The sequence below is a fragment of the Calliphora vicina genome, chromosome 4, assembly GCF_958450345.1.
Source record: "Calliphora vicina chromosome 4, idCalVici1.1, whole genome shotgun sequence".
In the NCBI taxonomy this organism is placed as follows: domain Eukaryota; kingdom Metazoa; phylum Arthropoda; class Insecta; order Diptera; family Calliphoridae; genus Calliphora; species Calliphora vicina.
Genome location: NC_088783.1, coordinates 47,110,983 through 47,171,930, shown reverse-complemented (window position 1 = coordinate 47,171,930; position 60,948 = coordinate 47,110,983). Strand labels below are relative to the sequence as shown.

At 30.3% G+C, this 60,948-nt stretch overlaps 3 protein-coding genes across 3 annotated transcripts; 2 read left to right on the top strand and 1 right to left on the bottom strand.

Annotated features, from left to right (window-relative positions):
• Positions 1-6,848: 6,848 nt before the first annotated feature.
• LOC135957375 (cell division cycle protein 20 homolog) lies at positions 6,849-8,142 on the bottom strand. Its single transcript, XM_065508110.1, has 3 exons — positions 7,734-8,142; positions 7,369-7,678; positions 6,849-7,307 (listed from the first exon to the last, which is right to left on the bottom strand). Exons 1-3 carry the CDS (start codon positions 8,061-8,063, stop codon positions 6,880-6,882), a joined length of 1,068 nt encoding a protein of 355 aa, XP_065364182.1. The 5' UTR covers positions 8,064-8,142; the 3' UTR covers positions 6,849-6,879.
• Positions 8,143-8,171: 29 nt separating this feature from the next.
• On the top strand, positions 8,172-8,745 carry LOC135957376 (uncharacterized). The gene is made up of 2 exons (XM_065508111.1): positions 8,172-8,224; positions 8,293-8,745. The coding sequence occupies exons 1-2, from the start codon at positions 8,220-8,222 to the stop codon at positions 8,711-8,713; spliced, it is 426 nt and encodes a 141-aa protein (XP_065364183.1). The 5' UTR covers positions 8,172-8,219; the 3' UTR covers positions 8,714-8,745.
• A 3,677-nt stretch (positions 8,746-12,422) lies between these two features.
• Positions 12,423-46,453, top strand: LOC135957435 (probable ATP-dependent RNA helicase CG8611). The gene is made up of 7 exons (XM_065508177.1): positions 12,423-12,560; positions 12,620-13,565; positions 17,252-18,203; positions 18,264-18,348; positions 18,415-18,757; positions 45,892-46,081; positions 46,150-46,453. Exons 1-7 carry the CDS (start codon positions 12,504-12,506, stop codon positions 46,340-46,342), a joined length of 2,766 nt encoding a protein of 921 aa, XP_065364249.1. The 5' UTR covers positions 12,423-12,503; the 3' UTR covers positions 46,343-46,453.
• The last annotated feature ends 14,495 nt before the right edge of the window (positions 46,454-60,948 follow it).

Below are 60,948 nucleotides of genomic sequence, written 5' to 3'. Positions count from 1 at the left end.
AAAAAATAAATATATATAAATTTCAAATAGAACACACCCAGTTACAATTAGCAACAATTGCAAAAACTAATTTATAAAACATTAAACAAATAGGAAAAATATTTATATTCAACATATTTTGAAATACCTAACGACAGCAATAGTAAAAAAAAAACAATAGAAAATATTAGATACACATGTAGTACATATGAAAGTATGTTCATTAGGTCAGCCCTTAAAAACATAAATTAATCTAGGATGAATCGAATTTTATTTATTGGTATCGGCAATTACTTGTAGGTAAATTTGGAAAATTAAGGGAATCGATTTAAAACTATTACAGTTTGTGTTTAACTACAATAGTTTTAAATGATGAAAAATAAAACTGGTTCGTTATAAGAAAATTATTTTAAGGGCAGGTCAAATGTAACATACAGTAATAAAAAAATTTATTTCTGTTCATACAAGTATGAATGTACTTCTGGAAATTACCACTATATACAGACGGACAGACATATTTATATAAAAATATGTAATATCAAAAAAAAAAAATATTTTCATATAGCAGACATAGTACATATTGTTTTATTAATAATACACCCATAAAGTATTGTTGTATTAAATGCACTTTTAATGTTGATATTGTAAAAATAAATGAGAAACATGAAGAATTGTAATTGATCGACAATTAGAGTAAATAAAAAATTAGTTTAAAAAATGTATTAAATAAATGCCAATTATGTCATGTGAATTGTGTCAAAATAAAAAGATATTATCAATTGATACGTTATCTATTTTGGTGAACTTTCAAAGCTATGTATAAAACCGGCTCAATTTTAAAAAACCCCCCGCTTTGCATTTGGCTGACAATTTATAAAAGTATTTCCCACTTACAGTGGCTGACAAAACAATGGAAACTTTTCGGAATGTCTAATTAATAGGTCAAAATCCCAAAAAAATTATCTGTCACTTTTAGTTACTTTCCCTTGTAACCGCATCTGATAAATATTCCTGCCATCTACAACTTTCCCATAGATTGTCCAAGGGTAACCACTCGGTTACCACCCTAGAGGCATAGATGAGGAGCCACAGAACAAAATGTACTTTTTCGATTTTTTTTACAAATTGATTTTTTGGTATTTTTATAATCTTTTAGAAAAAATCAATTTGCCAAAATTTTTAAATTTTCAAAAAAGTAACTTTTGTTCTGCGGCTCCTCAGATAACAACTAGATACATAACTGAGAGATTAAAACCTAAATCTGTTGTCTGAAAAGATAGTAATTTTGTTTCATTTTTTTTCATTGCCATTTCTCTTCTTTTCCTTCTATGTATTTATTCTATGTCCAGATGTGTGTTTGAAGTCATTGTAGTTCTGGAATCTTCAACCAAGAAACATATTTTCCTCAGCGTATGGATACATAACATCATTTACAATGGATATGTATCCAATTCCAATCATAGTATATTTATACCCTTCACCATGAGTGGCAAGGGTATATATAAGTTTGTCATTCCGTTTGTAATTTCTACATTTTTCATTTGCGACCCCACAAAGTATATATATTCTGAATCGTTATAGATATAGCCAAGTCCGTCTGTGTGTTGAAATCAACTTTCTGAAGCCCCCAAATAACTTACATACACGAATGATACATCAATATCTCCGAAATTCTTCCTCGGTTGCTATTAAAAATCACACATTTTTATACCCTTCACCTTCGTGGGAAGGGTATATATAAATTTGTCATTCCGTTTGTAATTTCTACATTTTTCATTTCCGACCCTATAAAGTATATATGTATATTCTGGATCCTTATAGATAGCGGAGTCGATTAAGCCACGTCCGTCTGTCTGTTGAAATCAATTTTCTGAAGACCCCAGATATCTTCGTGATCCAAATCTTCAATAATTCTGTCAGATATACTTTCGAGAAGTTTGCTATTTAAAATCAGTAAAATCGGTTCATACATAACGGAGATATGAGCAAAAAACCGGGACAACCTAGATTTTTTACCTATTTTTGATCTATATCTGGATTACTAAGTCATTAATATAGACAATATGGATATGGAGAAATATTTTTTAACCCGAATTTTTTTTCATCAAAAAATTTTTTTTGTAATACATTTTTTTTCCAAAAAAATTAAAAAAAAATTTGGAAAAAACTTTTTTTAAAAATACAATTTCAAAAAAAAATGTTTGAAAAACAATTAAAAAAAAATAAATTTTGTTTACCTAAAAATATTTAAAAAAAATTTATTTTAGTAATTTTTTAATGGTAAAATTTTTTCAGGATGATTTTTTACTAATGTTCACCAAACTGGGGGTGAGAATGCCCAAAATCCAACTTTCGTTTATTAAGGGCCACCCTACATACTACACTATACATATAAGTTTGTCATTCCGTTTGTAATTTCAACAATATAATTTTCCGACGATATAAATTATATATTCTGGATCCTTATAGATAGCGTAGTCGATTAAGCCATGTCCGTCTGTCAGTCTTTCCGTCTGTCTGTTGAAATCAATTTTCAGAAGACCCCAGATATCTTCGGAATCCAAATCTTCAATAATTCTGTCAGACATGTTTTCGAGAAGTTTCCTATTTAAAATCAGCAAAATCGGTCCACAAATGACTGAGATATGAGGAAAAAAACAGGACAACCTCGATTTTTGACCTATATTTGCATTACTAAGTCATTAATATAGACAATATGGATATCTAATGATAGATATTTCAAAGACCTTTGCAACGACCTATATAAGACCATAGTAAGTTGGACCTACAATGGGTCAAAATCGGAAAAAATATTTTTTAACTCGAATTTTTTTTTTTCACCAAAAAAATTTTAAATTTTAAAAAAAATAAAATATCAATTCGAAAAAAATTAAAAAAAACAACTTTGTAAAAAAAAACTAAATTGTGTTTACCTAAAAATATTTAAAATTTGTATTTTGAAATATAATTAGGCGAACGGTATGTAAGATTCGGCAGAGTTGAATATAGCTCTCTTACTTGTTTTGTTTGGTTTTAAAATATTCAAAATTCTAGACACTAGCCATTTTTACTAAATATTTAAAAAGTTACATATAGTGCAAAAAAATGCAGAAAGAAATTATGTACCCAGCTAAATTTTCATAACATGTTCTAAAATAACTAGTTCTAAATGGAGTGTTATCAGAACCACATCAAATTCTTTAATAGCAGCCTCAAAACTAGTGATGTCGCTATTACTTCTGGAACCTTTTCTGTAGAATGCTATTGTGATTATAAAGCACTTCTAAAGAGTTGTTAAGGAACTAATTTTTTGGATGAGTTCTAAACTAGTTTTATAAATCTCTTTTTGGAATCGGTGTAAAAAGTTTCAGTTTTTTGGAAATAAAAATGTTCATGTGTATTAATTATTTCGACAGAAAATTTGCCGAGGAGAATTTAATACCAAGAGAAATCTAAGGACATAACTAATATATAACAATTTCAAATCGTTGACATTTTCAGGTAGAATTTACATGCAGTTACTTTGTTTAAATATACTTAAGTATTTATTAAGTAAATCAATATTAAATAAACTTTAATTAGATACCAAAAACCACAAAAAATATTTAATAATATTAATTACTAACAAAAATAAAAAATCGATATAAAAACAAACAATTATGGATCAATTTTTATATATTTACTTTTAAAGAAAATTACTTAAAATTAAATAAAATCTATTATAGTTAATAAAATAAAAAATTGTTGTCGAAAATATATTTAAAAAAATAAAACTCGTGTAATTTTTTAATTACAATTACACTTAATGGAAAATTACTACACTTATTTGTAAATTATTAAGAAAACTTATAAACGATCACACCCCATACAATACAAAATCAATATTTTATTGTAATTTTATTGAATGTACGATTATTTTTATGTAAATTTAAAAATGAAAATTATGAAATAAAAAGAAAATAAAACTGAAATCCCTTTATCATGTAATAACTGCAGATTTACTTTACAACACAATTTAGATTGTTTTGTTTACTTACAACACAATACCCTTTAAAGGCTGATTATATTATTTGTTAACGATCGAAGTTTTCTATCTTTCTATGTATATACTAAGCCCACAGTTCTGTAATCCGTATCCGTGCAACGTTTTCTTTTTTAAACGGAGTTTTGTTAATCAAATCCACGTGATTTGTTTAATCGTTTTACATGTTTAAATATACAAAATTGTGCTTTTACCAGAACCTTAATTTTTAAAAATCGTATTCCATTTACCTAACATGGGCGATAAATAGAACTTTGATTTAGTTTAAAATACAAAAATCAGCCTCTTGATTTATAACAATACGAAAATTGTATTTATTTGGCATTATAATTAATAAAAAAGCCAATAAGGAAAAATGTATTTACTTAAACATCTAAATACAAAAAAGAGTTGTTTTATTTTATTACGGAGGAATTTTAAAAAATATTTATTAAGGAATATTAGGTAATATCCGTTTTACAACGAATCGTAATGAGTTCTTTCATAATGCTGGAAGAACAGAGTGTTGCCGATTTCATTATTTGCAAGACGTTTTCTGCCATGGAACATGTAACGGTTTAAAAACTCATAGAATCAACGCAGTGATTCCATAACATGGGCTCTATTTTGCTGCATCCTGCGATCCCACATATCAGAGACAATTTCTTGTCCACACACGAATTTGTCTCGTGTGGACAGGAACATAATATTAACAAGAGGTATGCAAACAAGGCAACTTCATGAGCGCACACAAATTTGTTCGATGAGTGAACAAACTGATGACCACTCAAGAGAGTAACGTATATTGTCAATAGTCGATTGTTTACAGATTCATGACCTAAATGACACATGTTTAAAGGCAGATAACAAATTGGGTTCAATCAACATTATCAATTTAATATAATTCACCCTTTCCACAGTTTTCAAAAGGAGATAGACTAAATAGTTTGTTTTCTTTATGTTTTGTGTTATACTATTAGAATCTGGAAAATACGATCTGAAAGGTTGTATATATACAAATAAGACAGGACATAATTTGCATACCATTATGTTACAAATACGGAGATTTAAATGTCCTAATCACTTCAGTCTATCTCGACAGATGAGGACAGCAACTTCAAAATCTCAAATTCTTGAATATATCTGGAGATACCATGTTCTTCGTCTGCCAGATAGACCTTGTTTTTCGTCTGCACTTGAACACGTTAATGCAGCCTCATTATCAGTCGGCGGTCATCTTCAATCTAAACGGAGAGAAACAATCTAATTCTGCATCCCCAATTTGTTCTTTTCCTATTGGGAATCAGAAATCAGAGATATAGAGACCCTTCAGTTCCATCTACATTTTTGTTTCGGCCTCAATATCAGTTGGACTTTTATGAAGAGAGAGAGAATCTAATTGCTGTCAGAATGATTAAAATTAACTTCTGTCCGCTCTAGAACTCAATTAAGTTTATTGCGTATAGAAATCATCTTAGTTTAGTTTAACACGTAGCCTTGCAGTAAAATTTTAATTTAGTTGGTCCATTTGTTTAGAGAAGAAGAGAAAATAGGAAATCGATTTTTAGAAGATAACTCAGTATAAAAGTCGTGTTTGATAAGTTGCAAAAAAAAGGTCCAGTTATTTGACGGATTTGAAACCTAGTACGTAGTTGCTATTGAAACTTAGTACGTAGATCCCCTACAAAGAAGGAGAAAGTTAAAGATAGTTTCATCCTCATTTTAATTAGGACAACTCATGAGCTTTGGTCAGACGTTATAATTTTTTGGATGTTTTTTAGGAGTTTAGAGCTTAGTAATTTGCCAGTATAGTTACTACACAGGCCCGCAAGGAGATAACAGCGGTATCTTCACAGTCAGAATTACTGAAGTTGTTTAAATTGCGTTCAGCCCCTAACAGGATCTCATCTGGCCAGACCTATTTACATACAATAGCTTAAAGCCTTTGGTAGACAGTGTTTTTGGACCCATACACATCCAGAGAAGCATCAGGACAGGTGGGTTACTCTTCTTATCTTCGATATTCTGGAACATTGTAACGTAGACGTTTTCTTAGTAAGAGTCTAAGTGTCGGTTTACACCATTATTTTCACGACGTCGTTTTTTCTTAATTCTCTTTTGATTTTTTTGAGTTTGATGATAAGAGGGGTGGAGTAAAAGCAACTTCAGAAGAGAATTAAGAAAAAATTACTTCGTAAAAGTCATGGTGTAAATCGGCACTAAGAGGTAATGCTCGCCTAAACTTCGTTTATCAAAGAATTGATCCTATTTTTATGTATCAATCATTGTCGTTTCCTCGATATATACATATCGCACTGGTTCTTCTAAAGAGCGTCAACTCAAAATTTTTCAATTTTCACTTTTTGCAAGAAATCGATGTGCAGTGGTCATATCTACCCACTGTAAAAATCTGCTATCATTTTCTCTACTCTTTCGCCAAAAAATACAGTTGTACCCGTACAGTTGTTTCATTGTAATGTATTTAAAATAAAATAGTTTTTTGCTTCTACTGAACATTTTAAAATTTTGAGTTGACGCTCTTTAGAGGAACCAGTGCGATATGTTTTTTTTATAGCTCAAGCTTCTTCCGAAGCGCTAGTTACTCTAATTTAGGATAACTACTGTCCATTTGAAATTTCCTCTGATTCGAAAACCTTTGACGTATTCCAATTTTATGTAGGTAGGTTTTCATTTCCGAACCGAAGAAGCTGCAATATCTCCACAGGTTCAAATGAATCCATCGGAACCGTAGCTGCTGATATATTATGTAGGTCAAATTAATTTATTTTCGGTTGAAATGTGTATAATTGTGCACATCTGAATTCCTTCCTAAGAGACAAAAATCGCACAATGGTTAAATTTTTATTAATTTATATAATTCAAATTAGCAAATTTCTTCTTTTAGAAGAAGTAGACCACTTAAGACCGCATACTTCCTGGGTATGTCCAGCCAGATTAGCTACTTTATGTTCCCGGGCCCTGACATCGTGATGTATAATAGTGCCATCACGACTTCCAGATGACACCAAAAATGAATTCCAAGCTAAAGAGCCCACACGTGCCGAGTGGCCATCCATAACACGTAGGCGTTTTATTTTAGAACAGTCCCATAGTTCCACAGCTCCAGTATTATTACCAATGGCTAAAATTTGTCCCTCTTGAATCCAGGCTAAAGCACAAGCGTGATCTCCCTCCTCATATTCCACTAATTGTTCAATATTACCGGTAACAGCATTCCAAAGATAAACCGCATTTCCCAAAGCTACTGTTACTATGTTGTCCGCTCTCCAATCCAACAGGTTTAGATCTATTGTGTAAATATGGAGTATTTTAGTTTATTTCACTTTTATTAATTTTTTTATACTTACAATAATCATTAATAATGTCCGGAGCATCCAAAATGCGGTCGGATGTAGTGGGTATATAACGTGAACCACTTTTAGTCGATATCGGAGTTTTAATGGAATAAACTACCTTCAAGGGATTAATATGAGACTCTGGGGCCGCTGGTGCCTTATTTTGATACGATAGAATTCGTGTAGTTTTACCATCAACTACTTGCATAGAATCTGATATTAATTTTTGCCTTTCAGCCTTAGCTGGCGTCATTTTGTTGGCATTATTAGAATTGCTTTCATTCTCTTCGTCATTTTCCGATTTGTCCTGTTCTTGTTTTATCTGAAATATCCTTAATAAACAATTGCATATTCAGATTTAGTCCATTCCTACTTACTAAATAATGACCTAATTCGAAATTTGTAGTTCCACGATTGGGTATAAATCTGTCACCTCCGCCTGGCGTCTTAGAACCTTTGTTTGGTGTTGGTGTCTTCTTTGTTTTGCCCTCAGCATTTTTGCCCGGTGTTTTTGTGGGTGGATTAACACCTGAAAAACTGGTGTTATATGAGACCGAAAGTACGGAACGTGTAGCATTTATGCTGCCATTTAAACTAGCGGTGGATGCTTCCAATTTCTTTTGCCACCGAGGAGCAGGTCCACGAGTGATCTCCCCATCCATGGTAAGTGCACTATTAATTTCGTTAAAGAAATTGAACTGAGACATTTTGTTCAAATCAAAATTGTTTTTTAATGTTCGAATAAATTTATAATTTTTGTCTAATGAAATAAAATCTTTCAGACGTCCAAACCTTTCGGCTCAAAGCCGACTTTTGAAAAGTTCGAATTGAAAAATGATGATATTATTAAACTAAATCTAGTTATGAGGTAATATTTGAAAATAAAAATCCCTTGAATCTTCTTTATCTAAAATCTCCTTTCCTCATCAATTTCAGACTACAAACAGATGTTCCCCTAAAAATACGCAATTTACAAATCATTATCACCGATGGCTCCAACAACTACAAACTGCAAGCCTCGCAATATAGTAAACTTAACGATCTGTTGGCGTTGAGGGAACACTTCAATGATGACTCGAATGCCTCACAGATACCACTGCAACAATTTGAGCAGAATTTCAAATTGGAACCCACATTCTACTATCGGTTTCTTTTCACCACCGAGGCCCAACAATTCTTAGAAAATACTCAATTACGTGTGGTGCGCATAGAGGCATTAATTGGCACCGAGAAACTTTCGGTGCTGCTGTGTAAAAGTTCACCCTTTATGAATAAGGCCTTTCGTTATCACAGTCGTGTTCGTGATTTAGATGACAATATCATAATTAATCCAATTTGTTATATTACTCCCACGTAGGTCATCATTATTAAATCATCATTTGAGAAATTATTATTCAGAAAAAAAAGCAAAATAAATCATAAATTAATTTGCTTTTTTTTTGTATTAATTTTTAAGGAAGTGTAACTGTAACTGTTTTTTTATTAATACAGTTATAATTGTGTTCTTTTTAATAATGGCGTTTAATTTTTTGCGCTGAAATCTGAAAAATAGAATAGAAATAATAAAATGTTACCAGATTGGTAGCATGTTCCGGCTGACATCAGCCAATTTGGCTGACATCAGCCGCTCACTTGCTGATGCCTGTGTAATTCTTATGGGATTTTTTGGCTGATAGACCCCCCAATTTCAAATCGTAAAAACTTCATATAAAAAAATGGTTTGGCTGACGTCAGCCGCTGATGTCAGCCGCGGTGTTGCCAAATCTATCTGGCAGCAATCATAACAAGTACGTTCACAACACTTATATTCGAGACAACAACCGTAATGAGGAACTAATTAAAGCGCCCTCTGTATGTGGATAAAACAAAAATCCAGTACCTCCCCAACTATTTAATAACAGCTGTTAAGCAGTTACCCTCAAACCTCTCTACTGTCAAAAGCATATCAAAAGAAATAGCTAAATTACCATCACTTGTCAAATGCCAGAGCAAAACACATTGTTAGAATTAGAAAAGAAAACAATCAAAATAAACCAACCAACACGTTGTTGAATCAGAGAACGAAGCCGATACGTAATTAACGCCGGCGGCGGCTAACTTCAAAATTATACGGCGGCGGCTAATAGTCGACTAAAGTCGAACAATTTTCGGCGGCGGCGGCTAATAAAAAAAAATTCAGCGGCGGCTGAAAGTCGACTAAGCCGGTAACGGACAATAACAAAATTTAAATTACCGAATTTTTCATAAAATGTATTTTTTTTATTAAATTTAAAAAAAAAAAATAAAAAAGTTAATAAAATAAAAAATTTAATTCAATATTTCAATTAATATCGGTTAATGCAACTCAATTTGATAAGAAGGGTTCTACTATCGTCCTGTTGTCATGTACGAACAACTGCTTCTTTATTGTTGCTGGATGCAGACGGCTTCTTTTGGCATTTATGCAATTTCCAGCTATGGAAAAAGCTTGTTCTGAGGATGCGGAAGTCGCTGGTATACCAAAGCAATAATTCGCTAATTTAGCTACGTTTGGATAAATCTGAAATGAAATGTATGAATATTAAGTTTAATATGTAGAAACTTCCTCTCACATCTTTGTGTTGCTGCCACCAGTCGAGAGATTCTGTTTCCAAAGCGTCTTTCTCTAAATATTTTTTGACTTCCTCTTCCAAACTATTGGTTAAATTTGAAGTACTTCCTAGAGCTTCGAGCATTTTTTGGCGACCACTTGATATTTTCTGTTAACAAATTATATATATGTATATATGTGAATACCACAAATGTTAAAAAATTTACCTGTTTCTTATTTGTTGGTTCTGCTGCTTTGCTTGTTGATGGGTGACTGGACAATAATTGGTCATTTTCGTCAGTTATCAACTTTTTTATTTCTTCTGAAATTAATTCCTCCTTTTTGACGCAATTGGCAACATTTTCAAGTAGCACATAGGAATTATCCACATTTGGAGGAATTTTTGTAATATATTTATTTATAACAGTCCAATTTTTTTGCGATGGGTCCATTAGTGCCGCAACAACGTGGAGTTTTAAAATTTTAAATCTATTACCGAACTTTTCTTTAGCAAAGTTGCAGAGCTCTATTGTAATTTCAAAGCTAGATTCATTTTCAGTTTTTTCCAAAGAATTCATTATATTTTCATAAAAAAAAATGCAGGACGATACTGTTGGGTAATTTTGACCTTGGAGATATTGCGTTGAATCCTCAAAAATTTTTAGAAATTGTCCGAATTCTTTTATTATTTTTTTTTCCATTTCTGGAATTAGAAGAGGATCCTGTTTTGCTTTTAATAGAGCTATATTAATAATATTAATATTTTTGACAAAACTCTCTATCATTTTTAATAATGAATTCCATCGTGTCGGAACGGAATTTTTTAATGATCCATGTTTGGAGCTTAAATGGCCTTCAAAAATTTCATTAAAGTCATCGTCACCATTTGGAAATTGTTCATTGTCATCTAAACCCTGCAAAATATTTTCGGCATCCAAAATAATGTTCGCTAAATTAGCCTGTTCTTCCAAATTCTGAAGCCGAAGTAATTCTTCAGAGCTGTACATAAGGCTCCGGTAAATTTGTTTGAGTTTTGAAATAATTTTATTTATATGAGAAAACCTCTCATAGCGAAGCAAGTCGTGGCTTAAAAAACGGTGCAATATGTGGGCTGTGCAACCAAAGCGCTTGATATTTTTTAATTTTAAAGCCGCCACGATATTGCTTCCTCCATCTGTTACCGCACATATATCTTTTTGCTGCAGATTAAATTCCACTAAAGCATCATAAATTTTTTCTGATACTGCAAATGCAGTATGTGGTCTTTGAAAAATTTCTGTTTTTAAGGTAACTACTTTAATCTCAAACTCTTCACAATAATGTATTTTAATATTTATGTAAGAGAGATGTTTATAATTGTCAGACCACATATCTGTTACTAATGTAACGTTTTTAGGACATTTTTGCAAATGTGTCTTTACATGATCAAAATATACATTATAAACATCATTTAGAGCTGTACCTGCCACTGTCCTATCTGATGGTAATGTGGTCTTTGGATTCAGGAACTTAACAAATTTTTGAAAACCAGGTCTATCAACAATACTAAACGGTTGAAGATCCCAACAACACATTTCTGCAATCCGGCGGCCATTTTGGTATTTGGAATTGTTGGTTGAAGTGGCTTCCAGGGCACTTTGTGTAATTAATGAGCTTTTCTTTTGTGTAATGGATTTCACATTTATATTGTGAACCATTCGAAGATGGCTCATGTAATTTGTGGTTGATGTTGACTTTGAAAATCTTAAATATACAATGGTTAGCCGTATGTCAAAAAAAAGGAGAAATTACTTACCCTTTTAAGGTGCCATCTGCATCTAAACATTTTTTACAAAATTTGTATTTGTTTAAAATAATTCTGTCTTTAATGTACAAATTTCCAAAATGCTTCCAGCATTCAGAAATTCCAGTTTCATTCACTTGAACTCTCACTATTTTTTTTAAATCGTCTTTTTTTTTAAATAAATCTTCATAATATTTTATATCCGCTGAAGGCAAAATATACCTGTTATAATTTTCAGACTCAGACTCTTCTGAATCTGAATCAATATTTGAAGCACTATTTTGGCTTATAGGAAAAAAACTTGTTATATTCGATTGAGACATTTCGACACATTAAAATTCTTGTAAGAATAAAATATAACGGGAACATTTTGTAGACGCTAACTTTTTCTAAGATGCCACATAGAGGAATTCACAATTTTTAAGCTGCCTTATTTTTAAAATATTTAAATGCAACCTGTCGTACATACAGTCATAGATAAAACCATAGATTTGCATACCTAAATAGTTTTTTATAAATATAAATTATATTTCATTTTATTATTTAATTAAAAAATACGTATTATTTTTATACAAATGTAAAATAAATTAGCTTAGCTGATGCAAATCAGCTTAGCTGGTTAGCCGACTTTAGCCGCCTACTTCGGCGGCGGCTTAGTGTTGCAATATACGTCGGCGGCGGCTAATAGCCGACTTTTAGCCGATCGACTTCGTTCTCTGTGTTGAATAGACAAACTAAAATTCATTTTTAAGCTAATCCATACCTTTTAAATTAAAAGATTTCATTAAAAACAAAATGACTATTGAATTAAATTTAACTACAGCTCCCCAGCCAAGGCGCAGTAAACCGGAGGTAAGTATTTTTTTAAATTGAATATTCCTATAAGAATGTGATAAAATGTAATTTTTTAGGAGGCTGTAAAACCATTACCAGAAAAATCCAGAAAAGTAAAAGGTTCCTCCTCAAATGGTTTTACATTTGAATTTGGCGGAGGGACACAACAAGTAAAGGCCTTAGTGGCTAGAAAACGCCAGCCTTCCAAAAAAGAAGACTCTCAAAAGCAGGAGAACTCCAGTCTTAAAGTAGCCCCCAAATCTATGGCCATACGTAAAAAGGCAATAACAAAACCTACAGTAAATGCCCCCAAATCAATGGCTCTTAAGCGTAAAGTGGAAACTAACAAACAAGCTCAGATTCCACAAAAGAATAGCTATCACTCGGACAATGATTCAGATGTAGATACTTACATTAACATGGCTAAACCTGCAGCTGCTCAACCAGCTGCCTCCGATTTGATGTTGAATATCTGCACAACCACATCCACCATGAAATCCCAGCCAAAACTTAAACTTTCCAAACAAGAGCGCATGCAACAAAAGTATGATGCCCGCAAAGGTAATGGACCTTTGAACAAACGTACTTTGTCGCACAAGGAACTTCATTCTGGCATAAGGAAATTCTCACAAAATCCCAATCAAAAACCTCGTGCCTCCGATATATTCGAACAAAACGAACGGGAAGCTAAGGAGGCTTTAAAAGTACAAACGGGCGAAGTTGAGCCGGTGAAAGAACCTGTTCCATTGGGTGATGTTGATCCGCAGGCACGTAAAGCTAATGCCTTCAGAGTTACACGTCCCGGTGATAAGAGTGTACGTAAAATTGGTTTGTTTAGAGATCAGCCGGAGAAAATGGAATTGGGCCAACGTTTGGTAAGGCCAATAACGGAGAAAATATTTGATGGCGGTAAATCGGATTCGTTGGGTCTACATGCTCATACCGTTAAGAATTTGTTCGATTTGCTGGGCATTTCACAGTTGACGACAGTGCAGCAGAAGTGTGTACCCAAGGCATTAGAAGGTGAGTTGTGAAATTTTTTTGGGAATTTTGCTGGTTTTGGTAAATTTACTTGTGAAAGAAAAACCAACAATTTTAATATCTTCTTGATAACTCCCGAAATTATCTACTGCAGTAAATATTGCTTAAATTAATAAAGTACTTTTCTACTATTAACGTAGGTATGCGGAATGAAATTGCAAAGAAAATGAAACCCTATATTTGTTTCCAATGTCAAAACAAATAGTTTATAAAACCTTTATAAAATAGCCCATTGTATTGATTTAATGTAAGCTAAAAATTTATTATATTCATGTACTTTTGTGGTAGTTATGAAGAAATTTATATACAGGTGTTGAATATACCGATGTTTGCACTTTTCTGAGCTCCTATTTGAGTTTCATGGTCTTATTTTTCTCGATTTTTATTTTAAATAATCTACAAAAACTCTTCTATTTAAAGGGTCCAAAAACTCTCAAATTATTTCTAATTTAAAAAAAATATGAAAATTTTTCACTTTAGAAAGTCCAGAATTTCAAGGGTTGCAAACACCATAATCATCTGGACGTGACAGTTGGATGATGGAACAGTTAAGAAGAACTTCCTTTTTAAAAAAATAATCCCTGATGTTTCTTTTTATCAAATGATTAATTTTGTCTACACATTTCATAATATATTAATTAGAATTGATGGTCAAATCAAATTCCAAAAAAGTCAAAACTTCTAATTTACATCTGATTGATTAAGATCCATATATATTTTTTTAGAAAAAAGATTATGTTGTACTTTGTACATCTTATCAATAATAGGTTTATTTACTTCCAAAACAGTCCACTTCTCTGCCTTGCACTGCCACTTGATGTAAAATATAACAAATTGTTCACGATGATAATTGATAAAATATGGAAAAAATTACAAATGTTTTCAAGGTAACATTTAACATTTTGAGAGAACTAAAAGCCAGATTTTCAAATGGGGTTTTAAAGTATTAAGGCAAAACATAAGGTAATTCAAAATAAGTCCTAAAACACTAATAGCTCATATACTTTTTCTTTTGGCCAGTGTCAAATTTTTGTTGCAATTTCATTACGCATACGTTAGTTGAAATAAATTGATTTTATTAAGATTGTTAATGTATAAAAATCAAAAAGTACTTTTTCTATTACTAATTGAAATACATAGATTTTTGCATTCATAAATTGAAAAATAATTAAATTCTGGCTAAGTTTATATAGATTTAGTTTAATTTCATGGAATAAGACAGTAAATTTTATATTTTCTTCATAACTCCCGAAATTAATAAAATACTTTTCTACTCCTTTTTTTAAATGATGTATTTCTGAAAAAAAATTATTATTTATGGTTTTTTGAAAAAGTAAAGCACACAAATTTTATATTGTGAATTTTGCAAAAATTTAAATAAGTACTTTTCTACTACTATTTGGGATTATAAAATGTTTCACATTAATTTATGTTATTTAGATAGTTGATGTATAAAAATCTAATATTTTATCAAAAATAAAAAAGTACTTTTTCTACTACTAATTGAAATACATAGATTTTTACATTCATAGATTGAAAAATAATTAAATATTTACTAAGTTTTGTTAGATTTAGTTTAATTTCATGGAATAAGACCGTCAATTTTATAATTTCTTCATAACTCCCGAAATTAAATAAGTACTTTTCTACTACCTTTTTTTGAATGATATATTTCTGAACAAAAATTAATATTTATACTTTTTTGAAAAAGGAGACCTCAAAAATTTTATATTTTTGTGAATATTGCATAAAGTAAAAAAAGTACTTTTTACTACTATTTGGGATAACATTTTTCAAAAATATTTATGTTATTTAGATTGTTGATGTATAAAAATTTAAAATTTTATAAAAAATAAAAAAGTACTTTTTCTACTACTAATTGAAATACATCGATTTTTTACTTTCTTAGATTGAAAAAGTATTAAATTTATACTAAGTTTAGTTAGGTTTAGTTCAATTTCATGGAATAAGACAGTCAATTTTATAATTTCTTCATAACTCCCGAAATTAAATAAGTACTTTTCTACTACCTTTTTTTAAATGGTGTATTTCTGAACAAAAATTATTATTTATGCTTTTTTGAAAAAGGAGGGTACATAAATTGTATATTTTTGTGAATATAGCATAAAGTAAAAAAGTACTTTTCTACTACTATTTGGGATAATAACATTTTTCACAAATATTTATGTTATTTAGATTGTTAATGTATAAAAATCTAATATTTTATCAAAAATAAAAAAGTACTTTTTCTACTACTAATTGAAATATATAGATTTTTACTTTTTTAGATTGAAAAATAATTAAATTTGTCTAAGTTTAGTTAGATTTAGTTTAATTTTATGCAATAAGACAGTAAATTTTATAATTTCTTCATAACTCCCGAAATTAAATAAGTATTTTTCTACTACCTTTTTTTAAATGGTGTATTTCTGAACAAAAATTATTATTTATGCTTTTTTGAAAAAGGAGGGTACATAAATTGTATATTTTTGTGAATATTGCATAAAGTAAAAAAAGTACTTTTCTACTACTATTTGGGATAATAACATTTTTCACAAATATTTATGTTATTTAGATTGTTAATGTATAAAAATCTAATATTTTATAAAAAATAAAAAAGTACTTTTTCTACTACTAATTGAAATATATAGATTTTTACTTTTTTAGATTGAAAAATAATTAAATTTGTCTAAGTTTAGTTAGATTTAGTTTAATTTTATGCAATAAGACAGTAAATTTTATAATTTTTTCATAACTCCCGAAATTAAATAAGTACTTTTCTACTACCTTTTTTTAAATGGTGTATTTCTGAACAAAAAATAATTTTAATGTTATTTTGGAAACATATTTTATATTTTTGTGAATATTGCATAAATTGAAAAAGTACTATTCTACTACTATTTGGGATAATAAAATTTTTCACCAATATTGATTTTATTTAGATAGTTGATGTATAAACTCTAATATTTTATAAAAAATAAAAAAGTACTTTTTCTACTACTAATTGAAATACATAGATTAGATTGAAAAATAATTAAATACAGAACATTTTATATTTTCTTCATTACTCGTGAAATTAAAAAAAGTACTTTCCTACTACCTTCTTAAAATGAAGGATTTTTGAATAAAAACTATTTTTAATGTTTTTTGGAAAAAGGAGAGCACACAAATTGTATATTTTTCTGAATATTGCTTAAAATCCAATAAGTACTTTTCTACTACTATTTGGAAAATTAAATTTTTTCTTGAAATTTTATGTTTTTTAGACTGTTAATGTATAAAATGCTACAATAAGTGAATTTTTGTAAAAACTAAAAAAGTACTTTTTCTACTACTAATTGAAATATTTAGATTTTTTACAGTCTTACATTGAAATAATTAAATTTTAAAGGAATATTGCTTGTTTTAGTTTATTTACTTATAACTTTAGTTTTGTGTGTTGTTTAAAATTCCATTAATTTGTATTTGTTGACTAAATTATTTTTAATTAATTGTTATTTGTATTTTTTAAGGAAATTATAACACTCTTTGAAATGGATCTTTATTCATCACATGCCTAATAGTATTTTCTGTGAAATTAACTTTTTTTGTAAAATGATTTTCTTTATATTGTGATTTTGCATTTTTTCATTTACTAATCCAAATAATTTTTATTTCTTCCCCTTCAGGAAAAGATCTTCTAGTACGTTCACAAACTGGTTCGGGAAAAACTCTAGCCTATGCTTTGCCAGTTGTGGAGAAACTTCAGGCAATTAGACCCAAAATTACCCGTGATTGCGGTATATTGGCAATGGTTATAGTACCTACCCGAGAATTGGCCATACAAACTTATGAACTTTTCCTAAAGTTAGTTAAACCATTTCAATGGATTGTGCCGGGTGTGTTAATGGGCGGTGAGAGACGTAAAGCGGAAAAAGCCAGACTACGTAAAGGCATTAATATTCTGGTGGGAACACCCGGCCGTTTGGTAGATCATTTATTGCATACCGAAACATTTAAAGTGAGTAAAGCCAAATTCTTAATACTCGATGAAGCCGATCGTCTTTTGGAACTGGGCTATGAACGAGATGTTAAACAAATTGTGGAGGGCATAGATAAGCAGCGTGCCGAAGCAGCTAAAGATGATATGGAAGCAGCAGCACCTATACAGAGAATGTTATTGTCGGCCACCCTAACAGCAGCTGTACAAAAGTTGGCTGGTCTTGCGCTAAATGAACCATTATTTATTGATAATAGTGATGAAGATCCAACAAAAGCCATTACTACTGCCAATGGTTATGATAAGGAAAGTATAGAAGCTGCCACTGCAGAGCTGTTAGATGCCGAAGATTCTACGGGTATTCTGACCATACCAGATAATCTGAAACTTAGTTGTATGGTGGTAACGCCTAAACTGCGTCTTGTTACTTTGGCTGGTTTGTTGGCTCGTGAATTTAGGGGAAAGGATAAATTTAAGGCCTTGATTTTCATGAGTACCATAGAAATGGTTAATTTCCATCATGACCTCTTAAATGAACAATTGACTCAAAGGGTACTTGATGAAGATGATGAGGAACTGGCTAAGGAAATTTCCGATGATGAAGGAGAAGATCCCTTGTTAAAAGGTTTAAGATTCTTTAGGTAAGTTTCTTTTTTTAAATTAAAACCAAAAATTTTATTATTATTTGCTTTTAATCTTAGATTACATGGATCCATGTCCCAAACCGAAAGACAAGGTGTTTTCAAAGGTTATAGAGAATGTAAATCTGGAGTTTTATTGGCCACAGTAAGTTATTTGGAATTTTAAAAAAAAGAAAAATTAAAAATAATTAAAATTTTTATTTTAATTTAGGATGTAGTTGGACGCGGCATAGATGTACCCGAAATTGATTTAGTCATACAATATTCTCCTCCACAAAAGACAGCCGATTTTGTGCATCGTGTTGGTCGTACTGCTCGTGCTGGACGTAATGGCCGTGCTATTTTGTTTTTAACGCCCAGTGAAGGGCAATTTGTACGTTATTTGGAAAACAAACGTATACGCATTGGTCAGACAGACATGGAAGACTATTTGAAGGCTCTTAATGAAGCTGACAATGAAGCTCGTAATATACAAGAGGCGGCTTCAAATTTACAACATAAGTTTGAAAAACTCATTGAAGATGACAAGGAAATGCATGACAAGGCCTGTAAAGGTAAGTCGTGTTTTTAAGTTTTAGTCAGTATTTGCAATGTTAGTTTAGGTCTAAATTTGTAACTGAATCGACAATGAAATATTATGTTCGAAAATTCAAACTTATGTTCGAAAAATTTTTAAAGCTGTTGAAATAATCTCTAAATCATGAGGATTCTTAAAAAAATAATTTTAGTTTTATTTGAGGCCAATTTCTTACATTTTTCAATTTCGAACTAAAAATTTTTGAAAAAAAAATTAAAATTTTAAAAGTTTTGTATTTTCAATTTAGATTGAAAAATATGAATTTAAATTCGAATGCTCTAAAAAGAAAATAATCAACTTTAAATTAAAACAATCAATGTATTACATTATACAATTAATAGGATATAAAATATGGTCGCGACAAGCCCAGCATCAGGAAAATATTGCGTCAAGCTTTTATATCCTATAAATATAACGAAATAAATTGCCTGATTTAAAGTTCAATTTAGAGTATTTAAATAAAAGCTTTATTTGCTACTTTTTTTTAATATTAACATATTTATTGAGTCTGATTGCCCTTTTAAAAATTATAATTTATTAATTTAAAAAACCCTTGCTTTAGTTTCAAAATAACTAAAAATCGATTTTATTTTTTCAAATTTATTATAAAAGTTAACAAAGTTGAGTGCTCTTAATATTTTTTTTAGTAAAACAATGAAACAAAAGCAAGTTTTTGTTTTTTTGCTGTTTGGCAAGTTTGCAAAGAAAGTATAAAATCCATATAAGGGGTAACTGAAAGACAAAAGCACTTAAGAGTTCAACTACAAATAAACGTACAACAAAGATGAGAAATAATAAATTTTCAAGTTGAAAAACTGATTCAATTATTGTGCATTTTACAGTTTCCTTGGGAGTATTTTGTTTTATATTTTTGCTTGTTTTTTTTCTGTTACAAAACATTATTCGCTTGAACATTTTGTTATTTTGATATTTTTGATACTCTACAAAATTGGAGGTATTATAAGTTTCAGTGATATAGTGGATTTTTAATAATTAATAGGGCAACCAAAAATGCTCTTATCTTTACATACAATATATGTAATTACTATAGTAAGTGTTTAACTCGATTAGAAGAATGGAGGGAAAAGTTTAAGGAATTTGGAAAATTAGGATACATAAAATAAATTTTTTTGTAAATCTTTAAAAAACGGTTTAAGATTTATAAAAAGTACTTTTTTTAAACTGTATAAAAAAACAGTATAAGCAAATCTTTTAAAAATCTAAAACAAAAAGTACATTTTTTAAATAGTACTTAAAATAAGTACCATAGTACTTTTTGAGCAAATCATACATTATGACTCTTAAAAACCAAACTTTAGGCAAGTGATTTAAAAACAAAGTAATATAAGTAATTTTTTTAAAAAAGTACCAAAAATGTAGCAAGATTCTTTTGAATATATTATGTAAAAAAGAAGCACATAAGTACTTTTTGAAAATATGGTACATTTTGGATTTATATATTCTAATTTTATTCCAATGTTCTAAAATTTATGCAGGAAATGCAAAAAAGTACTTCATTTAAATATTAACTAAAAAAAATTATTTTTAGACAAATCTTTTGAAAACTATAGCAAAAAGTACTTTTTTAAATAGTACCTAAAAAAGTACCAAATAACTTTTTGAGCAAATGGTACATTATGACTTAAAAATCAAACTTTTGTCAATGGATTTAAAAACAAAATAAACTAAGTATTTTTTTTTTAAAAAAGTACCAGATATTTTGAATATATGAAGGGTTTAAGAATTACAAAAAGTACTTTTTTTTAAACTGTACCAAAAGAAACACCTGAGTAATTTTTGAAAATATGATATATTTTGGCTTTATATAATCCAATTTTATGCCAATGTTCTAAAATTTATGCAGAAAATACAAAAAGTACTTTTTTTTAAATAGTAAATAAAAAAGTACAGCAGTATTTTTTGCAAAGATGGTACATTTTGCTTTAATAAAATACATTTTTAGACAAATCTTTTGAAATCTATATCAAAAAGTACTTTTTTAAATAGTACCTAAAAAAGTACCAAATTACTTTTTGAGCAAATGGTACATTATGACTTTGAAAAATCAAACTTTTGTCAATTGATTTAAAAACAAAGTAAACTAAGTATATTTTCTAAAAAGTACCAAGATATTTTGAATATATGAACGGTTTAAGAATTACAAAAAGTACTTTTTTAAACTGTACCTAAAGAAACACCTGAGTAATTTTTGAAAATATGGTATATTTTGGGAAATATGGCTAATTTTATGCCAGTGTTCTAAAATTTATGCATGAAATACAAAAAGTACTTTTTTTAAATAGTAAATAAAAAAGTACCGAAGTATTTTTTCAAAGATGATACATTTTGCTTTAATAAAATAAATTTTTAGACAAATGTTTTAAAATATTAAATAAAAAGTACTCTTTTAAATAGTACTTAAAAAAGTACCAAAGTACTTTTTGACCAAATGCAAGTGATTTAAAAACAAGTGATTTAAACAAGTAAAAAGTACCAAAATATATGATAAATTTTGGCTCTATTAAATTAAGGCCTCTATTACTGTTTACAACAGTTGTAAACGGTAATCGGGGCCTAAATTTTAGTCTAATCTTATAAAATCGATTTAAAAAAGATAAAAAGTATTTTTATAGCCATCACCTTCGTGAGAAGGGAATAATAAGTTTGTCATTCCGTTTGTAATATCCACAATATAATTTTCCGACCCTATAAAGTATAATATATTCTGGAACCTTATAGATAGCGGAGTCGATTAAGCCATGTCCGTCTGTCTATCCGTCCGTCTGTCTGTCCACAAATGTCTGAGATATGAGGAAAAAACCACGACACCCTCGATTTTTGACATATTTTTGACCTACAGTGGTGGCCAGGTAATTAAGACAAAAATTGTTTGCTAAATTCCATGTAATTGTCAGATATTTTTTCAAATATTTCCACAAATATGTATGCATGTGAACTGTTTTAACACACAAGTGTGTTTTATTCGACTGTATCAATTCATACATATTCACCACGAACTCATAAGATTTTTCTACAACTTAAACAAACAATTTTTTTTTAAATAAACATATTTTCTCACATTTATATCATTATATTTTTATTATTATAAAATACAAATTTCGTATTTTTAGTTCCATTAGTTGCGGTCATATCATGTTATTAACAGCGGATGTTCGCTGAGGTGGGTCAACGTATTTCCACATATATTTGTCCATATATGTTTTACCGATTTTTCCAAACATTTTTTAGAAACTAGATACATTAATAATAAATTGCATACCCTTAGAGGTCCTTTCATTTTGGCTCTAACGCACTTAAAATTCAGTTGATGAAAAAAATTCAAGTATTTGTCTTAAATTGGTGGCCACCACTGTATATCTGGATTACTAAGTCATTGATAAGACAGATCACACAATATGGATATCTAATGATAGATATTTCAAAAACCTTTACAACGACGTATATAAGACCGTAGTAAGTTGGACCTACAATGGGTCAAAATCGGATAAAAATTTTAACTAGAATTTTTTTTAACAAAAAAAAAAAAAATTTTAAAATTTAAAAAAAAAATTAAATTAAATTTAAAAAAAAAAATTTAAATTTAAAAAATTTTTAAATATTCGGCACACCGAATATAGCTCTCTTACTTGTTTTTACTAAGTACCTAAATAAAGTACCAATGAATCAATCTAAAACTTTAAATTTACCTTAAATATTTAAATTTCGTAATTCACCTGCAGATATTCAACATCAAAACGAAGCCGGCAATTTAAATAACTGTATCGGAATCAATTCGTCTGCAAACAGCTCTAGGTTTTGCTAATGTATAATAGCTTGAAATTCAAAGACTGCGATATGAATTCCAAGTCTAAGATATATATGTACCTATTATCGTTACCCTATTCATGTAATCAAATTCCTGTTTATAGCAAAAGTTGGAAAGAATTAATTCTTAATTCAATTCTCAAAATCATATACAATCATTTCTCTTAACCATATCATTAAAGAATTCATTACGAATTGATTCCTAGATATACATAATTCCTTGGTACTTCCAACGTAGTGAATTCATTCCTTTAAGAACTAATTCTCTATAGAATTATTTCCATATTGAATCATTAAATTTTTCATTGCAAAATTAATGAAGAAAAAATTGTTTCATCAATTTGTATGAGATTTAAATTAACAAAAATTTAACCATTTAACCATAACCATAATGGATTTAACCATAAATGAATTTTATTATGAATTAATTCAACAATGAATGAATTCTTTTCAAATAAAAGTCTTTTGAATGAAGCTAAAGAAATGATTCTCTGGTGAGAAGTTGTTGTTGTTGTAGAAAAAATGAGAGCCTTCTCTTCTTGTTATTCTTTGCTAAAGAATTTGTTATGTTCGGAATGGTTGTACGGAGTGATTTGCTGAAATTGTGAATTAACCCTCTAATGCCCAATCATACCCAAGGCAATCATCGCAAAAATATCAATAAATGCTAATATAACTGATTTTGTATTTCAAAAACTCATGTAACAGTTGCTAAAAAATGCACTTAAACTGTTTTAAAAAGCTTTCACATTTTTTGAAATGAAATATCAGTTATATTTGCATTTATTGGCATTTTACGATGAGTACCTTGAGGCATGCTTAAGCATTAGAGGATTAAGATTTTAGTGAATTAAGCTTAAATTTAATTAATTAATTTCTTCAGTCTTTTGATAATTCAAATTAAAGCACTGACACTGATCGCTAGTAGATTTGCTTTAATCACAATGATAATCTCCTAATATCTCCTCTGTAACTATTCCATGGGTATAAGGTCCCATGTTGTCCACATCAGTTTTTTGCAGCAGCATAAGGTTTTATCCTTATTTTAGGTTTTATCCTTTAAAATGTCCATTTTATTTTGTAATTGTAATCTAAATGTTTTTGCAAGTAGGGTATTTAAAATTATTCTAACACACTAATTTATTTTTTCCATTTTGTCATGTGTAATTGTATGTAGTTGCTCTTTTTTTTTGTTTATTTTACTAGCTAAACTAACGAATGCTTTTTACAAGGAGATGTTCACAGGATGTTTTGCAATTTTACTTCCTTTTGACAAATTTTTTTTTATACTTCAGTTATAAAAATCTGTATGTAAGACTAGCTAGAATTGTATGTATCCGTATATATTATTGTAAATGTGAATTTGTTTCATATACTCGAACTTGTTATTGTTTAGTGTTATTCGAGCGAAACACTTGTAATGGATTTTTGATTGGTCATAGTTATATTTTTTGCTGCTGCTATTGTTTTTTTTTATTTTCTCCAAAATAGCAACTAAACTTTATTTCTTTGTTTGTTTAGTTTAGTTTTTGGCAAACTGAAGCACCCCTTCATTTGAGAAAACCATAAAAACAATGGCATCATCATCATCATCAACCCTAAATTTAGTTTGGTTTCTTGTGCATTTTTAAGATGCTGTCTCAAAGGAAGTGCACGAGGAAAATTTTAATGTATGACTGGTTAAAAGAAACCCATTTATTATTTAACTAAAAATTGTTGCTGCAACACCCTTTAACTCTTACTTGTGCTACGTTTCTTAAGAAACATTTGTATCCTTGTTTATCGTGCTTAACTTTGAAATTTTTGTATTGTTTAGTTTTATATATTTTTCTAGAGGTTTTATTGTATTGTTTGCAATTTTTTCTTATTCAGTTTTTAAGTGCGTATGATTGTTTTTAACTGTATGAGTTCAACTTTATGGCAATTATACGAGTATATAGGTTTTTTATAACTCAACTTTTTTGTAGTTCATGTATTTTGTAATTTTTGTTTCTTTCTTTTCCATATTAAACATGTATGTATGACGGTATGTGTTCAGTTAAATAAGTAATTTGTGTATTTTAATAATTCCGTTTCATTTACCTTCCGTTTCCGTCTAATTTGTTATGTATTTCCTGTTGTTTATTTTGATTTTGTTGATCAACTCGTAAATAGATTTATTACAATTATTTATTTCAAGGAAAACTATCAATAATTTGGCAAAATCTTTTGGAAAAAATGATGGGTACTCTTTACATATTAAAATTAACATGATTTTCTGACTCATGTTAATTTCGTAGTTGAATATTTTTTTATATGTTCTTTAAATGGTTGAGTACTAAATACGGAGACTGAACAATTTTAAAGTATTGGCGATTGTTTCCCATATGTATTCCGATCCAAAAGAACTGCTCATCTTTTGAGGCCAAGGACGAATCAAGCCAATTTCGGATACTAAGTTCTCCATCGATCGAAAAAAATAGTAGTCGGATGGGGCACGGTCTTTCTGTCAACATATGGATTCCGATCCAAAAGAACTGCTCATTTTTTGAGGCCAAGAACGAATCAAGCCAATATCGCATTATCTGTAAACTTCCCAATCACTTTATTCTAAACTAGCTGACCCGGTGCGCTTCGCCACCCCAATTAGAAGAAAGAAATAGTACTATTAAGTCTCCCGCTCACTCCAGTCCATATAATCTTTATTTCATGTTTCTAAATTCATTGGTGAAGAAATTACTAAAAGTACCATTCGAAAAAAAGAAATAGTACCAAAAAGTCCACCCCTAGAATCCTAACTCACTTAGGACCATATATTTTTTAATGTTTCTAAGTCCATTGTTATAGAAACTTCAAAAAAGTACCATTAGATTAATGAAAAAGTACCAACAAGTCTCCCCCTAGAATTCTCACTCACTTAGGACCATATATGCTTAATTTCATGTTTCTAAGTCCATTGTAATAGAAAATTCAAAAAGTACCATTAGAAGAATGAAAAAGTACCTATAGTTCAGTTCTCACATTTTGGTACCTAAATATATCCCTTATTTCTAACACTAACTTCACTCAGATACATATCAGCTAACTTTAATGTCGATAAGTGAAATAATTTAAAATATTAAAAAGGTACCATTAGGAGAAAAGTACCAATTTCCCTTTTCCTCCTTGAACACCCCTCAAGTTTGAAATTTAAAAATATTCCATTTTGCAAAAGTTGTTTATGCTACAGACATGTCTCAATCGATTAAAATCTGTGTTAATGTGCCCAATAATAAATATGTTTTAAAAAAAGTACTAAACTGTTTACCCGGATTTGGCCTAAAATACACCATGGCACTCGAGTTCCAAATAACAATCTGTTAGTTAATTTTTGAATGAATCCAGGAACCAATGTTAAAAAAAAATTATCAAAAACGGCTTAATAATTTGCAATAAAATGTATTTTCCCGATTTTATCCCCTTTTTGGTACCTTTTTTATCCCCATTGCGGTGGTAAAATATTATTAAAATAATTTTCTGTATCGTGGTGGGAGCTCATAGTAAAATATTCGAATGTCTATGTCAAATTATAGAAAAACATATTTTATGAAAAAGTACCAAAAATAAACACAATTTTTATCCCTTAAGGGTTCGAATTTCCAAAAAGTACCAAACTTATATTTTGTTCTATGTTTATTGGTTTAAAAAAAAAATACCAAAATACAGTTTTTACCCGTTTTCTCCCCTAAAAGGTTCGAATTTCGAAAAAGTACGAAACACCATAACATGCAATTTCAAGTTTTTTTGTATCTTTATTAGTTTTGAAGATATAAGATTACCGGATTTACCCGTTTTTACCCCTTTTTACCCCCTAAACGTTCGAATTTCCAAAAATCCCTTCTTAGTGGATCGTTTTGGGGAGTTAAAATTTCATGATTCTAGCTTCAGTCGTTTGGGCTGTGGGATGATGAATAAGTCAGTCATTCAGTAAAGTTACTCTTTTATATATATAAATACTTTTTAGCGGGTATTGCAACATGTGGCCGAGCGATGTCATGATGGAATATTGCGGTTTCATGTCTGGCCGTTGTTCGACAAATGCTCGCTTTAAACAAATCAGTTGCGTTCGCTACAGGTTCCTTGTGATGGTCTGGCCAGATTTCAGCAGGTCATAATAGCGCCATGGATATTTGGCTTTGGTGTCGATTCAGCTGGATGGCCTTGTTTCACATACGATTTCTTCTGGTTATCGTAAGGAATGAACTTTTCATAGCATGTAATGATTGGGTGTCAATCAGCAATTTCAAAATAATTGCCAGCAGCAGGATTCAAACAAAAGCAGGGTAATTGGTTACCATACGAATTGAAGCCGAGAGACCTTGAAACACGATTTTGCATTTCCGAAATGATACTTGAACGCTATAAAAGAAAATCACTTTTGCTGGGTGGCCTTGTTTCACATACGATTTCTTCTGGTTATCGTAAGGAATGAACTTTTCATCGCATGTAATGATTCCTTGCAAAAGTGATTTTCTTTTATAGCGTTCAAGTATCATTTCGGAAATGCAAAATCGTGCTTCAAGGTCTCTCGGCTTCAATTCGTATGGTAACCAATTACCCTGCTTTTGTTTGAATCCTGCTGCTGGCAATTATTTTGAAATTGCTGATTGACAATCATTTTGCAAGCTCTTGTTGAGTTTTACAACATTCTTCATAGAGTATTGCCTCCAATTCTTGGTATTCAAACTTTATTGGCGGGGCGATCTTTGTCTTCGTGCCATTTTTTTGTTTCAAAGATTTTTGTATTTTTGAAAATCGTTCTAGGTCTTAAAAAAACATGGTTGCGTGTTCTATTTATCTCTTATAATTTCCGAGTTATAGGCATTCAAAGATTTTTGTATTTTTGAAAATCGTTCTAGGTCTTAAAAAAACATGGTTGCGTGTTCTATTTATCTCTTATAATTTCCGAGTTATAGGCATTACAAAATTGAAATTTTAAAATTTTGCCATACCTTGGCCCGCTTTTTTAAAAATATAGGTTGTACTTTTGGACCGAATGGACTCGATTTTTTTTTGTTAGTTCAACAACTAAATTAGCAATAATATACAATAAAGCAATATCAATTATGGATTCAAAAATATACGATTTTCAATTTAAAAATTAAAAAATTGTAGATTTTTGCTGTTTTTTTTATTAAAAAAACTTTCTTTAAGAACATATAACAATTTTATGTTTTTCTGTAAGGTATCTTTACGGAGAACATTCTGGTATAAAAAACATGTCCTATTTTTTGAATATGTCGCCCCTACGCCCTTCAGAATTTGACCTATTTTTTATCAAAATTTAAATTTTGGGCAACATGTTCTAAAATCCCAAAGCATGTGTTCCCTATTTATCTCCAAAATATTTTTCCAGCCCCGAAGGAAACCTATGGGCAAAATTGTAAAAACAAATTTTTAGGAATTGCGGGATTTTTTAAATTGTTATATTTATAATGACAAATTAAAAAAAAAATTTTGTTTAGATAAGTTAATTTTTGGTCTTACAATAAAAATGTCAAGTCAATATCTCAATTAGATTCAAAAATATGCTACTTTAAAACTCAGTTCTTCAAAAATATTGCACTTTATTACAAAAATCCTCTGGCATTTTCAAATCTTATCAAACTCTTCATTTATACGCATTTTCCACATTAACCATAGCGTCTATTAAGTTTTTATAACCATTTAAATGCAGTCAAACTAAGTAATTATACTGTTTCTTTCATGATTTTCAACACCTTGACTGATTTTCCGCCATTCTTTCGAGCTTAATTCCTATTGCTACAATTTGTGATTTTTTTGTAAATTTTCTGTGTGACCATATAATCCTTGGTAACATCTAATTAAGTCTAATTTTTTTTGTTGTGTGCTAAGGAGTGAGATCGAAAAATTCTTAACACACGTTTTTCATTACATTTTTTAACCCAAGTATTATTTGAATTTTTTTTTGATCAAGTTACCTTTGAAAAACATGTCAGTTATTATGTGTAATGTCAATTATATTAATTTTTTTGTTAATCTGATTAAAATGAGTGACCAGAAAAAAGTGCGTACTGAAATTATTAAATATTTTCAACAAAACCCAACTTGGTCTTACAAAAAGTTGGCCAAGCATACAAAGGTCTGCCGTCAAACTGTTTCCAATGTTATTAAACAGTACCGGGAGAACTTGTCAGTTGATAGAAAACCTGGTTCAGGTAGAAGGAATGGTCCACATGATGTTTCTAAAGCCAAAAAAATAGAACGCATTTTCAAAAGAGCTCCCAACACATCCGGTAGGAAAGCAGCCCGGTTAGCTCAGTGCTCGGACTATTTGGTACGAAAAGTTAAAGCTAATGCAGGTTTAAAAACATACAAGGCTCAAAAAGTTCCTGACAGGAACGCTACTAAAAATTTAGAGGCCAAAAACAGAGCACGGAAATTGAAGTCAAGTTTTATAAAAAAATATTCTTGCTGCATAATGGATGACGAAACGTATGTTCTGGCAGATTTTTCGCAACTTCCAGGTCAAAAATTTTATGTTGCTGATGCTCGAGGGAATGTTGAAGAAAAGTTTAGGACCCAAAAGCAGACAAAATTTCCCAGAAAGTTCTTGGTATGGCAAGCAATATGCAGTTGCGGCAAAAGAAGCCACTCATTTGTTACAACGGGCTCTATAAATACCGAAATTTACATCAAGGAATGTTTACAAAAAAGGCTGCTTCCATTCATAAGACTTCATAATGTGTCCACTTATTTTTGGCCTGACTTGGCATCCTGTCACTATGGCAAACAAGCCCTTGAGTGGTACAAGAACAATAATGTGGTATTTGTACCAAGAGAGGCAAATCCTCCAAACTGCCCGGAGCTAAGGCCAGTGGAGAGATATTGGGCTCTTGTTAAAAGAGAATTGAAGAGTACAAAAAAGGTGTCCAAAAGTGTGGTAGATTTTAAACGGAGATGGACTACATGTTCGAGCAAAGTGACAGAAAGCACTATAAAAACGTTAATGGAAGGGTTTCCGAAAAAGGTTCAAAATTTCATCACTAGTGATTAAAACTATAAAAATAATTTTTTTTGTAAATTGTAATAATAATTTCAATCAAATAAAAAAAAAATTAAAGCTGTAAGTTTAGTGGTTTCTTTTTTATAAACATATATGTATGTTAAGAATTTTTCGATCTCACTCCTTATACTTCAGGCTAATAATACAGTTGTTTGGTTGCAGCAATAAGCCCTAGAAAAAATAAGAACGCCCAACTTTTTTTGTAACATCAAATTAAAACTACAATCATTCCATCATCATCATTGCAATGTTGTGTTGTAATCACACGCAATCAAAATTAACTTTAACTTTTAATAAAACATTAAAACAAATATACATATTTATTTGTATACTCATTCATACTACAAACGAATAATATCGCGTTTTTGCTGCCCATTTTTTTTACATTTAACTTGGGAAAAAATCCTTTTAAAAGAGGGTTTGTTGGGCTGTTTGAAGTGGCCAAATAGAAATTGTTGAACGCCAACAAACCCTTTCATATTTGGTTTGTCACTTTTTTTTCAACCAACTTTATTTCATTTCACTTTTTTTTTCATCACTTTTTGTAAAATTGTAAGTGTGGCAACTTATAATTGGAAAAATAATGTTGTTTCAGTCACTTTTTATTTCACATTTTCTGTGTTTTTATATGGTTTTCAGGTTTATTTTGCTTTATTTTTTTTAAAGCGGTAAAATTGCGTTGTTAAACAGAAAAAAAAATAAAATGAAATTGTATATAATTACAAAATTAATGTCCTTTATTCAGATGTCCATGTTGATTAAAATGCTGCTGATGATTATGATGGTTGCTTGTTAATTTTTTTTTTACTGACTACTTACTTTTTGTTTTGTTTTTATTTTATTTTATAAAATCATTTGGTTTTTATTTAAAAGCAAATTAAAGTTTTTAATTGGAAAAAAGGCTGTGTTTAATAAAATGAAGAAATAAGTTAAAAACCAATTTGGTCTCTATATCAACTAATTAGTATTAAAAAAAGGTTTAATAATTTAAAGATTTATTATAGGATTGTAACAAAAATGGAATATCGGTACACAAAGGCTTGTGTTTTTTTTTTTAAACTTTTCAGGAGAGTCAAATCAATTTTTTTTATATGAAAGCCATTGAAATTTGCACTTGATCCTTGAATAAGGCACTCAAATGATCAAATAAAACAATTTTCAAAACATTACTTATTGGTTTTTTGTATCAATTCAAAAGGTTTATTATTTGGGCTAGTTATTGTACTTCGAGAACTTCACTAGTTGGGGATCGTAATCTGCTTAAATCCTTCTTCTGGGGAGCAAGGTCGCTGTTGTAGCTGGATATAAAATCTTAATTTCGTTTAGGGTTCTACAATGTTGACATCAATATCCACATGAACCGCCACTTAGACTGGATGTGTCCACGATCTATGCGGGGCCAGAAGACATTGATCCTGTGGTTAATCCAACTCTTGTTTTCCGCGGAAGAGTTTGTTCGGTTTCTGCATTGGCGGCCTCCATGTACGATATTCATGTGCAACCGCTGAGATTAACGTTCAAAGCTATTACATACGAAGTTTGTTCAAGAGGATCATATACATGTCTACGTATGTAATTTTCGTACATACTCCGATATACGCGAAATCATGTTGTGTTAACCACTAATGGGTCGATTATGGATGGCAAACGAACTTCAGTTACGTTGCCAGTGGGAAATGATAGCTGCCAGTTGCCTTCTGTAATACCATTTAGGCAACTTGCAACGCAACTCAAGTTCGGTTGCCATCCATAATGGACCCATAAAACCTTCTTTTCCTCATGAAGGTGGTATTCCCAAGACATCTGTATGCAGCCCATAACGGCCCTGATGGCGCCATTTTGAGATCTTTGTAAGCTTCTCCACTGGGTATCGCTCAGTGACCGGCCAATCGTTTTATATGTAGCCAAGGTTTCATTATGCATACCCAGTGCTGCCGGCAAGTGTTTTGAGTACCTTGTCTCCTTTGCAATTTATGCGATTTTGCTGTGGCATTTGCGGGAAGTGACTACACTCAAAATTTTGGGATGATTTTTTTCTGCAGATTCCAGTCTTATTTCCTTCATTCATGTAGTAAAATCTGTTGCTGATGATTTTGCTGGTGTTGATTTCAGGATACGCAAAGTAAATAAATCATTTAGATTTATGTCGATACGATCTGACGTATCGGCGAACGATTTGATCCTGTAGCTTCAGTAGTACTCAGACCTGTAGACTTCGCTTGAGAACTCACATTAATCTGGCGAATTTTATACTCTCTTCCAAACACATATGACACTATTATATTTTCATTATTGGTTTTTCATATTCGATAGCCAAAAGAGTTAGAAGACCTAGAGTTGGAGACATTACTCCATGAAGATTGATGTCAAACTCAACAAAAGCTTGCAAAATCACTGGGAACAACTTAAGCAGCAATTTCAAAACGTTTGCGAGCAGCAGGATTCAGCCAAAACCAGGGAAATTGGGCACCATACGAATTGAAGCCCAGAGACTTGACAGACGATTTTGCGTGTCCGAATTGATCCTTGAACGATATAAAAGCAAATCATTTTTCCACATAATCACTACTTACGATGAAAATGGTTCCATTGCAATAACCCGTAGCGAAGGGGATCGTACGTGAAGCCTGGCCAACCAGCCGAATCGACACCAATGCCAAATATCCATAGCGCCAAGGTAATGCTCTGTGTTTGGTATGACCAAAAGGGTGCTATCTATTAGGAGCTGCTGAAATATGGCCAGAACATCACAGGGAATCTGTACCGAACACAACTGATTCTTTTGAAGCGAGCATTTAACCCAAAACGCCCAGAAATGTGGTCAGACATCAAACTGTAATATTTCATCATAAAAACACTCTGCCACATATTGTAATACCTGTTAAAAACTGTTTATAATGAAGTGTTTGGCAAGTTTCGCCTCATCCGCTTTATAGTCCAGACCTATCCCCGTCCGACTACTACTTGTTTCGATCGAAGCAGAACGTTCTCTCTACCTAACGCAGTTTCTATCTGGACATGGAGGCTACAGAAGCTACCTGTACCGATTTGGACTTGATGATTCCCCGGAATGTCCGCACTGCCCAAACCAAGCGGAAGGTCCAGAGCATATTATTTTCGACTGTCCACGTTTTGTACAGGATCGTCAAATGGCTGAAGAGGTGGTTGGAAGACAATTAAATACTCGAAATATTGTTGAGAACCTGCTCATGATAAGGAAAATTGGGAAGTAATAGACAAGATGATAAAACGTATCCATGAGAAGCTTAGGATGGACGAGGAACTCAGACGAGAATCGACAATAAGAGACACATAGCCTAACAAAGGCTATCCCGCCCTGCGACGCAATATCCTTATAGACAGTTCCGTAGGGATTTAGGATGACGAAGGAGGTGCTTTAGTCGGTATGAATCCGACATAATCCGTTGGTATTATAAAACCACGGATATCTATGCAAGATTTACACCTGACTAATGAAAAAAAAAAAAAAAAAAAAAACGTTCTCTCTGGGATACGCTTCACTTTGGAACAGAGTATACGAAAGAAGAGCAGTTATTTTTTCTCAATATTTAATTAATAAATCAGTTGTTTAAAAAATTCTGTAAAAACTCAAAATTTGGCAGATAGAGCTCGTAAACTACTCCAAGACGACGTCCTATAGCAAGAGTTTAAGAAACACCCAAAAATGACTCCAGGAAAGTTATCAATAATCTAATATTGGAAATTAGTTCTCGAACTGTTAGCTGATGGGCTAGTCTTAATAGCTGTTGCCCAGCGAAAAACTTTTTGTTTCTAAAAAAACCAAAGAATATTTATATAGGTCGAGACATAAATGGAATACTGTTCTCTTTTCGGATGAATCCAAATACAATTTAAGAGGCATTGATGGGAGAACATTTTTAAGGGAGCCGAAGGGAAAGAGACTGCACTCTAAGTACGCAAATGCAGTTTGACGGTGGCAATATTTTGTTGTAAGACAGTTTCTCATATCATAAAATATACTATGACCGATATCGGATACAGATCCATTTCAAACGATGTTATGTATCCATACGCTCTGGAAAATATGTCCCTTGTTGGGAATTCTAGCACGACAATGTCACCAAACACACAAACTCTAGTATTGTAATCAAGTGGTTACAATTAAATGAGGTACGTGTTTTGAAGTGGCCTAACCAATCGCCAGATCTCAATCCCATATAAAAGTTATGGGAAATGGTAGATCGAAAAAATACAATATAAAACCTATTATTTTAATATTTTGAAAAGTTTCCATAGTATTTTTACTAGAGATGCCAAACGGGGAATCCCGTTCCCGAAAATCCCGGGGTTTTCGGGATTTCTTAAACCCCGAAGACCGGGATTTTTCAATTTTAAATCCCGAGATTTTCGGGATTTTCCAAATCTCGGTTTTCATAAATAAATAGGGGAAATTGTCATTTTTGTGTGCTTTTTTATGCATTTTGACATTTTACATGCCCGAATATCGCAAAGTGATGTTCTCCTGCTACAACATAGTTAATAAAGGAAATCGGTATTTTTGGTTTTCCTAGAGTGGAGCTCTGGAAAATCAATTCTTAACATTTTTTTGTAAGTTATCTAATAAAACTCAATTTAAATCCTCTTCAGACGAAATTGATTTTATCTCAGATGAGGAGCTCTAACAAAATTAAAATATTTCGATTGCTCAAAGGCTAAAAGATATTGGCGCATATTCATAAATCATAACTAAAGTCGGAACTAGTAAAACGGAAACTAAAAAATAGTTCATAGATAGTTGTAGATCTTATTCACAATTCATAACTAAATTAGATACTGCTTTGACATGTAGAGAAAACAAAATGTCGATAATATTTTGATCGATATATACTGTAATTAATTAAAAGGCTTATAAAGCTATTAAAAAACTATTTTTGTTCTTTAAAAAGTACATACAAAATTTATAGTTATAGTTTGTATGTAAATCAATTAAAATAAGGGCATATTGTTGACAAAAAAAAACACATCTCTAGACTATTTTCTTTTTGTATAGATGTATTAAAATGAAATCAATCAGCTGTTTTTTTGAATGTATTAGTTAGTTGGCTTTTAGTTACAACTTTACCCATGATTAAGTGCTAACTAATTGTGCTGAAAGTAATTAATTGTGAATAACTTAAATAGGTACTTAAAAAAGTTAATACTTGGTGATCGTTTATGAATATGCGCCATTATTAATAAATGTAAAAAACCCAAATAACAATAAAGAAACCAAGTTATAATTTAGATTTGCAACTTGCAAAAGAAATAGTTCACTTTATATCTAAAGGAACAAGAGGAAAATACTTGCAGATTTGTTATGAGTATTTGCAAACAGTTTTGCCAATATGAAAGATGTTTTTCGGCAGCAGCATATGTCGAAAACAAAATTCATTCCAGAATGGCAGACGAAACCATAGATGCAATAGTATGCTTTTTAGTGTCTAATAAAAATTAATTGCTAATTAAGAAAATTACTTTCAATTGTAAAGACATAATTATGTACGTTTACAAAGTCCCGGGGGTTTTACAAAGTCCCGATTAGCATTTCTAATTTTTACCCATAGGGTAGAACTAGAGGCGCAACAGAGAAAAAAATACAAAAAAATAAGTCTCTCGCAAATTATATGGCTGACACAACAACAAAATACATTGATTTACATATATTTTGTTGTTAGGTTTTTGATAACAGGTTTTTTTTGTCTCTCTGTAACGCTTCTATGTATGTATATTTTATTCTATGATATTGCCATTAGTAATTAAAAAAGTCCTTTTAATAAATTTGGAAAATTTCATTTTGTCCAACTCCCTTCACCAGCAGTAATAAAATTCTCACATTTCGTTGCAGGTATTTCAATTAATAACCATTATTAAAATTGAAAACAGAAAAAAATTACTAAAACTGTATTATTATTACTAAAATACAATTTAAATCAATATAACAACACTATAAAAAATGAAATCAGAGAAGAAAAAAAAATCGAGAAATTCAAATTGACATGTAATTAATAATGGATTTATAAATGGCATGTTATAGACCACGAAGAAGTGGAAAAAAATAATAGAAAATAAAAAAAACACTTATAATTCATGCATACAATTCACTCATTCATTCATTCATACATTCCAATATACGATTGACTTGTAATTGTAATTGACCAATCAAGTAAAATATTCATAAATGTGGCGGTGAAAAGGAGTCGAAATAACAATCGAGTACTTAATAAATGAAAACGGGGCGTTACAATACAATTCGATAGAAAAATATACAATGTAATCGTATGTGTAAGTGTGTACAATTACACATGTGTTAAAAAGTATGAAGTTCGTTCATATCACATACAAAGTATCTTTTTATTCTACTTAATAATCGCGTGGTGGTGTGTCTGTGTGTTTTTGTGAAAATCCTTTTTTATGTTATAGATTTTAGTTAAAATGGAAAAAAACAGAATAACTAGTAAATAAATAATTGATTCATTTGGAATAAACGAATATATTTATGATATTTATGTTCGTTTTAAGGGTGCTTAATAAATAAAGTTTGGAGTGAGAGTTATTGGAATAATTCAATATTTTATTTTATTTTCTGTTCTAATTAGACATGCTACCACTTAAAATGCTTTTGAAAATAATTAGAAAAATTGTTTACTAATTACAGCGTAACTATTATAAAAGCCATAAATATAATTACATAAAAATGTCAACAAAATTGTTAGCAAAGTGCGATATTAACTATTGTTACAATAAGGGTAACATATATTGTATTCTTTTAAAAGGTTTTATACGTGTTAAAACACAATGTTATTTGGATCATTTGGGAATTAGTCATACAATGACTTTTGTAAAATCGTCTGTACTCTGGACGGCCTTTGTTATATAAGTTTTATTATCATGGATAATGGCTATGTTATTTTTTATAAATACTCTGACTGAAGATTATTATCAAAGTTGCTTAAGTTTGAGCCAATTTTAAAGTAATTGTTCTTCTACGAACAAACTCATTCTCTAACATGTGCATTAAGCACTAAATCTTTTTCGGGATGCAATAATTTGGTAACGGGCTGTAGGGCAGATGAACCATTCCATATTTTGATTTGAAAAAAGTTACTTGTTTGAGTCAATCTATGTAAGCCTTAAAAAGTTATTGTTCAAATAATCTACGAGATATGTTTCTAGATTGAAATGTTTTCCTAATTTTCTAGATAATATTTTACATTTTGCAACACGAAAAATTCTAAACCTACAAAATAAAAGTAGGGTAAAATTTAAGTCACCGCGATTTTGATTTAAGTATTGGGTTTATGATTTAAAACTGCGGGATTTTTTTGGGTTTTTAGCTTTTATTTTGAAACATTTGTACAATATAAATCTATTCAAAGTATTGATCATTGTTAGCTATGATCTTTTCCCATCTTTCTGGCAACATATGGATTCCTAGCCAAAAGAACTACTCATGTTTTGAGATCAAGATCGAATAAAGCCAAATTCTCTGTTCTGAAGTGAATCGTATCCCAGATAGAGCGTTCTGAATCGATCGAAACAAATAGTAGTGGGACGGGACAAGGCCTGGACTATAAAGCGGGTGAGGCAAAACTTCCAAACCACTTCATTATAAATAGTTTTTAACAGGTATTACAACATGTGGCCGAGCGTTGTCATACTGGAATATTACAGTTTCATGTCTGGCCGCATATTCTGGGCGTTTTCCGGTCAATGCTCGCTTCAAACGTATCAGTTGTGTTCAGTAAAGTTTCCCTGTGATGGGTCTGGTCAGATTTTATTTTTTATTTGGATATTCGGCTTTTGTATCGATTCGGCTGGTTGGCCGAGCTTCACATACGATCTCTTACGCTTCGGGTTATCGTAATGGATCCATTTTCACCGAAAGTAATGATTAGGTGAAAAAATGATTTTCTTTTATTGCCTTAAAGTTGCATTTATGACATACAAAATCGTCTTTCGTCTCTCAGCTTCAATTCGTATGGTACCCAATTTCCCTGCTTTTTAATGAATCCTGTTTGCTAGCAAACGTTTTAAAATTGCTGCTTGAGTAGCTCCCAGTGATTTTGCTACCTCTTGTTGAGTTTGACAACAATCTTTATGGAGTAATGCCTCCAATTCAATATTTTTTGGCTTGTCTGGGCCATCTTTGCCGATCGGTGTCAAAATCTGAACCGTAAACCATCTCTCGCTTGTTGAAACCGATGGAACACACTCACCATAAGCTTCGGTGAGCAATCGCGGCACTTTTTTCATTTAAATTAAAGAAGTAAAGCAAAACTTCCCGCATATGACGCTTTGTTGGTACAAAATTCAACATTTTCAAAGCAAAAAAACGTTGTTTCCACTGATATGTTCCCTTCAAAATGACATATAAGTTATTATAAACAGAAACCGCGTTCAAAGGATACGCATTTGTATGTCATACATCCAATATATAAACATTTTTGGTTAAATGAAATGAGGGCAATTGACAGTTTAATAACCACGAATTATATATTGTGCAGGAGATTTACACTTTCAAATGACATATTTTCAAATGATTTAAATATTTTCTCCTACATTTTTCAAATATTATCTCCTATAAAATAAAAGTTGAATTCATGCAATAATATTCAAATTTAGAAAGTTTAAAAAAAACTGTAAACCACTTAAAGCTTGATAAATTATTTTTAATTGATAAAATAAGGGTAGACAACAGCAGCATTAGTTAAAAAGAAAATTGTCAGCACATATTGCTGCCACCAACCACAATTAATATATTCGCAACAATTAACAAAGAGTATAAGAATATTTGGTACATTTGGAAATGAATGTAATGCAATGACAACAACAATGATATCAAATTACAACTGAAAATAAATACAAATTTAAATATATGTACTTATGTATGTATAAAAAAAATACCATGATAAATATCTAAAATACCACTACAATAATATATCCTGCAGAAAAACGTCAACTGAATAAGAATACAAATAGAAATACAAAAGAAAATTAATTCCAACCACATCATGTAGGATAAAGATACAAATGATATTCATGTATAAATACAATACAAATACACAATATATTGTATATAGAGAAAAATCCTTAATTCTGGCAAACATCTAATGTCTGAATGTATTCGTATGTGGCAGATGCAAATAAACATCAATTAACATCACAGTGTCAGTTGAATACATATATGAAGATAATGATATTTATACGAGAACTACAAAAAGAAAGGGTTGCCAAATTTTAAATTAAAAAAATTATAATCAGATTTTAGTTTTTTCCTAAGGCAAGAGTCTAGCTTTAGAATCTCGAACAAAAATCATATAATATTTCAGTAGTAAAGGAAGCTCTTCCAATTTTTGGAATGAACATAAACCCTAGAACCACTCCTGATTGATTTGGGATTCCTCGCCTAGAGGTTCTGCCTTTATGTTTCCAGGTAGCAGCAGATAGTTATTCCCTTTAAATTACTTTATTTTTCACCGAATTCTTAAGCTAATATGTATTGTGAGAAGCTGTATTCCTTTAGGCTAGGAATCTCGAACAAAAATCATGTAATGTTGCAGCAGTATCGGAAACACTTACCAATTTTTGGAATGCACATAAATTCGAGAAGCACTCCCGATTGGTTTGAGATTCCTTGCCTAGAGCTTCTGCCTTAATACTTTCAGGAAGCAGCAGATAGGTATTGCCTTTATTTTGTTTTTCACCCTGTTTGTAAGCTAAATCTATATTAGGAGAAGCTGTTTTTTGACTATCCTGTACCAGGCGCAGTAAGAACTGCTTCTAAATCAATAACGTTTTTATGCTGGGAAATTGTTCCAGTATGTATGTTTCGTTGAAGGATGTTGAATCTCATTCCAATGAAGGTTCAATTTTGATATATCAGTTGCAATTTGTAGCTTCTAGGTGTTGATTTGAGATTGCTCGCTTAGAGGTTCCAGGAAGCAACAGATATTTAATTCCTTTTGCTATATTTTTCACTCTACAATATTTAGTATTGTGAGAAGCTGTATTTGGACTATCATGTACCATGTGCCGTAAGTACTGTTTCTAAATCGATAACGTTTTTTTTTGCCAGGAAATTGTTCCAATATGTTCGTTTCGTTGAATGATGTTCAATCTTATTCCAATGAAGGTTCAATTTTGATATTTCAATTTCAATTCATCGCTTCTATGTGTTTGGTTTTCCTGGTCTTCCTTTAGTTCCTTCATCTCAATGTACGGTTTTTATTGGCTTCTGGTTACTTAATATATCTCATGCTCTTATTTATAAAAACTTGTATTGTTTTAGTGTTCTTCAATTCATAGCAAGTTATACATCTGATATTTGCCGAAGCTGAACATTTTTATCAGAATGTCTAAAATTATTCTTCTACTACAGTTAAAAATTAGTGGTGAGAATACACAATCTTGAGGTTTACAAGCTTTAATGTTCTTTCTGTTGATCAGAAATTTTCATATTGATAAAGTAGTGATCTCCAATCCACGAACTTTTCAACTATTCCTCATATGGTCGGTGTTGAAACCCAGAATTTACACAATTTGTTCCCAATCTCTTTGTTGATCATACTTAGAAGTTGAAGACCAAGAATTGGAGGCATTACTCCATGAAGATTGTTGTGAAACTCAACAAGAGCATGCCAAATCAGTGGGAGCAATTTCAAAACATTTGCAAGCAGCAATATTCATCCATATGCGTGGAAATTGGGAACCATACGATTTGAAGATGGGAGTCTGAAATGCTATAAAAGAAAATCATTTTTGCACCGAATCATTACTTGTGATGAAAAATGGATCCATTACGATAACCCGAAGCGTAAGAGATCGTTTGTGATAACCGCTCAACCAGCCGAATCGACACCAAAGTCAAATATCCTTGACACTAAGTTAATGCTCCGTATTTGGTGGGACTAAAAGGGTCCTGCTGAAATCACGGGAAACCTGTACCGAATTCAACTAATTCGTTTGGAGCGAGCATTGGCCGAAAAACGTCTGGAATATTTGGCCGGACATGAAACCGTAATATTCCATCACGACAACGCTCGACCACATTTTGCCTGTTAAAAACTATTTCGAAAGAAGTAGTTGGGAAGATTTGCCTCAGCCGCCTTATAGTCTAGACCTTGCCCCGTCCGACTACGCTCTCTCTGGGATACGCTTAACTTCAGAACAGAGTAGTCCTCAAAAGATGAGCAGTTCTTTTTACTCGGAATCCTTATGTTACCAGAAAGATGGGAAAAGGTCATAGTCAACAATGGCCAATACTTTGAATAATTTTATATTGTACAAATATTTCAAAATAAAAGCTATGAATTTGAAAAATTCCGTAATTTTTAAGTACGGAATTGATGCACTATTTCTCATGTCACTATTTAAAAACCTCTATTGAATTTTGTTCGAAACTTGTTGGACGCAATTTTTTCATCTGTTTTTAAGCAATTATCATATTATGCGGTATCAACGAGTATTGATATTTTTTATTGTCAATAGGACAACAGAATTCAGAATTAAATAATCATGATTGAATTTGGAAAGTGAGCGAAATGTTTGGGATGAATCTTAAAAAGTCCAATTGATTTGATTCACGTACAAATTTGTTGTATAAGAAAAGTTAAAAAAGAAAATTATGTTCATAATGTTATTTCATAAAAATTCTTTAATTCTGAATATTATCTTATGATTTTGATAAATTTTTCTTAATTCTTACTTAAAGAACTTTACCATTTGGCATTCCTTCAACACAAATTCCGTTATCCTTCATATAGAAACATTTCAGTAACAATTGCTTGTGAAAAGCGTTAACATTATACCCTCATTATACAGTTAAAATGAAAATAATACAAAATATTTGATGCCTGCGAAATGTATAGAGATTATTGTAGACATTTATTACTCTTATTATGTGTATAAACATGAAAGTCTTTGTCTGTAACACCCTCTCTCACACATGTCTGCCATTTTGTTTAAAAGACATTTATTAAAACATGCACACAGACTCTCTTTCTATTTAAGAGCACACTCCCACTCTTACTTCTACTACTTAAACATGCGAATATGTATACAAATTACTCAACTTCTATTAAAATTAATTGTATTGACATCAGTGTTGCCACTTCATGTGTAATTACACATATTGTGTGTAATTTTAACTTGGATGTGTAGCCCATGTGTAATTGAGTGAATGTGTAATTCATGTGTAATTTTAAATTCCAATTATATCCAAAATATATTTTCAATGTATGTCTTTTATCTACATTTTGGATTTTAATTGAATGAATGAATTATGGATTGTTCAGATTTTAAAACCGACTGAAATAAATATGTACTTTATATGAGGGAAAGTAGCTACATATATCCTCTATTTTAGTTGATAAATAAAAAATCCAGTATCTCTGAATGTATTCATATTTAATTATATTGTACTCGTTTGTTACTCAGTATAATGGAATTATTGTATGAGGATATGACTCAAGTTTTAACAAAATTAACATTAAGGTTTGCAGAAAAATATGATAAGTAATTTGGAGATTACTATGTTTGGTTTTCCAAGTGGACATTTCGCCGTTAGTGATAGTTTTGTTTGCGTAATATTGGTAATAGAAACTAAATTTTAGTTTATATTAAAGACTTTTAATTCCAACATGAAAAAATATAAAACAACAAATATTATTCAATAACTTATACATTTTTACAAGTTATTACAAATTTTTATTGGAAAAAACTTAATTTTCAATTATAATTTTAAATTGTTTATAGAATAAGGGTAAAGGTATTTACAGATAACGGTATAAACTATTATATCGGTAACGGTAATTGCAGTTATAGTAAGAGTGCTATATTCGGCTATGCCGAATCTTATATACCCTTCACCTTTGTTGTGGATGCATTACTATTTTTTATAATAATTAGTATATATGTATGTATATTGCCCACTTTCAGTACAGCATTCTAAATATATCAAGAACACTTTTAAAAATTGTAGAAGTTACAAACGAAACAAAACAAAAAAAAAACAAAATACGCAAAGCAATGAAACCAACACACATCCAAACATACGTATTGTTGCTTTTTTGTCAAAACAAAAACAAAATACGCAAAGCAATGAAACCAACACACATGTCTTTTTTTGATGAAATTTTCAGAGGTTGTCTCAGATTTTTGCTCATATCTCCGTTATTTATGGACGGATTTTAAATAGCAAACTTCTCGAAAGCATGTCTGACAGAATTATTCAAGATTTGGATCCCGAATATATCTGGGGTCTTCACAAAATTGATTTCAACAGACAGACGGACATGGCTTAATCGACTCCGCTATATATAAGGATTCAGAATATCCACGAAGGTGAAGGGTATAAAAACAAGAACGTAGGAATTTGTGTGAGAAAAATTTATTTACAAATTGTTACTAGTTATTTTTTATACCCGTAAGAACTGTTTTGTGTTTATGCTATTGTCTGTCTGGTGTCTGGTGTGTGTTTTAAATAACAAACAATAAAATTGACTTACGATTTACTATTTTGGAAGCTTTATTTCAAATTTATAACTACAAATTTTAAAAATATAAACGTTACAAGATTTTACTGGTAAAGTATTTACTGGGAAGGAAAATGATCAGAGCTATAATTTTTAAACAAATAGTAAAAAATATTTATCTTTGAAACGGAAAACAAAACTGATTTCAAAGCACTTAAATTAGGAATAAATTCAAATTTGAAAGCAAACGGAGTGCTATTTTTTAAATATTGTTAAATTTTAATAGAAATGTAACAATTTCCAATGGAACAATCTCCGAATGAACATTGATTAATATTTGTTAAAAGCGTATTTGGAATTGATATATTTGACCGATCTCAAGAATTCATTAAATTAGAAAAGTTCACTAAAAAACAGAGACCTTGCTTTAATATCCCTCATATATCCAATTCCTGGATAAATTAAAATCACCGCAAGTGAAAATTGTCCATTAACAATAAAGTGATCGTATTTGGCCCAAACATCCCAGAGTCCACTATGACAAACCTTTTATATTTATGACAATTTTAGACCATTTCTCCCATTGAAATCACGAACATTTATTTACATGTGTAATTTTTTCTCGTATGTGTAATTTAGGTATGAGACATGTGTAGTTTATAATTTTCTTGGTGGCAACACTGATTGACATTCATTAGGGAATTATTTGTCTTTAACAGAGTCCTTTGGAAATCGTACAATAAAACATGTGTCGTTGTGGTTAAGTCAACCCACCCACCCAATTTGTATACTTCTGTAGAAGTACTTAAAGGCGAAATAGTATAGAAAAACATTTGTGGCTGTAGCAGGATGATGATGATGCCATTTAATTGCTCTAATATAATTAGAGTCAAGTTAAAGACATTAGACAGAAATTCCGCAGGAGGCAAAAAAAAAACATGTTTTATATAGCTTTATGGTTATACCATTTCCAAAGGCAAACCAATTACTTCAAAAAATCTTACATACGAGTGTTGTTTTTATAATCTTCACCTTCGCGAGAAGGATATATATAAGTTTGTCATTCCCTAATTTCCATAATATAATTTTCAGACCCTATAAAGTATATATATTCTGGATCCTTATAGATAGCGGAGTCAATTAAGCCATGTCCGTCTGTCTGTCTGTCCGTTTGTCTGTTGAAATCAATTTTCTGAAGACCTCTTCGGGATCCAAATTTTCAATAATTCTGTCAGACATGCTTTCAAGAAGTTTCCTATTTAAAATCAGCAAAATCGGTCCACAAATGGCTGAGATATGAGGAAAAAACCAGGACAACCTCGATATTTGACCTATTTTTGACCTATATCTGGATTACTAAGTCATTAATATAGACAATATGGATATCTATGATAGATATTTCAAAGACCTTTGAAACGACGTATATAAGACCGTAGTAAGTTGGACCTACAATGGGTCAAAATCGGAAAAAAAAATTTAACCCGAATTTTTTTTTCACCAAAAAAAAAATTAAAAAACAAAATTTTATTTTTTTTTAAATTTAAAAAAAAAAATTTAAATTCAAAAAACTATTTTAAAATAACAATACGAACAATTTTTTTCCAAAAAATGGAAAAAAAGAAATTTTGTTTACCTAAAAATATTTAAAATTTATTATTTGAAGTATAATTTGGTGAAGGGTATATAAGATTCGGCACAGCCGAATATAGCTCTCTTACTTGTTTTTATTTCACATAGTTTTTTTTACTAATACATTCTCAGCACTTAGATTTTTGACAACTGAGTTAGGTTTTTAACATACGAGTTTCTGACAGACTGGAATTTTCAGTTACTATTTATATACACAGTAGTACTTCTAGTAGTTTCATGAATTATCTATCTAAAGGACAACACTAGAATGTTCTATTTCAAGAGCTTTCAGCACTGTTAATGTTAGCAGCAGTTACATGTTAATGTTAATAACAGCGTATTATCAACATTGTTGATAAGTAGAAGTTTCTACTGATGGAAACGTACATTAAGCATTTAAAGCAATTCAATAGATCACGTAAAAGTAAATGGTGTAAAATATTTTGTATCTATATGAGTGTTCTACTTATGTATTACATACAATTTACCACAAAATGAAATTTTAATTTATTATACGGCAAAATTGTGTGGGTGTCAACTAATAGAATGAATTTTCAACAACATCTCATAACTCCAACCATTGTTTTTCCCCTTAAGTTTCGGTGTGTTAGATTGTCTACTTAAAAGGATAATGGATGCTTAAGTACATTTTGAAAAAGAATAAAAGAAGAAAAAAAATAAAGAACATTAAAACTTGTATGCCTGTATTGTATTGAGGCAACCAAATGGAGAAGTCGTCGACATAATGCCACACGGGAAATAAAATAAATTAATTTTGCAAAACTAACGTATGCCGCCTTAAAAGAATCATTCATTCATTCGCTTTCAAAATGTTGTATATTCATTCATACAACGGATGCATTTAACTTAAATTAATTGTTTAGTTGTGGTTAATTTTGTGCAAAGTTTGTGTTTTTTTTTCTGTATTGTAGAAAAACTTGTATAAAGTTAATTAGATGGGGGAATAGAACGATTTAACAAGCAGAGAAATAATGTGTGAATCTTTCAAATCTTTTCAAAATAAATTTCTTTAATTCTTACTATAATAATAAACCTGTAATATCTTTTAAACTATATAGTTCTTTAAATATAATCTTATATTTTCTTTTTCTTTTAAAGCCTTTGTATCATGGACCAAATTCTACACAACCTTCCCCAAAGAATTGAAACCCATTTTCAATGTAAAAAATGCTCATATGGGCCATTTTGCTAAAAGTTTTGGCCTAAGAGATCAACCCACTTCATTTACTAAAAAGCATTCTGTACCCAAACCACCGCCACCCACAAATCGTTTAACATACACCGAAAGGTAAGTTCTTTAAAAAAATTAAATAATTAATTATGTATACTAATAAACATTTTTTTCCTTTACCACAGAGATCCCGAGAAAATAAAACTAGAGAAAAAGGCTAAAAAACATCGTTTCGGCACTACCGTTAGTGGGGATGGTGTTCGTGCTAGTAATCGTCCGGCACCAAATAGATTGGCCTCTATGATACCCACTTCAAGATCATTGACCATATCCGAATTTGACAGTGGTTTGCCAGCGGCTAAGAAGCGTAAAAACTAATTTTTTGCTCACCTTTTTAATTTTTTAGGCAAAACAAATATTTGTGTTAAAAAAATATGTTAGATTTACTATATGTATATTTTAATAAAGTGTTATTTTTTAAACTACTTATATTTAAATTATCTGCTTCAATTGATGGACTAATGATTTCACTGGAAAATAAGTAAAAAAAACATAAGTAAAAAACAAGTAAGAAAGTATAGTCGGTCGAGCGCGACTGTCTGATATCCTACATCGAATATATGAGTATGAACAGGTTTTTTTTTAAATTGAATTTAGTTATATACATATATTCAAGGAGTGGGTTATGCTTGTCAGTTAAACGTAGCTTAACACGCTGTTATATTAAACCTGAAACATATTTTTTAATGGATTAGCATTGTTAGCATTGTTATACTTTTCAGACAAATCACATGTATATTCCTCAAATTTATCATATAAATATGGCAATAATTAAAATTGTATAAGAAAAAGCTACCGTACATAACATTTTTTTGTAAATTTTAACATTGTAAATGAAATAAAGCAAATCAAAACAAAGAGCTGCTGTGCTGAATTGTTTATTTTATTATTCATCTGTTTGTGCTTTGGCATTTTATGCTTAGGTTTGACTCACCAATGATGCTCATTTAAACCTAGATTATATAGTAAATAAACAATAAGTGAGAAAAACAATTCATAGTTTAATCTAGGTTGAAACGGAGAATGTAGATTATCAGCCCAATTATGAACAAAAATTCCCCGGGAGTTTTTCCCTTTACTCATTTTTCAAATTCTATGTATGTTAAAACCAATTATACTTTAAATATTTTTAATTAAACAAAATTTAACATTTTTTTAATTGTTTTTAATTTTTTTTTCGAAATAATTTTTTAATTTTTTTTTAAAAAGTTTTTTAATTTTTTTTTTTTTGAAAAAGTATTATGACAAAAAAAAAATTTTGATGAGAAAAATTCGGGTTAAAAAATATTTTTCCCGATTTTAACATATTGTAGGTCCAACTTACTATAGCTCGTTGAAATGAACTTTGAAATATCTATCATTAGATATCCGTATTGTCTATATTAATGACTTAGTAATCCAGATATATGTAGATCAAAACAAGTAAGAAAGTATGGTCGGTCAAGCCCTACACCAAGTAAATGAGTAAAAATATTTTTCTTTTAAAATATCAATAATTTATATTTTTGAGTGATTTTCGGAAGTGGGCCTTATATGGGAGCTATGACCAATTATGGACCGATCACCTTGAAATTAGGTCGTGTGATTTATGTCTATATTAAATTTAACTATGTTGAATTTTGTATGTATACCAACATTTTTAAGCAATTTATGCACGTTAAAGTGATTTTCGGAAGCGTGTCTATATGGGAGCTATGACTAATTATGGACCGATCATAACAAAATTTGGTGACATGAATTTTGTATACATAAAACTTATTTGGAGTGAAATTTGTGTAGATACATAGATAAATTAAACATTTATGACCGATAAAGTCCAATTTCGAGGGGACTTTGTATGGGGGCTAGGTGAAATAATGGACCGATTTCAGCCAGTTTCAATAGGCTTGGTCCTTGGGCCGAAAAAGTAATATGTACCAAATTTGATCGAAATATCTTCAAAATTGCGACCTGTACTCTGCGCACAAGGTTTACATGGACAGCCAGCCAGCCAACCAGACGGACGGACGGACGGACATCGTTTAATCGACTCAGAAAGTGATTCTAAGTCGATCGGTATACTTTAAGGTGGGTGTTAGACTAATATTTTTGGGCGTTACAAACATCTGCACAAACGCATAATACCCTCCCCACTATGGTGGTGTAGGGTATAATTAAACATTTATGACCGATAAAGTCCAATTTCGAGGGGACATTTGTATGGGGGCTAGGTGAAATAATGGACCGATTTCAGCCAGTTTCAATAGGCTTGGTCCTTGGGCCGAAAAAGTAATATGTACCAAATTGGATCGAAATATCTTCAAAATTGCGACCTGTACTCTGCGCACAAGGTTTACATGGACAGCCAGCCAGCCAGCCAGCCGGCCAGCCAACAGACGGACGGACGGACATCGTTTAATCGACTTAGAAAGTGATTCTAAGTCGATCGGTATACTTTAAGGTGGGTGTTAGACTATTATTTTTGGGCGTTACAAACATCTGCACAAACGCATAATACCCTCCCCACTATGGTGGTGTAAGGTATAAATATGCCAAAAATCGAGGTTGTCCCGAACCACATTTGCGTTGCGATTTTGTGGATTAAAAAAAAGAAACCGATCCGGTAGAATTCCCGATATATTGATGTATGATTCATGTATGTAAGTTATTTGGAGGCTACGGAAAGCTGATTTCAACATATACTTTGTGGGGTCGCAAATGAAAAATGTAGAAATTAAAAACGGAATGACAAAATTTTTCATATATTAAAACTGTGTTATTTACATTATCAGGCCTGTCACAGAATTTCATTCCGATCGAAAGTGGAATTAATTCCGTATTTTGCATCTTCAGAAAAAGTAAAACGAAAATTTCTTTGGGAATGAAACTACTTTCAGTTTTCAAAGTGGAATTGATATTTGATTGTAATTATTTGGTTTTCAAAAATATTTACCAAAACCTTCACATTTGTTTTAACATGAAAAACGCTGTCAAATTAAAATCAGAAATACAGAATTATGAAATATTTTTAGAATTAATAAATTACAAGGAATCTGAAGAACTTAAAATGAAATCGATCGGAATAAAAACTACGGAGAATAACTAAATGAGAATAAATGGCAGATATGTACCTTTCAAAATGACTATAAGTTATTAAAAACAAAAAAAGAGTTTAAAAGATATTGTAAATGCCGCATTTTTAAGTCATACACCCAATATATATGGGGGATTTCATGTCAAGTGAATCAACTTTTGAAAACATTTATTTTGATATATATCCCACTCGCATGACACTAAGGGACCAAAAATATCTTAAAGGAATGGACTTAAGCTTTCCTTTGGACAAAAAAAAAATTGTAAAAAAGGGCCCATTTTGAAAAATGGTTAGATTTTGCCAAAAACAAAAGGCAAAAATTGTATGTCTTAAGTTAAAAAATATTTATTTTGATAGATGGCCCACTCGCATCCCACTAAGCGACCAAAAGGTCTTCAAGGAAAATATCTCAGCTTTTGGTTGAGCTAAAAAAAAAATAAAACAGGGTCCATTTGGGAAAAAAAAGTCAACAAAGTTTTTGAAGTTGCAAAATAAGTAAAAAATTGTGTGTTTTGAGTTACAAAATATTTATTTTGATAGATATCCCAATCGCATCCCACTAAGCAACCAAATAGGTCTTCAAGGAAAGTATTCTAAGCTTTCTTTTAAGAAAAAAAGGGCCCATTTTGAAAAAAGGTCAAAAAATTTTTTGATTTTGGAAAAAAAATATTAAAAATGTTTTATTTTTTTTTTAAATATTTTTTTTCGAAAGATTGAAGAAAGATGTGGGACACATTTAGCTAAGAACAATAGGTAATAAGTTACATGAATGAGAAAAATCATTAGTTTGGCCAAAATGTCAAATTTTGACCCCCTATAACTCAGAGAGTTCTTGACCGATCTTGTTGAAAAATTGTATCTGAATTACTAACCAATAGGTGTAACCTTGGTGCAAATTTCATACCGATTGGAAGACATCGATTTTAAAAATTGGATATCTTTATAATTAAGATATTTATGAGAGCTTAACTCTTTACATATAGGCCAGTTGTAAGGCGCTAGGAGAAATAACCGATGCTAACAAAAATCAATAGGATTCAATCCTTGAAATAATAAAAAAGTTTGTGTCAAATTTTGTCGAATATCTTTGAAATTGCCATCTGTAGCTTGTTTACAGGGACGGACGGATGGTCAGACGGACGGACGGATTTTGCAGATGTTTAAAAGTTTTCATTATTTTGTCAATGCACCACATTCCATACATTTTTTATTGTTTAACTTTAATGCTTATAAGCGCAGAAATCTATTATATTTTAATAGAAAAATAGTGAATTTTAATATAATTTTATAAATATACAAACTTAAAAAGTTTCCATTGTATAGTGAGTATTTCCAACATTTCTGAAGTATAATTTTTTTCTAAGTTTTCAGCAACCTTTTTAAATATCTACACTTACATAAATAAATCTATATATACATAATATCACATACAATTTTATAGGGTATTAAAATATTTATTTATAAAACAAAAAAATATTAAAAAAATCTTTCTTCTTAAATAGCTTTTTACGATTAATTCAAGCGATTAATCGAAAAAAAAATATGTTGCAAACTGTTAGAAAATTGTCTCTTATCATTCAGAAACTTATATCAAAAACCACTAACAACAAATACCACTGGTCTTAGTCTCATTCATACGACCCCCTGCTATTCACTTTCTATAAAGTTCCTTTTAAAAGAAAGACAAACACACAACCATAATTCCATCTACTATATAATTTATACGAGTATAAGTATTCATAACATTCCTCTAACCCCCTTTCAATTTATATCGCTCTTTGGTTTTGCTAAAAGTTTAATTTTATATTTATTTTTTTTAGAATCCCTCCATTATATATTTATTAGATGTGTGTATATGGAAGTGTGTCGTCTAAGCCGGACATCCTTTTGGGAAAAATGTTGTTAAAAATGCGCTAAAACATTTTTCATCATATTTTTTTCTATAACTTTTTTTTCTATATTTTACTTTTTTCTTTCTCATGTTTTTTATCTGTTTGGTAAAAATCTTGATTTTTCTACTATTACATATATATAAATATTAAAAATCCATTTTCCGCTGGATGAGCAGCTATTCAGTTTTGAAAATATGTTGACTATTCCGTTTGTAGTCGTTTGTAGCTGTCGCCAGTGTGTCAATGTGACAGTTAACATACATAGTTTGTTTTATTAGGCTTTTTTTTATACAAATAAAATCTTTTAAGTTCTTTAAATGCTGCTGCTATGAGTCAGAAAATTGTAGGAATATTTTTTCAGTTCCTCTGCAGATTTATTGACATAAAAGTGGAGTTTACATACAATAAATGGGCGTTCTTTATGGGTGTCTAATAGCTTTTAACATTTTTTCTATTTTTTTGAGACACGTGAACAGAGTTCAATTACAATTCATTGGATTTTTTCATCAATCAGTTTCATTCCCTTACAATTTTTTCTTACCAAAATGGTTTATTTGATATCCCCTTCCTAAAGAGTCCTTTCGAATGTTATCATCAAAGTATGTAATGTGTTCATGTATTAATTGTCAATACAAGCACGTGTCCAATGTGTTTGTGTGTCTTCCGCTTAAGTGTATCATTGCTTTTGTAAACTCTAGACAATTTGTCATTTCATTGACTTTTTGTTTGAGTGTATTTATTTGTTTATTGGAAATGGCATTAACCGGATATTATGGTCATCGTAAATTAGCCCAAAAAAGTGTACTTTAAATTAAATGGATCGTATTATTATGATGTTGTTGCATTATTTGTTTAATACTTGTGTATTGTTATTACAAATTTGTCACGTGCTTAGACAATTTGTTATTGTATTGTTGTAGAGGATGAGATCATATTACAATTGTTATTCGGAAGAAAGGGTTAAAAGGAAGGCACTGTAAATGGCCAAAGGTTATGTACTATGGAATTTCACTTTAACAATTTTAAGCAAACTTTTCATACAAGAGTGGCAAGGGTATATAAAAGTTTGTCATTCCATTTATTATTTCTACATTTTTCATTTGCGACCCCACAAATCTTGACTAGCTATTTAAAAAACTTATTGTGCGAAAAAATTAAAAAAACAAAATAAATTATCAAAATATAAAAAAAATTTTGAAATAACGGTAAAATATCCATGCTTTTTACATCGTTTTCTTACATATTGTTACATTAGTCTTGGTGTTTAAAATCATTGCTTTTGAATTTAAAACGTATTATAAAGCTTTTAAAAATATTAACTAATACTTAGTACAACAAAATAATCAATCACTCACCTACTTATTCAATCAACTTCCCTTTCCGCTTACATTTTCCTGTACAAACAAAACGAAACACTCTTATTTACTCTTTTATTTATTTTATCACAACTTTTTTTTATTTTCTCATTTATTTAGCTTTTTGCTTTCAAAGATCTGTAGGTACTTTATTTATTTCCTCTTCATTTCCTACAATAAACTTAAAAGCTTATTTGACCTTTATTTACTTTGTATGAAGCTTTTTTCTTATTCTCCAAACACACAGACACTCTCCACCAACACCTTTTCTCAACGAACGGCCCGACCAAAGCAACACACCGACCGGCACAAAATTGCATTCATACAATAATTTTCTTCTAACACTTTTATGACAATTTTACTTAATATTTTTTAACAATATTTTTACACACATTTATTAAGCAATATTTAAATTTTATATTTATGTAAAAATATTTGCAATTTTGTAACTTTTAGCGCCAGTTATTAATTAATTAATCGAGCTCTAACCACCGAACAACCGAACACTTGTTAAATTTCTAGAAAACTAAACGAACAATGCAAGTAATGTTACTGTTGTTGTTCTTGTCATTAGTGTGTAGTAAATTGCACAAATACAAGAGTGTTTGTTGTTATTGTTATGATGATTTTAGCGGGAAATTAAAGAGATTAAAAATAGATGTCAATGCAGATTTGCCAGTGATGGTCAATGTACATTATAGGGCTCCAAAAAAATTAAATTGCGAACTTTTACCGTCCCCCCTTTTAGAATTGTTATATGTATTGTAGAGTATTAGAAAGTTAAGATATCGTTAACTGATGGCGAAGTGACGCACAGTGGTACAGAAAAAAAAGAGGGAAATAAATCAGTAACTTCTAAACGGTTAGTCCGGTTTAAATGAAATTTCACATGCGCAAAGAGGAAGTGTTGAACCACAATTTGAACCTCATGTGCAAACCTTGGGCACGGCCAGGGGTCCCCAATGTAGGATACTTTCGGTATATTCATATTTTTATTCCCTATTATGTTGTAAATAAATCCCCATTTGATGATCAAACAATTCTGACATTTGTTTAACAAAATTTTTAAAAATTTGAAATTTGAGTTTTGAAACTGCCATTAAAAAAAATATTTTTTTTTGGTTATACCTGTATCCTATGAAGATAAAAACTCATAGGGTAAACGCTCCTATAGTCGGCATGACCCAGTAGTCGGCATTTTTGACTTAAAAGCTTAATAAATAAGAATAACGATAATTTTATACAAAAGTAAGATTTAACTTTAATTAAACATACACTCATTTATCTTTATGTAATGTTTAAATTTGGGTGAGATGAGTATTTTCATCTATTTTTGTCCTCATTAAGTGACCATCTTTCAACTGGTGCGGAAGTGCCTGTTTTTTAAGAAATTTTTTAGTGGCAAGACCAACTAAAACAAGTTAGTAACCATATCAATTTAAGTAATATTTTTACCAGAGTGGTGTTAACAGATAAAACTTTGTTTAAATATTACCTACAATATGAAAGTTTTCACAAAATATATTTTTTTTGGTTATTTTAATTGATGCCGTCATTAGGAACAAAAATTTCTATGATTTTCAATAGTCGGCATAGTGATGCCGACTTCAGGAAAATTGCTAATTTTTTGTATTAAGCTCAAATTCTACAAATTTGTTTATTACTCATCTCTCTTGACAATAGATTTGGAGAAAATGAGTTTGAAATGAGTTTACCCAATAGTCGGCACAGTTTTAATTGAGCATTTTAAGAACTGCCGAGTATAGGAGACCAAGCATCCTGAACTCGGCAGCAGCTTTTTATTTGACTGGAGATCGTTAAACAGAGTAATATTTAGAGATTCAGTAGGTATTATTAATTCTAACATCTTAGAATTCCAAATATGGACACTCCAGAAAAAAAACTCATGCACCAATATCCTGAAAAAGCCTTAAAATATTTTCTATGCGAGAGAAGGCCCGATTTCTGTATTAGGTGCCAGTAAACAATATGGAGTTCCGCGTTCAAAAATATAGGACAAATTATACGGTTCCGAAGGTCCTATGAGAATGGGGCCGCAAACAGTGTTATCTAATTCCAAAGAAAGTGAGGATTAACTTAACACGGTTCAATCAATCGTGAAGGAAGAGCAGCAAACCACACCATTTGTATATGATCTACCCGGAAAGAAATGGTATAAAGGGGTTTTTAAACTGTTCTCTCTAAAATAATCATGTAAGGTACCTTAATAAACAGGCTCTTTACTAAATCAGTTGGAGTTATTAGTAGGTGATCGGCCTGAAAATGAGAAAAGAAACGGATTTGGATCTAGCTTTTGAAATAGTCAACCGACTAGCTCCTAATATGAGCGTAGAATTGATTCCGATGACATTATCGAAGAGAACAATAACTTAAAAATAAATTATCAAACTATTGAAATTGTGAGTAATCTTACCATAGAGGCAGGCACGTTCATAATTAACAAGGAAAAGTTGAAAATATGGTAGTATCGCCAACTTTAGCTGCAGAAAATCACAATGAAACGTTGAAACCTGTTCACTACTCATCTCCAACTTTATCAAATAATTATTCAAATACTTGGTTTCAGCCTTTTAACTGTTCAAGTCCAATCCCAACAAGTTGTAGTTGTACATTTCAAATTTTTTCATAGTTTTTTAATAATATTATGGTCACTGGGATATTGTATATGATTGCGGTAACCATAATATGTTTACGTTACTATTAACATGATTGTAAATAAATATATATTTATGGCAATCATTTTCATGATAATGATTTATCATAATATGTTGATCTCAGGATATGATAACCATAATCCTAGAACAACACAATATGTTGTCATAAACATGGTTGCCACAAACACATAAATATTTACTACAATCATATGTATATATGATTGCTACAATGATGTGAATGGTAACTTAAACATAAAATAAACATAAATGGTTACCGCAAACATATACATAATTACAGTGGCCATAATAGAAAAATAAAATAAACCAAAACAAATTAAAAAAGGAAGATAAAACCAGTTAGGGGCACATGTGAAGAGGATTTGGACACAGATCCTGAGGATGATGGTCTAAAAACGTAGGATATGATATTTGCCCACAGTGGTTTCACCTCAAATGCACTAATTTATGTTTTTTATTAGTATTTATTTAAATGGATGATATTTTAAATAAAAAATAACTTGAATTCTTTTAAGATTTTATTCTTTTCTTAATAAAAAATGCTATGCCGACTATTGGGTCACAAATTGCCGACATTAGGATCAAGGGTGCCGACTTCGGGCACAAATCGTGTTTTTTTAAAAAAACGTAAATTGCTCAAATTTAATAAAAACTGCTTGAAAAGAATTAATTGAGTCTAAAACTATACAAATTACTAAACAACAATAACCCATTTCCATCCCAATACCATGTTCGCACTCATAATGGTATCACTTTAAAAACTGAAAAAAAGTTAAACTGCCGACTACTGGTGCATTCACCCTATACATGTAAATATGAATATATTTTAAGTAAGAATAAACTTTTGTTTTAATATTTCTCAAAATATGTTAATTTTGTTCCTACATTTCTTGTTCTAGTGGCTTGAGACACGTTAATGGCCTGGCGAATTTTTAATAACTTTAACAATTTTTAATCAATTTCTGTCTTTTACATCATATTAGATTCTAATAATAATTAGAACGACAATTACGTACACATTTCGATTCTTTTAAATTAAATTTCAAAAGTAATTATTTAATAGCAACATTTTTACAAAAACTGAAAAAATTTAATTTTTTTCCCTTATGAATGCACCACAAAACGTTCGTTCAGCGTCGTTGTGCCACCAGTTAACTATATCATAACTTCCTAATATTCTGCAATACATACAACAACTCTAATTGGCAATTTAATTTGTTTGAGCCCTCTAATTTACATTGACCATCACTGTCAAATCTGTCTTGACATCTTAACCTACTTCAATATTTCCCACTCAAATCATCATGCCAATAAATAACAACAAACACTCTTGTATTTGCACAATTTACTACACACTAGGGACAACAACAACAACAACAACATTAACATTACTTGCATTCTTCGTTTAGTTTTCTAGAAATTTAACAAGTGTTCGGTTGTTCGGTGATTAGAGCTCGATTAATTAATAAATAAATCGTGTAAAAAGTTAAAAAATTGCAAATATTTTTACATAAATATAAAATTTAAATAGTTTTTAATAGATGTGTGTAAAAATATTGTTAAAAAATATCAAGTAAATTTGTGATAAAAGTGTTAGAAAAAATTTATTGTATGAATGCAATTTTGTGCCGGTCGGTGTGTTGCTTTGGTCGGGCCGTTCGTTGAGAAAAATTGTTGGTGGAGAGTTTGTGTGTGTGTGTTTGGAGAAAAAAATTTCATACAAAGTAAATAAAGGTCAAATAAGCTTTTAAGTTTATTGTAGGAAATGAAGAGGAAATAAAAAAAGTACCTACAGATCTTAGAAAGCAAAAAGCTAAATAAATGAGAAAATAAAAAAAAGTTGTGATAAAATAAATAAAAGAGTAAATAAGAGTGTTTTGTTTTGTTTGTACAGGTAAAATGTAAGCGGAAAGGGAAGTTGAGTGAATGAGTAGGTGAGTGATTATTTTGTTATACTAAGTATTTATTAGTTAATGTGCAATATGAGCAATATTTTACAAAAAATTTAAAAATTAATTAAAAAAAAGATTTTTTTTTAAAAAATGTGTATGATTTTTATGATTTAAAATTGCTTGTAAAATATTCCAGAAAAGATTTAAAAAAAAAAATATTTTTTTTAATTAATTTTTTTTGCTGACCATTACAAGAATAAAATTTAAATTATTTAAATCCTAGAAAAGTTTCTCCAATAACAATATAACATCCTCTATTAAAGGTAAAATTTCAGAAGTCAAGTACCAAAACTCTTTTTGGTCAAATAATTAAACAAATGATATTGTTTGATATCAGACTTCTATAGAATGTCCTCCGAATCTAATTTCAACCAAAATTTAAGATAATATATTCATCTTTTCTTACAAACATACAGATTTTAAAATTATAGTTTGATGGTGGATTTTCTATTTTAACATTCGAAGAATATATTGAATATGTGGAATAAATAATGCAATCTTATATGATTAAATGCTTGATAAAATCATACTCAGATATAAATCAAAGAAATTGTGACCATAGGAATGATCTATGGAATGATAGACTGATATAAATTTGGGTTTCAAGCTAAAAGGTCAGTGTCGTGGCACAGAATGTGATATCCCCAAACACAATTTTATTAAAAATATATGGCCAAAAGTCACCAAAAGGGTGAAAGAAAACCAAAAATATTTAAGAATTTATTTTGGGGAATGAAAAAATATATTTGGCATACAAGTTCGATACAAAATTTTGAAAATTTTAGAATATTTATGGGTCAGTCTCTTTTTAGAATTTATTTTGGGGAATGAAAAAATATATTTGGCATACAAGTTCGATACAAAATTTTGAAAATTTTAGAATATTTATGGGTCAGTCTCTTTTTAGCCAAAAAAATACGAAAAATAATGACAGCAATATTATAATTTTAATAATAACGTGTTAAGGACGTTACAAACCATACAATAATTGTTACTAAATTAAGTTTTGTTCTGGTTAATTTTTGTTTATTTTAATCGATTTCTATTTTGGTGATATTTTTTTTTGACTGATGAATTTCTTAGGTATTTATATATTATGTAGTTTTTCTTTAAAATTTGCATCTAATTTTCAAAATTATTTTTAAGGTTTGAACGTTCATAAATTTATACAAAAACAACCAAAAGTAATTTAAAAGTTTTTACGTAATATCATTATATAACAATATGAATGTCGTGGTGCTATTATTTTGACCGCAGCTGTACATAGTTCCGAAAAAAACATTTTTTTACAAAAGAAAAAATATATGGGCTTTTTTGAGTAAAAACGTAAAAAATACAGCCCTTTTTACATGTTCAAACTTTGGATATGTGTAACTTTGTATAGGGACTAGTTAACTGTTAGCAAATTGTTTTTATTTTATTAAGAATTTTATCGCTAATATATCTGATATTATATAATTGAAATAAAGCATAATTAAAATAAATAAACCTAAATATCTCTTGAACTAAAAGAGATAATTAACATATGTATGCATTTTTTAGATCTACTTAAGGATTATTACGTTTTAAATTTCATCTCATTCGGTTTATAAATAGATTTTTGGCGAATTTTTTTTATAAAATTGAGACCCGAGGTGACCAACTTTGAGGAGCTACGTACTGGCCCCATTCAGCGCTAGGGAGCTAAACAAACGTAAATCTATTCGAAAACACCACAGCTCCAATCATGTGAAATTTCGTAACAATATCTCCAATAGTTCCCGAGATACAGAATTATTTCCCAAAAAAAATTTTCTAAACCACTATGCACCAGTTAACGTTATCCTAATATTCTACAATAGTACTCTAATGTACATTGACCATCACTGACAAATCTGTCTTGACATCTTTCAATCTCTTAGCCAACTTCAATATTTCCCGCTAAAATCATCATCACAATAACAACAAACATTCTTTTATTTGTGCAATTTACTACACACTAATGACAAGAACAACAACAACAACAGTAACATTACTTGCATTGTTCGTTTAGTTTTCTAGAAATTTAACAAGTGTTCGGTTGTTCGGTGATTAGAGCTCGATTAATTAATTAATAAATCGTGTAAAAAGTTAAAAAATTGCAAATATTTTTACATAAATATAAAATTTAAATATTTCTTACTAGATGTGTGTAAAAATATTGTTAAAAAATTACAAGTAAATTTGTGATAAAAGTGTTAGAAAAAAAATTATTGTATGAATGCAATTTTGTGCCGGTCGGTGTGTTGCTTTGGTTTGGCCGTTCGTTGAGAAAATTGTTGGTGGAGAGTTTGTGTGTGTTTGTAGAATAAGAAAAAAGCTTCATATAAAGTAAATAAAGGTCAAATAAGCTTTTAAGTTTATTGTAGGAAATGAAGAGGAAATAAATAAAGTACCTACAGATCTTAGAAAGCAAAAAGCTAAATAAATGAGAAAATAAAAAAAAAGTTGTAAAATAAATAAAAGAGTAAATAAAAGTGTTTCGTTTTGTTTGTACCAATAACTTGCAAGCGGAAAGGGAAGTTAATTGAGTAGGTGAGTGATTATTTTGTTGAACTAAGTATTAGTTAATGTTTTTAAGAGCTTTATAATATGTTGTAAAATTATAAACAATGATTTACAGTGTAGCAGAATCAAATTTTTTTGGAAACAAATCTGGCATTTTTAAACGGCTAGTCCGATCGGTTTGAAATTTTACGTGGGCGTAGCCAAGGATTCGAGTATTCGAGTTGAAGTTATTGAAATGGTACCAACAAATGCTCCAGGGTCGGCTATATGGGGGTTCAAAGTAGGCTATCTTCGATATGTAACATTTTTTAATACGTATAATTTTTTTGTTTCCCATCCGATTTCAAAAAATTCTTGCGTGCGCTATTATAATAAAAATTTCAAAATTGAAATTTTTAAATTTTGCCATACCTTGGTCCGCTTTTTTAAAAAATTAAACATTTTTTAATTTAAAAATTCAAAAAATAGTAGATTTTTGCTGTTTTTGGGCGAAAAGGTGGCATATTTCTTTTTTTATTAAAAAAAAACTTTCTTTAAGAACATATGTATAACAATTTTATGTTTTTCTGTTAGCTAACTTTACGGAAAACATTTTGGTATAAAAAACATGTCCTGTTTATTGAATATGTCGCCCCTACGCCCTTCGGAATTTGACCAATTTTTTTTTCAACTTTGGGCTACATGTTCTAAAATCCCAAAGCTGGGATCAGAAAACGGAAAGCAGCGAAGGAAATATGGCAAAATTTTAAAAAAATACCATTTTTCGGATTTTCGCTCCAATTTTTTAGGAATTGTGGGATTCCCTTTGACAAGTTTTTTTACATTTTGTTATTTAGAATGACATATTAAAAAACGTAGAAAATTTTTTGTTAATAAATAAAGATTTTATTTCATATTTATTTAGTTTCTATCGAAATTTTAATAGGATTGCAAATATTAGGAACATTTTGATCGACATTTATTCCGAACCAATTTTTTTTAATAGGTATGTTAGTTTTTGGTCATCCAAAAAAAAAATTCAAGTCAATATCTCAATTAGATTCAAAAATATGCCACTTTAAATTTTCGCCCTTAAAAAATATTGCACTTTTTCCATTTGGTTCAAAAGTACGACATATTTAAAATTTTCAATTTTGAAATACCTATAACTCTGAAATTATAAGACATAAATAGCACACACAAGATCTAGCCGAGTGCTATCCAATATAAAAATCTTTGAAATCGGAGGGGAAACAAAAAATAACACGTGTTTAAAAATTGAGCCCCCATATAGCCACCCGTGGCGCATGATGTTGATGGAGCAACACATGTAGACATAGAATATTCAGAGCCCTTACTTGTCTAGAAATTACTATAAACATTAAAGTGAAAGTAAGTTTTTTGAACAAAAGTTTTTAAAATTAAAAATTAATCAAATGAAATAATTTTCTCTA

What these genes read in the sequence shown, in the direction of transcription:
- LOC135957375 (XM_065508110.1), bottom strand. Translation starts at nt 8,063, where the DNA reads ATGTCTCAGTTCAATTTCTTTAACGAAATTAATAGTGCACTTACCATG. An exon ending in TCGAATTAGGTCATTATTTA is followed by an intron (nt 7,679 to 7,733) that starts GTAAGTAGGAAT and finishes AGGATATTTCAG; the next exon opens with ATAAAACAAGAACAGGACAA. An exon ending in GGACATTATTAATGATTATT is followed by an intron (nt 7,308 to 7,368) that starts GTAAGTATAAAA and finishes TTTACACAATAG; the next exon opens with ATCTAAACCTGTTGGATTGG.
- LOC135957435 (XM_065508177.1), top strand. Translation starts at nt 12,504, where the DNA reads ATGACTATTGAATTAAATTTAACTACAGCTCCCCAGCCAAGGCGCAGT. An exon ending in CAAGGCGCAGTAAACCGGAG is followed by an intron (nt 12,561 to 12,619) that starts GTAAGTATTTTT and finishes GTAATTTTTTAG; the next exon opens with GAGGCTGTAAAACCATTACC. An exon ending in TGTACCCAAGGCATTAGAAG is followed by an intron (nt 13,566 to 17,251) that starts GTGAGTTGTGAA and finishes CTTCCCCTTCAG; the next exon opens with GAAAAGATCTTCTAGTACGT.